Source organism: Stenella coeruleoalba (assembly GCF_951394435.1).
Source record: "Stenella coeruleoalba genome assembly, contig: scaffold_114, whole genome shotgun sequence".
Lineage (NCBI taxonomy): Eukaryota > Metazoa > Chordata > Mammalia > Artiodactyla > Delphinidae > Stenella > Stenella coeruleoalba.
Window position 1 is genome coordinate 749,493 of NW_027646115.1, and position 72,089 is coordinate 821,581.

A 72,089-nucleotide genomic window follows, 5' to 3' on the forward strand; every position below is an offset into this window, starting at 1 on the left:
TCGGTGAGCAAATGAAGACCCTTTGAAGTCATATTGCATGGTACCCATTCCACGGGTTTCAACTACCCAGGTTTAAGGTATTCTTCCTTCAGCTAAAACATGCATGTGGAACCTAGAGTATGATCAACCATGTGATCGGGAGACGTGTTCAAATATGTCTCAGTTTTCGTACCCTGGTACTCGGGTGCAACATTCCAGACGCTTTACTAACATTCTCCCGACTTGGAGAGTCAGTCCCTTTAAACTCCTGTTTGGCCCAGTTTGCAATTTCTGCAGAAGATGAACAGGAATAGCGAGAACCAATGAGAGGCTAGCTGGAGGTGTCTGGATGGGCAAATTTAACTCTCATTTCCCACCAGGAAGAGGAATTAACCAAAGGCTCAGTGTGCCGTGCCGGAACCAGATTAGGGCCTGAAGCCATCCTGCGGTGTTGTGGCCAGCTCACAAGAAAGCGAGTTGAAGAAAGGAGCTCAGGGGCACTGTAATTCACAAACCTGCAGAGTTATAAATGACAGCTATCGTCCAAAAATAGACTGAAGTAAGGCTGCCAAGACGACTTGAAAGCGGGGCAGAATTGCAGGAAACCGATTTCAGGAGGTAGACTGGAATTGCATTGAAAGCATAGGAAAAGAGGCAGAACGTCCACAATGATGCACTTGGCCAAAAAGGGCGTATGCGTTTTTTCCTGAATATATTCAGGAAAAAACGCATACGCCCTTTTTGGCCAACCAAGCAAGCTTGCAAAGGAAATCTGCACTACAATGAAGTCTCACTTCCCCCCGGTCAAAAGGGCCATCTGAAAAAAGTGTAACATCCAGAAAGGCAGGACAGGCCATGGAGAACTGGGAGCCTTGTTATGCTGATGGGCGGGATGTAAATTGCCAACAACCACTTGGGAGAAGTGTATGGTGTTTCCTGAAACATCTAAAAAACAAAGCAACAGAGCCTAGGGCACTTCCACTTATGGTCCTATAGCTTAGGGAAATTAAAATCAAAAAGACACAGCCACCCCAAAGTTTGGAACGGCTCTCTTTACAAGAACCTCGTTTACAGTACAAGTTCAACATCTCAGAAAGTGAAAAATGGATAAAGAAGTTGTGGTATTTACTTACAAAGCAATATCACTCAGCAATGAAATCTGTGTCATCAGGCCCTTAGCAGCACAATGAGTGGATTCAGGTATGATGATTCTAACTGAAATAAGTCACACAGAAAAAGAAACATCATAAGATATCAGTAATACACGGAATGTAAACTTGGCTACACAGGAACTGAATTACAGAACAGAACAGGGTCTCAAATTTAGAAAACCAACTTATGCTTGCTTAAGGGTAAAGGTGAGTTGGGGTGCTGCATAAAACCAGAGATTGAAATGAGCACAGATAAAGTTCCTTAAGTCAAATATGGAATAGACAAGAGCTACTCCTTGCTCAATGAAATGGACTCAACACCGCATATTAAACGCCTAAGAATGTACCTGACTAGTAAGTATCTTAAAACCTATGGATTGCTATGTCTCTGAAAGAGAATCAAGCATGTGTACAGGGGCATAAACGCAGCAGTGATAGGATTGGAGAGGTTCGGTGAGCAAATGAAGACCCTTTGAAGTCATATTGCATGGTACCCATTACACGGGTCTTAACTCTCCAGGTTTAAGGTATTCTTCCTTCAGCTAAAACATGCATGTGGAACCCAAGTATGATCAACCATGTGAACGGGAGACGTGTTCCAATATGTCTCAGTTTTCCTCCCCTGGTACTCGGGTGCAACATTCCAGACGCTTTACTAACACTCTCCCCACTTGGAGAGTCAGCGCCTTTAACATCCTGTTTGGCCCAGTTTGCAATTTCTGCGGAAGATGAACAGGAATAGCGAGAACCAATGAGAGGCTAGCTGGAGGTGTCTGGACGGGCAAATTTAACTCTCATTTCCCACCAGGAAGAGGAAATAACCAAAGGCTCAGCATGCCGGGCCGGAACCAGATTAGGGCCTGAAGCCATCCTGCGGTGTCGCGGCCAGCTCACAAGAAAGCGAGTTGAAGAAAGGAGCTCAGGGGCACTGTAATTCACAAACCTGCAGAGTTATAAATGACAGCTATCGTCCAAAAATAGACTGAAGTAAGGCTGCCAAGAGGACTTGAAAGCGGGGCAGAATTGCAGGAAACCGATTTCAGGAGGTAGACTGGAATTGCATTGAAAGCATAGGAAAAGAGGCAGAACGTCCACAATGATGCACTTGGCCAAAAGGGGCGTATGCGTTTTTTCCTGAATATATTCAGGAAAAAACGCATACGCCCTTTTTGGCCAACCAAGCAAGCTTGCAAAGGAAATCTGCACTACAATGAAGTCTCACTTCCCCCCGGTCAAAAGGGCCATCTGAAAAAAGTGTAAAATCCAGAAAGGCAGGACAGGCCATGGAGAACTGGGAGCCTTGTTATGCTGATGGGCGGGATGTAAATTGCCAACAACCACTCGGGAGAAGTGTATGGTGTTTCCTGAAACATCTAAAAAACAAAGCAACAGAACCTAGGGCACTTCCACTTATGGTCCTATAGCTTAGGGAAATTAAATTCAAAAAGACACAGCCACCCGAAAGTTTGGAACGGCTCTGTTTACAAGAACCTCGTTTACAGTACAAGTTCAACATCGCAGAAAGTGAAAAATGGATAAAGAAGTTGTGGTATTTACGTACAAAGCAATATCACTCAGCAATGAAATCTGTGTCATCAGGCCCTTAGCAGCACAATGAGTGGATTCAGGTGTGATGATTCTAACTGAAATAAGTCACACAGAAAAAGAAACATCATAAGATATCAGTAATACACGGAATGTAAACTTGGCTACACAGGAACTGAATTACATTACAGAACAGGGACTCAAATTTAGAAAACCAACTTATGCTTGCTTAAGGGTAAAGGTGAGTTGGGGTGCTGCATAAAACCAGAGATTGAAATGAGCACAGATAAAGTTCCTTAAGTCAAATATGGAATAGACAAGAGCTACTCCTTGCTCAACGAAATGGACTCAACACCGCATATTAAACGCCTAAGAATGTACCTGACTAGTAAGTATCTTAAAACCTATGGATTGCTATGTCCCCGAAAGACAATCAAGCATGTGTACAGGGGCATAAACGCAGCAGTGATAGGATTGGAGAGGTTCGGTGAGCAAATGAAGACCCTTTGAAGTCATATTGCATGGTACCCATTCCACGGGTTTCAACTACCCAGGTTTAAGGTATTCTTCCTTCAGCTAAAACATGCATGTGGAACCCAAGTATGATCAACCATGTGAACGGGAGACGTGTTAAAATATGTCTCAGTTTTCGTACCCTGGTACTCGGGTGCAACATTCCAGACGCTTTACTAACAGTCTCCCCACTTGAAGAGTCAGCGCCTTTAACCTCCTGTTTGGCCCAGTTTGCAATTTCTGCGGAAGATGAACAGGAAAAGCGAGAACCAATGTGAGACTAGCTGGAGGTGTCTGGACGGGCAAATTTAACTCTCATTTCCCACCAGGAAGAGGAAATAACCAAAGGCTCAGCGTGCCATGCCGGAACCAGATTAGGGCCTGAAGCCATCCTGCGGTGTTGCGGCCAGCTCACAAGAAAGCGAGTTGAAGAAAGGAGCTCAGGGGCACTGTAATTCACAAACCTGCAGAGTTATAAATGACAGCTATCGTCCAAAAATAGACTGAAGTAAGGCTGCCAAGAGGACTTGAAAGCGGGGCAGAATTGCAGGAAACCAATTTCAGGAGGTAGACTGGAATTGCATTGAAAGCATAGGAAAAGAGGCAGAACGTCCACAATGATGCACTTGGCCAAAAAGGGCGTATGCGTTTTTTCCTGAATATATTCAGGAAAAAACGCATACGCCCTTTTTGGCCAACCAAGCAAACTTGCAAAAGAAATCTGCACTACAATGAAGTCTCACTTCTCCCCGGTCAAAAGGGCCATCTGAAAAAAGTGTAAAATCCAGAAAGGCAGGACAGGCCATGGAGAACTGGGAGCCTTGTTATGCTGATGGGCGGGATGTAAATTGCCAACAGACACTCAGGAGAAGTGTATGGTGTTTCCTGAAACATCTAAAAAACAAAGCAACAGAGCCTAGGGCACTTCCACTTATGGTCCTATAGCTTAGGGAAATTAAAATCAAAAAGACACAGCCACCCCAAAGTTTGGTACGCCTCCGTTTACAAGAACCTCGTTTACCGTACAAGTTCAATATCACAGAAAGTGAAAAATGGATAAAGAACTTGTGGTACTTAGGTACAATGCAGTATCACTCAGCAATGAAATCTATGTCATCAGGCCCGTAGCAGCATAATGAGTGGATTCAGGTACGATGATTCTAACTGAAATAAGTCACACATAAAAAGAAACATCATAAGATATCACTAATACACGGAATGTAAACTTGGCTACACAGGAACTGCATTCCAAAACAGAACAGGGTCTCAAATTTAGAAAACTAACTTATGCTTGCTTAAGGGGAAAGGTGAGTTGGGGTGCTGCATAAAACCAGAGATTGAAATGAGCACAGATAAAGTTCCTTAAGCCAAATATGGAATAGACAAGAGCTACTCCTTGCTCAACGAAATGGACTCAAAACCCCATATTAAACGCCTAAGAATGTACCTGACTAGTAAGTATCTTAAAACCTATGGATTGCTATGTCCCAAAAGAGAATCAAGCGTGTGTACAGGGGCATAAACGCAGCAGTGGTAGGATTGCAGAGGTTCGTGAGCAAATGAAGACCCTTTGAAGTCATATTGCATGGTACCCATTACACGGGTCTCAACTCTCCAGGTTTAAGGTATTCTTCCTTCAGCTAAAACATGCATGTGGAACCCAGAGTATGATCAACCATGTGAACGGGAGACTTGTTCAAATATGTCTCAGTTTTCCTCCCCTGGTACTCGGGTGCAACATTCCAGACGCTTTACTAACACTCTCCCGAATAGGAGAGTCAGTCCCTTTAACCTCCTGTTTGGCCCAGTTTGCAATTTCTGCGGAAGATGAACAGGAATAGCGAGAACCAATGAGAGGCTAGCTGGAGGTGTCTGGACGGGCAAATTTAACTCTCATTTCCCACCAGGAAGAGGAATTAACCAAAGGCTCAGCATGCCGGGCCAGAACCAGATTAGGGCCTGAAGCCATCCTGCGGTGTCACGGCCAGCTCACAAGAAAGCGAGTTGAAGAAAGGAGCTCAGGGGCACTGTAATTCACAAACCTGCAGAGTTATAAATGACAGCTATCGTCCAAAAATAGACTGAAGTAAGGCTGCCAGGAGGACTTGAAAGCGGGGCAGAATTGCAGGAAACCGATTTCAGGAGGTAGACTGGAATTGCATTGAAAGCATAGGAAAAGAGGCAGAACGTCCACAATGATGCACTTGGCCAAAAAGGGCGTATGCGTTTTTTCCTGAATATATTCAGGAAAAAACGCATACGCCCTTTTTGGCCAACCAAGCAAGCTTGCAAAGGAAATCTGCACTACAATGAAGTCTCACTTCCCCCCGGTCAAAAGGGCCATCTGAAAAAAGTGTAAAATCCAGAAAGGCAGGACAGGCCATGGAGAACTGGGAGCCTTGTTATGCTGATGGGCGGGATGTAAATTGCCAACAACCACTCGGGAGAAGTGTATGGTGTTTCCTGAAACATCTAAAAAACAAAGCAACAGAACCTAGGGCACTTCCACTTATGGTCCTATAGCTTAGGGAAATTAAAATCAAAAAGACACAGCCACCCCAAAGTTTCGAACGGCTCTGTTTACAAGAACCTCGTTTACAGTACAAGTTCAACATCACAGAAAGTGAAAAATGGATAAAGAAGTTGTGGTATTTACTTACAAAGCAATATCACTCAGCAATGAAATCTGTGTCATCAGGCCCTTAGCAGCACAATGAGTGGATTCAGGTATGATGATTCTAACTGAAATAAGTCACACAGAAAAAGAAACGTCATAAGATATCAGTAATACACGGAATGTAAACTTGGCTACACAGGAACTGAATTACAGAACAGAACAGGGACTCAAATTTAGAAAACCAACTTATGCTTGCTTAAGGGTAAAGGTGAGTTGGGGTGCTGCATAAAACCAGAGATTGAAATGAGCACAGATAAAGTTCCTTAAGTCAAATATGGAATAGACAAGAGCTACTCCTTGATCAACGAAATGGACTCAACACCGCATATTAAACGCCTAAGAATGTACCTGACTAGTAAGTATCTTAAAACCTATGGATTGCTATGTCCCCGAAAGAGAATCAAGCATGTGTACAGGGGCATAAACGCAGCAGTGATAGGATTGGAGAGGTTCGGTGAGCAAATGAAGACCCTTTGAAGTCATATTGCATGGTACCCATTCCACGGGTTTCAACTACCCAGGTTTAAGGTATTCTTCCTTCAGCTAAAACATGCATGTGGAACCCAAGTATGATCAACCATGTGAACGGGAGACGTGTTCAAATATGTCTCAGTTTTCGTACCCTGGTACTCGGGTGCAACATTCCAGACGCTTTACTAACAGTCTCCCCACTTGAAGAGTTAGCGCCTTTAACCTCCTGTATGGCCCAGTTTGCAATTTCTGCGGAAGATGAACAGGAATAGCGAGAACCAATGTGAGACTAGCTGGAGGTGTCTGGACGGGCAAATTTAACTCTCATTTCCCACCAGGAAGAGGAAATAACCAAAGGCTCAGCGTGCCGTGCCGGAACCAGATTAGGGCCTGAAGCCATCCTGCGGTGTTGCGGCCAGCTCACAAGAAAGCGAGTTGAAGAAAGGAGCTCAGGGGCACTGTAATTAACAAACCTGCAGAGTTATAAATGACAGCTATCGTCCAAAAATAGACTGAAGTAAGGCTGCCAAGAGGACTTGAAAGCGGGGCAGAATTGCAGGAAACCGATTTCAGGAGGTAGACTGGAATTGCATTGAAAGCATAGGAAAAGAGGCACAACGTCCACAATGATGCACTTGGCCAAAAAGGGCGTATGCGTTTTTTCCTGAATATATTCAGGAAAAAACGCATACGCCCTTTTTGGCCAACCAAGCAAACTTGCAAAAGAAATCTGCACTACAATGAAGTCTCACTTCTCCCCGGTCAAAAGGGCCATCTGAAAAAAGTGTAAAATCCAGAAAGGCAGGACAGGCCATGGAGAACTGGGAGCCTTGTTATGCTGATGGGCGGGATGTAAATTGCCAACAGACACTCAGGAGAAGTGTATGGTGTTTCCTGAAACATCTAAAAAACAAAGCAACAGAGCCTAGGGCACTTCCACTTATGCTCCTATAGCTTAGGGAAATTAAAATCAAAAAGACACAGCCACCCCAAAGTTTGGGACGCCTCCGTTTACAAGAACCTCGTTTACCGTACAAGTTCAATATCACAGAAAGTGAAAAATGGATAAAGAACTTGTGGTACTTAGGTACAATGCAGTATCACTCAGCAATGAAATCTATGTCATCAGGCCCGTAGCAGCATAATGAGTGGATTCAGGTACGATGATTCTAACTGAAATAAGTCACACAGAAAAAGAAACATCATAAGATATCACTAATACACGGAATGTAAACTTGGCTACACAGGAACTGAATTACAGAACAGAACAGGGTCTCAAATTTAGAAAACCAACTTATGCTTGCTTAAGGGTAAAGGTGAGTTGGGGTGCTGCATAAAACCAGAGATTGAAATGAGCACAGATAAAGTTCCTTAAGCCAAATATGGAATAGACAAGAGCTACTCCTTGCTCAACGAAATGGACTCAACACCGCATATTAAACTCCTAAGAATGTACCTGACTAGTAAGTATCTTAAAACCTAGGGATTGCTATGTCTCCGAAAGAGAATCAAGCATGTGTACAGGGGCATAAACGCAGCAGTGATAGGATTGGAGAGGTTCGGTGAGCAAATGAAGACCCTTTGAAGTCATATTGCATGGTACCCATTACACGGGTTTCAACTACCCAGGTTTTAGGTATTCTTCCTTCAGCTAAAACATGCATGTGGAACCCAGAGTATGATCAACCATGTGATCGGGAGACGTGTTCAAATATGTCTCAGTTTTCCTCCCCTGGTACTCGGTTGAAACATTCCAGATGCTTTACTAACACTCTCCCCACTTGGAGAGTCAGCGCCTTTAACATCCTGTTTGGCCCAGTTTGCAATTTCTGCGGAAGATGAACAGGAATAGCGAGAACCAATGAGAGGCTAGCTGGAGGTGTCTGGACGGGCAAATTTAACTCTCATTTCCCACCAGGAAGAGGAAATAACCAAAGGCTCAGCATGCCGGGCCGGAACCAGATTAGGGCCTGAAGCCATCCTGCGGTGTCGCGGCCAGCTCACAAGAAAGCGAGTTGAAGAAAGGAGCTCAGGGGCACTGTAATTCACAAACCTGCAGAGTTATAAATGACAGCTATCGTCCAAAAATAGACTGAAGTAAGGCTGCCAAGAGGACTTGAAAGCGGGGCAGAATTGCAGGAAACCGATTTCAGGAGGTAGACTGGAATTGCATTGAAAGCATAGGAAAAGAGGCAGAACGTCCACAATGATGCACTTGGCCAAAAGGGGCGTATGCGTTTTTTCCTGAATATATTCAGGAAAAAACGCATACGCCCTTTTTGGCCAACCAAGCAAGCTTGCAAAGGAAATCTGCACTACAATGAAGTCTCACTTCCCCCCGGTCAAAAGGGCCATCTGAAAAAAGTGTAAAATCCAGAAAGGCAGGACAGGCCATGGAGAACTGGGAGCCTTGTTATGCTGATGGGCGGGATGTAAATTGCCAACAACCACTCGGGAGAAGTGTATGGTGTTTCCTGAAACATCTAAAAAACAAAGCAACAGAACCTAGGGCACTTCCACTTATGGTCCTATAGCTTAGGGAAATTAAAATCAAAAAGACACAGCCACCCCAAAGTTTGGAACGGCTCTGTTTACAAGAACCTCGTTTACAGTACAAGTTCAACATCGCAGAAAGTGAAAAATGGATAAAGAAGTTGTGGTATTTACTTACAAAGCAATATCACTCAGCAATGAAATCTGTGTCATCAGGCCCTTAGCAGCACAATGAGTGGATTCAGGTATGATGATTCTAACTGAAATAAGTCACACAGAAAAAGAAACATCATAAGATATCAGTAATACACTGAATGTAAACTTGGCTACACAGGAACTGAATTACAGAACAGAACAGGGACTCAAATTTAGAAAACCAACTTATGCTTGCTTAAGGGTAAAGGTGAGTTGGGGTGCTGCATAAAACCAGAGATTGAAATGAGCACAGATAAAGTTCCTTAAGCCAAATATGGAATAGACAAGAGCTACTCCTTGCTCAACGAAATGGACTCAACACCGCATATTAAACTCCTAAGAATGTACCTGACTAGTAAGTATCTTAAAACCTAGGGATTGCTATGTCTCCGAAAGAGAATCAAGCATGTGTACAGGGGCATAAACGCAGCAGTGATAGGATTGGAGAGGTTCGGTGAGCAAATGAAGACCCTTTGAAGTCATATTGCATGGTACCCATTCCACGGGTTTCAACTACCCAGGTTTTAGGTATTCTTCCTTCAGCTAAAACATGCATGTGGAACCCAGAGTATGATCAACCATGTGATCGGGAGACGTGTTCAAATATGTCTCAGTTTTCCTCCCCTGGTACTCGGTTGAAACATTCCAGATGCTTTACTAACACTCTCCCCACTTGGAGAGTCAGCGCCTTTAACATCCTGTTTGGCCCAGTTTGCAATTTCTGCGGAAGATGAACAGGAATAGCGAGAACCAATGAGAGGCTAGCTGGAGGTGTCTGGACGGGCAAATTTAACTCTCATTTCCCACCAGGAAGAGGAAATAACCAAAGGCTCAGCATGCCGGGCCGGAACCAGATTAGGGCCTGAAGCCATCCTGCGGTGTCGCGGCCAGCTCACAAGAAAGCGAGTTGAAGAAAGGAGCTCAGGGGCACTGTAATTCACAAACCTGCAGAGTTATAAATGACAGCTATCGTCCAAAAATAGACTGAAGTAAGGCTGCCAAGAGGACTTGAAAGCGGGGCAGAATTGCAGGAAACCGATTTCAGGAGGTAGACTGGAATTGCATTGAAAGCATAGGAAAAGAGGCAGAACGTCCACAATGATGCACTTGGCCAATAGGGGCGTATGCGTTTTTCCCTGAATATATTCAGGAAAAAACGCATACGCCCTTTTTGGCCAACCAAGCAAGCTTGCAAAGGAAATCTGCACTACAATGAAGTCTCACTTCCCCCCGGTCAAAAGGGCCATCTGAAAAAAGTGTAAAATCCAGAAAGGCAGGACAGGCCATGGAGAACTGGGAGCCTTGTTATGCTGATGGGCGGGATGTAAATTGCCAACAACCACTCGGGAGAAGTGTATGGTGTTTCCTGAAACATCTAAAAAACAAAGCAACAGAACCTAGGGCACTTCCACTTATGGTCCTATAGCTTAGGGAAATTAAAATCAAAAAGACACAGCCACCCCAAAGTTTGGAACGGCTCTGTTTACAAGAACCTCGTTTACAGTACAAGTTCAACATCGCAGAAAGTGAAAAATGGATAAAGAAGTTGTGGTATTTACTTACAAAGCAATATCACTCAGCAATGAAATCTGTGTCATCAGGCCCTTAGCAGCACAATGAGTGGATTCAGGTATGATGATTCTAACTGAAATAAGTCACACAGAAAAAGAAACATCATAAGATATCAGTAATACACTGAATGTAAACTTGGCTACACAGGAACTGAATTACAGAACAGAACAGGGTCTCAAATTTAGAAAACCAACTTATGCTTGCTTAAGGGTAAAGGTGAGTTGGGGTGCTGCATAAAACCAGAGATTGAAATGAGCACAGATAAAGTTCCTTAAGCCAAATATGGAATAGACAAGAGCTACTCCTTGCTCAACGAAATGGACTCAACACCGCATATTAAACTCCTAAGAATGTACCTGACTAGTAAGTATCTTAAAACCTAGGGATTGCTATGTCTCCGAAAGAGAATCAAGCATGTGTACAGGGGCATAAACGCAGCAGTGATAGGATTGGAGAGGTTCGGTGAGCAAATGAAGACCCTTTGAAGTCATATTGCATGGTACCCATTCCACGGGTTTCAACTACCCAGGTTTTAGGTATTCTTCCTTCAGCTAAAACATGCATGTGGAACCCAGAGTATGATCAACCATGTGATCGGGAGACGTGTTGAAATATGTCTCAGTTTTCCTCCCCTGGTACTCGGTTGAAACATTCCAGATGCTTTACTAACACTCTCCCCACTTGGAGAGTCAGCGCCTTTAACATCCTGTTTGGCCCAGTTTGCAATTTCTGCGGAAGATGAACAGGAATAGCGAGAACCAATGAGAGGCTAGCTGGAGGTGTCTGGACGGGCAAATTTAACTCTCATTTCCCACCAGGAAGAGGAAATAACCAAAGGCTCAGCATGCCGGGCCGGAACCAGATTAGGGCCTGAAGCCATCCTGCGGTGTCGCGGCCAGCTCACAAGAAAGCGAGTTGAAGAAAGGAGCTCAGGGGCACTGTAATTCACAAACCTGCAGAGTTATAAATGACAGCTATCGTCCAAAAATAGACTGAAGTAAGGCTGCCAAGAGGACTTGAAAGCGGGGCAGAATTGCAGGAAACCGATTTCAGGAGGTAGACTGGAATTGCATTGAAAGCATAGGAAAAGAGGCAGAACGTCCACAATGATGCACTTGTCCAAAAGGGGCGTATGCGTTTTTTCCTGAATATATTCAGGAAAAAACGCATACGCCCTTTTTGGCCAACCAAGCAAGCTTGCAAAGGAAATCTGCACTACAATGAAGTCTCACTTCCCCCCGGTCAAAAGGGCCATCTGAAAAAAGTGTAAAATCCAGAAAGGCAGGACAGGCCATGGAGAACTGGGAGCCTTGTTATGCTGATGGGCGGGATGTAAATTGCCAACAACCACTCGGGAGAAGTGTATGGTGTTTCCTGAAACATCTAAAAAACAAAGCAACAGAACCTAGGGCACTGCCACTTATGGTCCTATAGCTTAGGGAAATTAAAATCAAAAAGACACAGCCACCCCAAAGTTTGGAACGGCTCTGTTTACAAGAACCTCGTTTACAGTACAAGTTCAACATCGCAGAAAGTGAAAAATGGATAAAGAAGTTGTGGTATTTACTTACAAAGCAATATCACTCAGCAATGAAATCTGTGTCATCAGGCCCTTAGCAGCACAATGAGTGGATTCAGGTATGATGATTCTAACTGAAATAAGTCACACAGAAAAAGAAACATCATAAGATATCAGTAATACACGGAATGTAAACTTGGCTACACAGGAACTGAATTACAGAAAAGAAAAGGGACTCAAATTTAGAAAACCAACTTATGCTTGCTTAAGGGGAAAGGTGAGTTGGGGTGCTGCATAAAACCAGAGATTGAAATGAGCACAGATAAAGTTCCTTAAGTCAAATATGGAATAGACAAGAGCTACTCCTTGCTCAACGAAATGGACTCAACACCGCATATTAAACGCCTAAGAATGTACCTGACTAGTAAGTATCTTAAAACCTACGGATTGCTATGTCCCCGAAAGAGAATCAAGCATGTGTACAGGGGCATAAACGCAGCAGTGATAGGATTGGAGAGGTTCGGTGAGCAAATGAAGACCCTTTGAAGTCATATTGCATGGTACCCATTCCACGGGTTTCAACTACCCAGGTTTAAGGTATTCTTCCTTCAGCTAAAACATGCATGTGGAACCCAAGTATGATCAACCATGTGATCGGGAGACGTGTTCAAATATGTCTCAGTTTTCCTCCCCTGGTACTCGGTTGAAACATTCCAGATGCTTTACTAACACTCTCCCCACTTGGAGAGTCAGCGCCTTTAACATCCTGTTTGGCCCAGTTTGCAATTTCTGCGGAAGATGAACAGGAATAGCGAGAACCAATGAGAGGCTAGCTGGAGGTGTCTGGACGGGCAAATTTAACTCTCATTTCCCACCAGGAAGAGGAATTAACCAAAGGCTCAGCATGCCGGGCCAGAACCAGATTAGGGCCTGAAGCCATCCTGCGGTGTCACGGCCAGCTCACAAGAAAGCGAGTTGAAGAAAGGAGCTCAGGGGCACTGTAATTCACAAACCTGCAGAGTTATAAATGACAGCTATCGTCTAAAAATAGACTGAAGTAAGGCTGCCAGGAGGACTTGAAAGCGGGGCAGAATTGCAGGAAACCGATTTCAGGAGGTAGACTGGAATTGCATTGAAAGCATAGGAAAAGAGGCAGAACGTCCACAATGATGCACTTGGCCAAAAAGGGCGTATGCGTTTTTTCCTGAATATATTCAGGAAAAAACGCATACGCCCTTTTTGGCCAACCAAGCAAGCTTGCAAAGGAAATCTGCACTACAATGAAGTCTCACTTCCCCCCGGTCAAAAGGGCCATCTGAAAAAAGTGTAAAATCCAGAAAGGCAGGACAGGCCATGGAGAACTGGGAGCCTTGTTATGCTGATGGGCGGGATGTAAATTGCCAACAACCACTCGGGAGAAGTGTATGGTGTTTCCTGAAACATCTAAAAAACAAAGCAACAGAACCTAGGGCACTTCCACTTATGGTCCTATAGCTTAGGGAAATTAAAATCAAAAAGACACAGCCACCCCAAAGTTTCGAACGGCTCTGTTTACAAGAACCTCGTTTACAGTACAAGTTCAACATCACAGAAAGTGAAAAATGGATAAAGAAGTTGTGGTATTTACTTACAAAGCAATATCACTCAGCAATGAAATCTGTGTCATCAGGCCCTTAGCAGCACAATGAGTGGATTCAGGTATGATGATTCTAACTGAAATAAGTCACACAGAAAAAGAAACGTCATAAGATATCAGTAATACACGGAATGTAAACTTGGCTACACAGGAACTGAATTACAGAACAGAACAGGGACTCAAATTTAGAAAACCAACTTATGCTTGCTTAAGGGTAAAGGTGAGTTGGGGTGCTGCATAAAACCAGAGATTGAAATGAGCACAGATAAAGTTCCTTAAGTCAAATATGGAATAGACAAGAGCTACTCCTTGATCAACGAAATGGACTCAACACCGCATATTAAACGCCTAAGAATGTACCTGACTAGTAAGTATCTTAAAACCTATGGATTGCTATGTCCCCGAAAGAGAATCAAGCATGTGTACAGGGGCATAAACGCAGCAGTGATAGGATTGGAGAGGTTCGGTGAGCAAATGAAGACCCTTTGAAGTCATATTGCATGGTACCCATTCCACGGGTTTCAACTACCCAGGTTTAAGGTATTCTTCCTTCAGCTAAAACATGCATGTGGAACCCAAGTATGATCAACCATGTGAACGGGAGACGTGTTCAAATATGTCTCAGTTTTCGTACCCTGGTACTCGGGTGCAACATTCCAGACGCTTTACTAACAGTCTCCCCACTTGAAGAGTTAGCGCCTTTAACCTCCTGTATGGCCCAGTTTGCAATTTCTGCGGAAGATGAACAGGAATAGCGAGAACCAATGAGAGGCTAGCTGGAGGTGTCTGGACGGGCAAATTTAACTCTCATTTCCCACCAGGAAGAGGAAATAACCAAAGGCTCAGCGTGCCGTGCCGGAACCAGATTAGGGCCTGAAGCCATCCTGCGGTGTTGCGGCCAGCTCACAAGAAAGCGAGTTGAAGAAAGGAGCTCAGGGGCACTGTAATTAACAAACCTGCAGAGTTATAAATGACAGCTATCGTCCAAAAATAGACTGAAGTAAGGCTGCCAAGAGGACTTGAAAGCGGGGCAGAATTGCAGGAAACCGATTTCAGGAGGTAGACTGGAATTGCATTGAAAGCATAGGAAAGGAGGCACAACGTCCACAATGATGCACTTGGCCAAAAAGGGCGTATGCGTTTTTTCCTGAATATATTCAGGAAAAAACGCATACGCCCTTTTTGGCCAACCAAGCAAACTTGCAAAAGAAATCTGCACTACAATGAAGTCTCACTTCTCCCCGGTCAAAAGGGCCATCTGAAAAAAGTGTAAAATCCAGAAAGGCAGGACAGGCCATGGAGAACTGGGAGCCTTGTTATGCTGATGGGCGGGATGTAAATTGCCAACAGACACTCAGGAGAAGTGTATGGTGTTTCCTGAAACATCTAAAAAACAAAGCAACAGAGCCTAGGGCACTTCCACTTATGCTCCTATAGCTTAGGGAAATTAAAATCAAAAAGACACAGCCACCCCAAAGTTTGGGACGCCTCCGTTTACAAGAACCTCGTTTACCGTACAAGTTCAATATCACAGAAAGTGAAAAATGGATAAAGAACTTGTGGTACTTAGGTACAATGCAGTATCACTCAGCAATGAAATCTATGTCATCAGGCCCGTAGCAGCATAATGAGTGGATTCAGGTACGATGATTCTAACTGAAATAAGTCACACAGAAAAAGAAACATCATAAGATATCACTAATACACGGAATGTAAACTTGGCTACACAGGAACTGAATTACAGAACAGAACAGGGTCTCAAATTTAGAAAACCAACTTATGCTTGCTTAAGGGTAAAGGTGAGTTGGGGTGCTGCATAAAACCAGAGATTGAAATGAGCACAGATAAAGTTCCTTAAGCCAAATATGGAATAGACAAGAGCTACTCCTTGCTCAACGAAATGGACTCAACACCGCATATTAAACTCCTAAGAATGTACCTGACTAGTAAGTATCTTAAAACCTAGGGATTGCTATGTCTCCGAAAGAGAATCAAGCATGTGTACAGGGGCATAAACGCAGCAGTGATAGGATTGGAGAGGTTCGGTGAGCAAATGAAGACCCTTTGAAGTCATATTGCATGGTACCCATTCCACGGGTTTCAACTACCCAGGTTTTAGGTATTCTTCCTTCAGCTAAAACATGCATGTGGAACCCAGAGTATGATCAACCATGTGATCGGGAGACGTGTTCAAATATGTCTCAGTTTTCCTCCCCTGGTACTCGGTTGAAACATTCCAGATGCTTTACTAACACTCTCCCCACTTGGAGAGTCAGCGCCTTTAACATCCTGTTTGGCCCAGTTTGCAATTTCTGCGGAAGATGAACAGGAATAGCGAGAACCAATGAGAGGCTAGCTGGAGGTGTCTGGACGGGCAAATTTAACTCTCATTTCCCACCAGGAAGAGGAAATAACCAAAGGCTCAGCATGCCGGGCCGGAACCAGATTAGGGCCTGAAGCCATCCTGCGGTGTCGCGGCCAGCTCACAAGAAAGCGAGTTGAAGAAAGGAGCTCAGGGGCACTGTAATTCACAAACCTGCAGAGTTATAAATGACAGCTATCGTCCAAAAATAGACTGAAGTAAGGCTGCCAAGAGGACTTGAAAGCGGGGCAGAATTGCAGGAAACCGATTTCAGGAGGTAGACTGGAATTGCATTGAAAGCATAGGAAAAGAGGCAGAACGTCCACAATGATGCACTTGGCCAAAAGGGGCGTATGCGTTTTTTCCTGAATATATTCAGGAAAAAACGCATACGCCCTTTTTGGCCAACCAAGCAAGCTTGCAAAGGAAATCTGCACTACAATGAAGTCTCACTTCCCCCCGGTCAAAAGGGCCATCTGAAAAAAGTGTAAAATCCAGAAAGGCAGGACAGGCCATGGAGAACTGGGAGCCTTGTTATGCTGATGGGCGGGATGTAAATTGCCAACAACCACTCGGGAGAAGTGTATGGTGTTTCCTGAAACATCTAAAAAACAAAGCAACAGAACCTAGGGCACTTCCACTTATGGTCCTATAGCTTAGGGAAATTAAAATCAAAAAGACACAGCCACCCCAAAGTTTGGAACGGCTCTGTTTACAAGAACCTCGTTTACAGTACAAGTTCAACATCGCAGAAAGTGAAAAATGGATAAAGAAGTTGTGGTATTTACTTACAAAGCAATATCACTCAGCAATGAAATCTGTGTCATCAGGCCCTTAGCAGCACAATGAGTGGATTCAGGTATGATGATTCTAACTGAAATAAGTCACACAGAAAAAGAAACATCATAAGATATCAGTAATACACTGAATGTAAACTTGGCTACACAGGAACTGAATTACAGAACAGAACAGGGTCTCAAATTTAGAAAACCAACTTATGCTTGCTTAAGGGTAAAGGTGAGTTGGGGTGCTGCATAAAACCAGAGATTGAAATGAGCACAGATAAAGTTCCTTAAGCCAAATATGGAATAGACAAGAGCTACTCCTTGCTCAACGAAATGGACTCAACACCGCATATTAAACTCCTAAGAATGTACCTGACTAGTACGTATCTTAAAACCTAGGGATTGCTATGTCTCCGAAAGAGAATCAAGCATGTGTACAGGGGCATAAACGCAGCAGTGATAGGATTGGAGAGGTTCGGTGAGCAAATGAAGACCCTTTGAAGTCATATTGCATGGTACCCATTCCACGGGTTTCAACTACCCAGGTTTTAGGTATTCTTCCTTCAGCTAAAACATGCATGTGGAACCCAGAGTATGATCAACCATGTGATCGGGAGACGTGTTCAAATATGTCTCAGTTTTCCTCCCCTGGTACTCGGTTGAAACATTCCAGATGCTTTACTAACACTCTCCCCACTTGGAGAGTCAGCGCCTTTAACATCCTGTTTGGCCCAGTTTGCAATTTCTGCGGAAGATGAACAGGAATAGCGAGAACCAATGAGAGGCTAGCTGGAGGTGTCTGGACGGGCAAATTTAACTCTCATTTCCCACCAGGAAGAGGAAATAACCAAAGGCTCAGCATGCCGGGCCGGAACCAGATTAGGGCCTGAAGCCATCCTGCGGTGTCGCGGCCAGCTCACAAGAAAGCGAGTTGAAGAAAGGAGCTCAGGGGCACTGTAATTCACAAACCTGCAGAGTTATAAATGACAGCTATCGTCCAAAAATAGACTGAAGTAAGGCTGCCAAGAGGACTTGAAAGCGGGGCAGAATTGCAGGAAACCGATTTCAGGAGGTAGACTGGAATTGCATTGAAAGCATAGGAAAAGAGGCAGAACGTCCACAATGATGCACTTGGCCAATAGGGGCGTATGCGTTTTTCCCTGAATATATTCAGGAAAAAACGCATACGCCCTTTTTGGCCAACCAAGCAAGCTTGCAAAGGAAATCTGCACTACAATGAAGTCTCACTTCCCCCCGGTCAAAAGGGCCATCTGAAAAAAGTGTAAAATCCAGAAAGGCAGGACAGGCCATGGAGAACTGGGAGCCTTGTTATGCTGATGGGCGGGATGTAAATTGCCAACAACCACTCGGGAGAAGTGTATGGTGTTTCCTGAAACATCTAAAAAACAAAGCAACAGAACCTAGGGCACTTCCACTTATGGTCCTATAGCTTAGGGAAATTAAAATCAAAAAGACACAGCCACCCCAAAGTTTGGAACGGCTCTGTTTACAAGAACCTCGTTTACAGTACAAGTTCAACATCGCAGAAAGTGAAAAATGGATAAAGAAGTTGTGGTATTTACTTACAAAGCAATATCACTCAGCAATGAAATCTGTGTCATCAGGCCCTTAGCAGCACAATGAGTGGATTCAGGTATGATGATTCTAACTGAAATAAGTCACACAGAAAAAGAAACATCATAAGATATCAGTAATACACTGAATGTAAACTTGGCTACACAGGAACTGAATTACAGAACAGAACAGGGTCTCAAATTTAGAAAACCAACTTATGCTTGCTTAAGGGTAAAGGTGAGTTGGGGTGCTGCATAAAACCAGAGATTGAAATGAGCACAGATAAAGTTCCTTAAGCCAAATATGGAATAGACAAGAGCTACTCCTTGCTCAACGAAATGGACTCAACACCGCATATTAAACTCCTAAGAATGTACCTGACTAGTAAGTATCTTAAAACCTAGGGATTGCTATGTCTCCGAAAGAGAATCAAGCATGTGTACAGGGGCATAAACGCAGCAGTGATAGGATTGGAGAGGTTCGGTGAGCAAATGAAGACCCTTTGAAGTCATATTGCATGGTACCCATTCCACGGGTTTCAACTACCCAGGTTTTAGGTATTCTTCCTTCAGCTAAAACATGCATGTGGAACCCAGAGTATGATCAACCATGTGATCGGGAGACGTGTTGAAATATGTCTCAGTTTTCCTCCCCTGGTACTCGGTTGAAACATTCCAGATGCTTTACTAACACTCTCCCCACTTGGAGAGTCAGCGCCTTTAACATCCTGTTTGGCCCAGTTTGCAATTTCTGCGGAAGATGAACAGGAATAGCGAGAACCAATGAGAGGCTAGCTGGAGGTGTCTGGACGGGCAAATTTAACTCTCATTTCCCACCAGGAAGAGGAAATAACCAAAGGCTCAGCATGCCGGGCCGGAACCAGATTAGGGCCTGAAGCCATCCTGCGGTGTCGCGGCCAGCTCACAAGAAAGCGAGTTGAAGAAAGGAGCTCAGGGGCACTGTAATTCACAAACCTGCAGAGTTATAAATGACAGCTATCGTCCAAAAATAGACTGAAGTAAGGCTGCCAAGAGGACTTGAAAGCGGGGCAGAATTGCAGGAAACCGATTTCAGGAGGTAGACTGGAATTGCATTGAAAGCATAGGAAAAGAGGCAGAACGTCCACAATGATGCACTTGGCCAAAAGGGGCGTATGCGTTTTTTCCTGAATATATTCAGGAAAAAACGCATACGCCCTTTTTGGCCAACCAAGCAAGCTTGCAAAGGAAATCTGCACTACAATGAAGTCTCACTTCCCCCCGGTCAAAAGGGCCATCTGAAAAAAGTGTAAAATCCAGAAAGGCAGGACAGGCCATGGAGAACTGGGAGCCTTGTTATGCTGATGGGCGGGATGTAAATTGCCAACAACCACTCGGGAGAAGTGTATGGTGTTTCCTGAAACATCTAAAAAACAAAGCAACAGAACCTAGGGCACTTCCACTTATGGTCCTATAGCTTAGGGAAATTAAAATCAAAAAGACACAGCCACCCCAAAGTTTGGAACGGCTCTGTTTACAAGAACCTCGTTTACAGTACAAGTTCAACATCGCAGAAAGTGAAAAATGGATAAAGAAGTTGTGGTATTTACTTACAAAGCAATATCACTCAGCAATGAAATCTGTGTCATCAGGCCCTTAGCAGCACAATGAGTGGATTCAGGTATGATGATTCTAACTGAAATAAGTCACACAGAAAAAGAAACATCATAAGATATCAGTAATACACTGAATGTAAACTTGGCTACACAGGAACTGAATTACAGAACAGAACAGGGTCTCAAATTTAGAAAACCAACTTATGCTTGCTTAAGGGTAAAGGTGAGTTGGGGTGCTGCATAAAACCAGAGATTGAAATGAGCACAGATAAAGTTCCTTAAGCCAAATATGGAATAGACAAGAGCTACTCCTTGCTCAACGAAATGGACTCAACACCGCATATTAAACTCCTAAGAATGTACCTGACTAGTAAGTATCTTAAAACCTAGGGATTGCTATGTCTCCGAAAGAGAATCAAGCATGTGTACAGGGGCATAAACGCAGCAGTGATAGGATTGGAGAGGTTCGGTGAGCAAATGAAGACCCTTTGAAGTCATATTGCATGGTACCCATTCCACGGGTTTCAACTACCCAGGTTTTAGGTATTCTTCCTTCAGCTAAAACATGCATGTGGAACCCAGAGTATGATCAACCATGTGATCGGGAGACGTGTTGAAATATGTCTCAGTTTTCCTCCCCTGGTACTCGGTTGAAACATTCCAGATGCTTTACTAACACTCTCCCCACTTGGAGAGTCAGCGCCTTTAACATCCTGTTTGGCCCAGTTTGCAATTTCTGCGGAAGATGAACAGGAATAGCGAGAACCAATGAGAGGCTAGCTGGAGGTGTCTGGACGGGCAAATTTAACTCTCATTTCCCACCAGGAAGAGGAAATAACCAAAGGCTCAGCATGCCGGGCCGGAACCAGATTAGGGCCTGAAGCCATCCTGCGGTGTCGCGGCCAGCTCACAAGAAAGCGAGTTGAAGAAAGGAGCTCAGGGGCACTGTAATTCACAAACCTGCAGAGTTATAAATGACAGCTATCGTCCAAAAATAGACTGAAGTAAGGCTGCCAAGAGGACTTGAAAGCGGGGCAGAATTGCAGGAAACCGATTTCAGGAGGTAGACTGGAATTGCATTGAAAGCATAGGAAAAGAGGCAGAACGTCCACAATGATGCACTTGTCCAAAAGGGGCGTATGCGTTTTTTCCTGAATATATTCAGGAAAAAACGCATACGCCCTTTTTGGCCAACCAAGCAAGCTTGCAAAGGAAATCTGCACTACAATGAAGTCTCACTTCCCCCCGGTCAAAAGGGCCATCTGAAAAAAGTGTAAAATCCAGAAAGGCAGGACAGGCCATGGAGAACTGGGAGCCTTGTTATGCTGATGGGCGGGATGTAAATTGCCAACAACCACTCGGGAGAAGTGTATGGTGTTTCCTGAAACATCTAAAAAACAAAGCAACAGAACCTAGGGCACTGCCACTTCTGGTCCTATAGCTTAGGGAAATTAAAATCAAAAAGACACAGCCACCCCAAAGTTTGGAACGGCTCTGTTTACAAGAACCTCGTTTACAGTACAAGTTCAACATCGCAGAAAGTGAAAAATGGATAAAGAAGTTGTGGTATTTACTTACAAAGCAATATCACTCAGCAATGAAATCTGTGTCATCAGGCCCTTAGCAGCACAATGAGTGGATTCAGGTATGATGATTCTAACTGAAATAAGTCACACAGAAAAAGAAACATCATAAGATATCAGTAATACACGGAATGTAAACTTGGCTACACAGGAACTGAATTACAGAAAAGAAAAGGGACTCAAATTTAGAAAACCAACTTATGCTTGCTTAAGGGGAAAGGTGAGTTGGGGTGCTGCATAAAACCAGAGATTGAAATGAGCACAGATAAAGTTCCTTAAGTCAAATATGGAATAGACAAGAGCTACTCCTTGCTCAACGAAATGGACTCAACACCGCATATTAAACGCCTAAGAATGTACCTGACTAGTAAGTATCTTAAAACCTACGGATTGCTATGTCCCCGAAAGAGAATCAAGCATGTGTACAGGGGCATAAACGCAGCAGTGATAGGATTGGAGAGGTTCGGTGAGCAAATGAAGACCCTTTGAAGTCATATTGCATGGTACCCATTCCACGGGTTTCAACTACCCAGGTTTAAGGTATTCTTCCTTCAGCTAAAACATGCATGTGGAACCCAAGTATGATCAACCATGTGAACGGGAGACGTGTTCAAATATGTCTCAGTTTTCGTACACTGGTACTCGGGTGCAACATTCCAGACGCTTTACTAACAGTCTCCCCACTTGAAGAGTCAGCGCCTTTAACCTCCTGTTTGGCCCAGTTTGCAATTTCTGCGGAAGATGAACAGGAATAGCGAGAACCAATGAGAGACTAGCTGGAGGTGTCTGGACGGGCAAATTTAACTCTCATTTCCCACCAGGAAGAGGAAATAACCAAAGGCTCAGCGTGCCGTGCCGGAACCAGATTAGGGCCTGAAGCCATCCTGCGGTGTTGCGGCCAGCTCACAAGAAAGCGAGTTGAAGAAAGGAGCTCAGGGGCACTGTAATTAACAAACCTGCAGAGTTATAAATGACAGCTATCGTCCAAAAATAGACTGAAGTAAGGCTGCCAAGAGGACTTGAAAGCGGGGCAGAATTGCAGGAAACCAATTTCAGGAGGTAGACTGGAATTGCATTGAAAGCATAGGAAAAGAGGCAGAACGTCCACAATGATGCACTTGGCCAAAAAGGGCGTATGCGTTTTTTCCTGAATATATTCAGGAAAAAACGCATACGCCCTTTTTGGCCAACCAAGCAAACTTGCAAAAGAAATCTGCACTACAATGAAGTCTCACTTCTCCCCGGTCAAAAGGGCCATCTGAAAAAAGTGTAAAATCCAGAAAGGCAGGACAGGCCATGGAGAACTGGGAGCCTTGTTATGCTGATGGGCGGGATGTAAATTGCCAACAGACACTCAGGAGAAGTGTATGGTGTTTCCTGAAACATCTAAAAAACAAAGCAACAGAGCCTAGGGCACTTCCACTTATGGTCCTATAGCTTAGGGAAATTAAAATCAAAAAGACACAGCCACCCCAAAGTTTGGGACGCCTCCGTTTACAAGAACCTCGTTTACCGTACAAGTTCAATATCACAGAAAGTGAAAAATGGATAAAGAACTTGTGGTACTTAGGTACAATGCAGTATCACTCAGCAATGAAATCTATGTCATCAGGCCCGTAGCAGCATAATGAGTGGATTCAGGTACGATGATTCTAACTGAAATAAGTCACACATAAAACGAAACATCATAAGATATCACTAATACACGGAATGTAAACTTGGCTACACAGGAACTGCATTCCAAAACAGAACAGGGTCTCAAATTTAGAAAACTAACTTATGCTTGCTTAAGGGGAAAGGTGAGTTGGGGTGCTGCATAAAACCAGAGATTGAAATGAGCACAGATAAAGTTCCTTAAGCCAAATATGGAATAGACAAGAGCTACTCCTTGCTCAACGAAATGGACTCAAAACCCCATATTAAACGCCTAAGAATGTACCTGACTAGTAAGTATCTTAAAACCTATGGATTGCTATGTCCCAAAAGAGAATCAAGCGTGTGTACAGGGGCATAAACGCAGCAGTGGTAGGATTGCAGAGGTTCGTGAGCAAATGAAGACCCTTTGAAGTCATATTGCATGGTACCCATTACACGGGTCTCAACTCTCCAGGTTTAAGGTATTCTTCCTTCAGCTAAAACATGCATGTGGAACCCAGAGTATGATCAACCATGTGAACGGGAGACTTGTTCAAATATGTCTCAGTTTTCCTCCCCTGGTACTCGGGTGCAACATTCCAGACGCTTTACTAACACTCTCCCGAATAGGAGAGTCAGTCCCTTTAACCTCCTGTTTGGCCCAGTTTGCAATTTCTGCGGAAGATGAACAGGAATAGCGAGAACCAATGAGAGGCTAGCTGGAGGTGTCTGGACGGGCAAATTTAACTCTCATTTCCCACCAGGAAGAGGAATTAACCAAAGGCTCAGCATGCCGGGCCAGAACCAGATTAGGGCCTGAAGCCATCCTGCGGTGTCACGGCCAGCTCACAAGAAAGCGAGTTGAAGAAAGGAGCTCAGGGGCACTGTAATTCACAAACCTGCAGAGTTATAAATGACAGCTATCGTCCAAAAATAGACTGAAGTAAGGCTGCCAGGAGGACTTGAAAGCGGGGCAGAATTGCAGGAAACCGATTTCAGGAGGTAGACTGGAATTGCATTGAAAGCATAGGAAAAGAGGCAGAACGTCCACAATGATGCACTTGGCCAAAAAGGGCGTATGCGTTTTTTCCTGAATATATTCAGGAAAAAACGCATACGCCCTTTTTGGCCAACCAAGCAAGCTTGCAAAGGAAATCTGCACTACAATGAAGTCTCACTTCCCCCCGGTCAAAAGGGCCATCTGAAAAAAGTGTAAAATCCAGAAAGGCAGGACAGGCCATGGAGAACTGGGAGCCTTGTTATGCTGATGGGCGGGATGTAAATTGCCAACAACCACTCGGGAGAAGTGTATGGTGTTTCCTGAAACATCTAAAAAACAAAGCAACAGAACCTAGGGCACTTCCACTTATGGTCCTATAGCTTAGGGAAATTAAAATCAAAAAGACACAGCCACCCCAAAGTTTCGAACGGCTCTGTTTACAAGAACCTCGTTTACAGTACAAGTTCAACATCACAGAAAGTGAAAAATGGATAAAGAAGTTGTGGTATTTACTTACAAAGCAATATCACTCAGCAATGAAATCTGTGTCATCAGGCCCTTAGCAGCACAATGAGTGGATTCAGGTATGATGATTCTAACTGAAATAAGTCACACAGAAAAAGAAACGTCATAAGATATCAGTAATACACGGAATGTAAACTTGGCTACACAGGAACTGAATTACAGAACAGAACAGGGACTCAAATTTAGAAAACCAACTTATGCTTGCTTAAGGGTAAAGGTGAGTTGGGGTGCTGCATAAAACCAGAGATTGAAATGAGCACAGATAAAGTTCCTTAAGTCAAATATGGAATAGACAAGAGCTACTCCTTGATCAACGAAATGGACTCAACACCGCATATTAAACGCCTAAGAATGTACCTGACTAGTAAGTATCTTAAAACCTATGGATTGCTATGTCCCCGAAAGAGAATCAAGCATGTGTACAGGGGCATAAACGCAGCAGTGATAGGATTGGAGAGGTTCGGTGAGCAAATGAAGACCCTTTGAAGTCATATTGCATGGTACCCATTCCACGGGTTTCAACTACCCAGGTTTAAGGTATTCTTCCTTCAGCTAAAACATGCATGTGGAACCCAAGTATGATCAACCATGTGAACGGGAGACGTGTTCAAATATGTCTCAGTTTTCGTACCCTGGTACTCGGGTGCAACATTCCAGACGCTTTACTAACAGTCTCCCCACTTGAAGAGTTAGCGCCTTTAACCTCCTGTATGGCCCAGTTTGCAATTTCTGCGGAAGATGAACAGGAATAGCGAGAACCAATGTGAGACTAGCTGGAGGTGTCTGGACGGGCAAATTTAACTCTCATTTCCCACCAGGAAGAGGAAATAACCAAAGGCTCAGCGTGCCGTGCCGGAACCAGATTAGGGCCTGAAGCCATCCTGCGGTGTTGCGGCCAGCTCACAAGAAAGCGAGTTGAAGAAAGGAGCTCAGGGGCACTGTAATTAACAAACCTGCAGAGTTATAAATGACAGCTATCGTCCAAAAATAGACTGAAGTAAGGCTGCCAAGAGGACTTGAAAGCGGGGCAGAATTGCAGGAAACCGATTTCAGGAGGTAGACTGGAATTGCATTGAAAGCATAGGAAAGGAGGCACAACGTCCACAATGATGCACTTGGCCAAAAAGGGCGTATGCGTTTTTTCCTGAATATATTCAGGAAAAAACGCATACGCCCTTTTTGGCCAACCAAGCAAACTTGCAAAAGAAATCTGCACTACAATGAAGTCTCACTTCTCCCCGGTCAAAAGGGCCATCTGAAAAAAGTGTAAAATCCAGAAAGGCAGGACAGGCCATGGAGAACTGGGAGCCTTGTTATGCTGATGGGCGGGATGTAAATTGCCAACAGACACTCAGGAGAAGTGTATGGTGTTTCCTGAAACATCTAAAAAACAAAGCAACAGAGCCTAGGGCACTTCCACTTATGCTCCTATAGCTTAGGGAAATTAAAATCAAAAAGACACAGCCACCCCAAAGTTTGGGACGCCTCCGTTTACAAGAACCTCGTTTACCGTACAAGTTCAATATCACAGAAAGTGAAAAATGGATAAAGAACTTGTGGTACTTAGGTACAATGCAGTATCACTCAGCAATGAAATCTATGTCATCAGGCCCGTAGCAGCATAATGAGTGGATTCAGGTACGATGATTCTAACTGAAATAAGTCACACAGAAAAAGAAACATCATAAGATATCACTAATACACGGAATGTAAACTTGGCTACACAGGAACTGAATTACAGAACAGAACAGGGTCTCAAATTTAGAAAACCAACTTATGCTTGCTTAAGGGTAAAGGTGAGTTGGGGTGCTGCATAAAACCAGAGATTGAAATGAGCACAGATAAAGTTCCTTAAGCCAAATATGGAATAGACAAGAGCTACTCCTTGCTCAACGAAATGGACTCAACACCGCATATTAAACTCCTAAGAATGTACCTGACTAGTAAGTATCTTAAAACCTAGGGATTGCTATGTCTCCGAAAGAGAATCAAGCATGTGTACAGGGGCATAAACGCAGCAGTGATAGGATTGGAGAGGTTCGGTGAGCAAATGAAGACCCTTTGAAGTCATATTGCATGGTACCCATTCCACGGGTTTCAACTACCCAGGTTTTAGGTATTCTTCCTTCAGCTAAAACATGCATGTGGAACCCAGAGTATGATCAACCATGTGATCGGGAGACGTGTTCAAATATGTCTCAGTTTTCCTCCCCTGGTACTCGGTTGAAACATTCCAGATGCTTTACTAACACTCTCCCCACTTGGAGAGTCAGCGCCTTTAACATCCTGTTTGGCCCAGTTTGCAATTTCTGCGGAAGATGAACAGGAATAGCGAGAACCAATGAGAGGCTAGCTGGAGGTGTCTGGACGGGCAAATTTAACTCTCATTTCCCACCAGGAAGAGGAAATAACCAAAGGCTCAGCATGCCGGGCCGGAACCAGATTAGGGCCTGAAGCCATCCTGCGGTGTCGCGGCCAGCTCACAAGAAAGCGAGTTGAAGAAAGGAGCTCAGGGGCACTGTAATTCACAAACCTGCAGAGTTATAAATGACAGCTATCGTCCAAAAATAGACTGAAGTAAGGCTGCCAAGAGGACTTGAAAGCGGGGCAGAATTGCAGGAAACCGATTTCAGGAGGTAGACTGGAATTGCATTGAAAGCATAGGAAAAGAGGCAGAACGTCCACAATGATGCACTTGGCCAAAAGGGGCGTATGCGTTTTTTCCTGAATATATTCAGGAAAAAACGCATACGCCCTTTTTGGCCAACCAAGCAAGCTTGCAAAGGAAATCTGCACTACAATGAAGTCTCACTTCCCCCCGGTCAAAAGGGCCATCTGAAAAAAGTGTAAAATCCAGAAAGGCAGGACAGGCCATGGAGAACTGGGAGCCTTGTTATGCTGATGGGCGGGATGTAAATTGCCAACAACCACTCGGGAGAAGTGTATGGTGTTTCCTGAAACATCTAAAAAACAAAGCAACAGAACCTAGGGCACTTCCACTTATGGTCCTATAGCTTAGGGAAATTAAAATCAAAAAGACACAGCCACCCCAAAGTTTCGAACGGCTCTGTTTACAAGAACCTCGTTTACAGTACAAGTTCAACATCGCAGAAAGTGAAAAATGGATAAAGAAGTTGTGGTATTTACTTACAAAGCAATATCACTCAGCAATGAAATCTGTGTCATCAGGCCCTTAGCAGCACAATGAGTGGATTCAGGTATGATGATTCTAACTGAAATAAGTCACACAGAAAAAGAAACATCATAAGATATCAGTAATACACTGAATGTAAACTTGGCTACACAGGAACTGAATTACAGAACAGAACAGGGTCTCAAATTTAGAAAACCAACTTATGCTTGCTTAAGGGTAAAGGTGAGTTGGGGTGCTGCATAAAACCAGAGATTGAAATGAGCACAGATAAAGTTCCTTAAGCCAAATATGGAATAGACAAGAGCTACTCCTTGCTCAACGAAATGGACTCAACACCGCATATTAAACTCCTAAGAATGTACCTGACTAGTACGTATCTTAAAACCTAGGGATTGCTATGTCTCCGAAAGAGAATCAAGCATGTGTACAGGGGCATAAACGCAGCAGTGATAGGATTGGAGAGGTTCGGTGAGCAAATGAAGACCCTTTGAAGTCATATTGCATGGTACCCATTCCACGGGTTTCAACTACCCAGGTTTTAGGTATTCTTCCTTCAGCTAAAACATGCATGTGGAACCCAGAGTATGATCAACCATGTGATCGGGAGACGTGTTCAAATATGTCTCAGTTTTCCTCCCCTGGTACTCGGTTGAAACATTCCAGATGCTTTACTAACACTCTCCCCACTTGGAGAGTCAGCGCCTTTAACATCCTGTTTGGCCCAGTTTGCAATTTCTGCGGAAGATGAACAGGAATAGCGAGAACCAATGAGAGGCTAGCTGGAGGTGTCTGGACGGGCAAATTTAACTCTCATTTCCCACCAGGAAGAGGAAATAACCAAAGGCTCAGCATGCCGGGCCGGAACCAGATTAGGGCCTGAAGCCATCCTGCGGTGTCGCGGCCAGCTCACAAGAAAGCGAGTTGAAGAAAGGAGCTCAGGGGCACTGTAATTCACAAACCTGCAGAGTTATAAATGACAGCTATCGTCCAAAAATAGACTGAAGTAAGGCTGCCAAGAGGACTTGAAAGCGGGGCAGAATTGCAGGAAACCGATTTCAGGAGGTAGACTGGAATTGCATTGAAAGCATAGGAAAAGAGGCAGAACGTCCACAATGATGCACTTGGCCAATAGGGGCGTATGCGTTTTTCCCTGAATATATTCAGGAAAAAACGCATACGCCCTTTTTGGCCAACCAAGCAAGCTTGCAAAGGAAATCTGCACTACAATGAAGTCTCACTTCCCCCCGGTCAAAAGGGCCATCTGAAAAAAGTGTAAAATCCAGAAAGGCAGGACAGGCCATGGAGAACTGGGAGCCTTGTTATGCTGATGGGCGGGATGTAAATTGCCAACAACCACTCGGGAGAAGTGTATGGTGTTTCCTGAAACATCTAAAAAACAAAGCAACAGAACCTAGGGCACTTCCACTTATGGTCCTATAGCTTAGGGAAATTAAAATCAAAAAGACACAGCCACCCCAAAGTTTGGAACGGCTCTGTTTACAAGAACCTCGTTTACAGTACAAGTTCAACATCGCAGAAAGTGAAAAATGGATAAAGAAGTTGTGGTATTTACTTACAAAGCAATATCACTCAGCAATGAAATCTGTGTCATCAGGCCCTTAGCAGCACAATGAGTGGATTCAGGTATGATGATTCTAACTGAAATAAGTCACACAGAAAAAGAAACATCATAAGATATCAGTAATACACTGAATGTAAACTTGGCTACACAGGAACTGAATTACAGAACAGAACAGGGTCTCAAATTTAGAAAACCAACTTATGCTTGCTTAAGGGTAAAGGTGAGTTGGGGTGCTGCATAAAACCAGAGATTGAAATGAGCACAGATAAAGTTCCTTAAGCCAAATATGGAATAGACAAGAGCTACTCCTTGCTCAACGAAATGGACTCAACACCGCATATTAAACTCCTAAGAATGTACCTGACTAGTAAGTATCTTAAAACCTAGGGATTGCTATGTCTCCGAAAGAGAATCAAGCATGTGTACAGGGGCATAAACGCAGCAGTGATAGGATTGGAGAGGTTCGGTGAGCAAATGAAGACCCTTTGAAGTCATATTGCATGGTACCCATTCCACGGGTTTCAACTACCCAGGTTTTAGGTATTCTTCCTTCAGCTAAAACATGCATGTGGAAGCCAGAGTATGATCAACCATGTGATCGGGAGACGTGTTGAAATATGTCTCAGTTTTCCTCCCCTGGTACTCGGTTGAAACATTCCAGATGCTTTACTAACACTCTCCCCACTTGGAGAGTCAGCGCCTTTAACATCCTGTTTGGCCCAGTTTGCAATTTCTGCGGAAGATGAACAGGAATAGCGAGAACCAATGAGAGGCTAGCTGGAGGTGTCTGGACGGGCAAATTTAACTCTCATTTCCCACCAGGAAGAGGAAATAACCAAAGGCTCAGCATGCCGGGCCGGAACCAGATTAGGGCCTGAAGCCATCCTGCGGTGTCGCGGCCAGCTCACAAGAAAGCGAGTTGAAGAAAGGAGCTCAGGGGCACTGTAATTCACAAACCTGCAGAGTTATAAATGACAGCTATCGTCCAAAAATAGACTGAAGTAAGGCTGCCAAGAGGACTTGAAAGCGGGGCAGAATTGCAGGAAACCGATTTCAGGAGGTAGACTGGAATTGCATTGAAAGCATAGGAAAAGAGGCAGAACGTCCACAATGATGCACTTGTCCAAAAGGGGCGTATGCGTTTTTTCCTGAATATATTCAGGAAAAAACGCATACGCCCTTTTTGGCCAACCAAGCAAGCTTGCAAAGGAAATCTGCACTACAATGAAGTCTCACTTCCCCCCGGTCAAAAGGGCCATCTGAAAAAAGTGTAAAATCCAGAAAGGCAGGACAGGCCATGGAGAACTGGGAGCCTTGTTATGCTGATGGGCGGGATGTAAATTGCCAACAACCACTCGGGAGAAGTGTATGGTGTTTCCTGAAACATCTAAAAAACAAAGCAACAGAACCTAGGGCACTGCCACTTCTGGTCCTATAGCTTAGGGAAATTAAAATCAAAAAGACACAGCCACCCCAAAGTTTGGAACGGCTCTGTTTACAAGAACCTCGTTTACAGTACAAGTTCAACATCGCAGAAAGTGAAAAATGGATAAAGAAGTTGTGGTATTTACTTACAAAGCAATATCACTCAGCAATGAAATCTGTGTCATCAGGCCCTTAGCAGCACAATGAGTGGATTCAGGTATGATGATTCTAACTGAAATAAGTCACACAGAAAAAGAAACATCATAAGATATCAGTAATACACGGAATGTAAACTTGGCTACACAGGAACTGAATTACAGAAAAGAAAAGGGACTCAAATTTAGAAAACCAACTTATGCTTGCTTAAGGGGAAAGGTGAGTTGGGGTGCTGCATAAAACCAGAGATTGAAATGAGCACAGATAAAGTTCCTTAAGTCAAATATGGAATAGACAAGAGCTACTCCTTGCTCAACGAAATGGACTCAACACCGCATATTAAACGCCTAAGAATGTACCTGACTAGTAAGTATCTTAAAACCTACGGATTGCTATGTCCCCGAAAGAGAATCAAGCATGTGTACAGGGGCATAAACGCAGCAGTGATAGGATTGGAGAGGTTCGGTGAGCAAATGAAGACCCTTTGAAGTCATATTGCATGGTACCCATTCCACGGGTTTCAACTACCCAGGTTTAAGGTATTCTTCCTTCAGCTAAAACATGCATGTGGAACCCAAGTATGATCAACCATGTGAACGGGAGACGTGTTCAAATATGTCTCAGTTTTCGTACACTGGTACTCGGGTGCAACATTCCAGACGCTTTACTAACAGTCTCCCCACTTGAAGAGTCAGCGCCTTTAACCTCCTGTTTGGCCCAGTTTGCAATTTCTGCGGAAGATGAACAGGAATAGCGAGAACCAATGAGAGACTAGCTGGAGGTGTCTGGACGGGCAAATTTAACTCTCATTTCCCACCAGGAAGAGGAAATAACCAAAGGCTCAGCGTGCCGTGCCGGAACCAGATTAGGGCCTGAAGCCATCCTGCGGTGTTGCGGCCAGCTCACAAGAAAGCGAGTTGAAGAAAGGAGCTCAGGGGCACTGTAATTAACAAACCTGCAGAGTTATAAATGACAGCTATCGTCCAAAAATAGACTGAAGTAAGGCTGCCAAGAGGACTTGAAAGCGGGGCAGAATTGCAGGAAACCGATTTCAGGAGGTAGACTGGAATTGCATTGAAAGCATAGGAAAAGAGGCAGAACGTCCACAATGATGCACTTGGCCAAAAAGGGCGTATGCGTTTTTTCCTGAATATATTCAGGAAAAAACGCATACGCCCTTTTTGGCCAACCAAGCAAACTTGCAAAAGAAATCTGCACTACAATGAAGTCTCACTTCTCCCCGGTCAAAAGGGCCATCTGAAAAAAGTGTAAAATCCAGAAAGGCAGGACAGGCCATGGAGAACTGGGAGCCTTGTTATGCTGATGGGCGGAATGTAAATTGCCAACAGACACTCAGGAGAAGTGTATGGTGTTTCCTGAAACATCTAAAAAACAAAGCAACAGAGCCTAGGGCACTTCCACTTATGGTCCTATAGCTTAGGGAAATTAAAATCAAAAAGACACAGCCACCCCAAAGTTTGGGACGCCTCCGTTTACAAGAACCTCGTTTACCGTACAAGTTCAATATCACAGAAAGTGAAAAATGGATAAAGAACTTGTGGTACTTAGGTACAATGCAGTATCACTCAGCAATGAAATCTATGTCATCAGGCCCGTAGCAGCATAATGAGTGGATTCAGGTACGATGATTCTAACTGAAATAAGTCACACATAAAAAGAAACATCATAAGATATCACTAATACACGGAATGTAAACTTGGCTACACAGGAACTGCATTCCAAAACAGAACAGGGTCTCAAATTTAGAAAACCAACTTATGCTTGCTTAAGGGGAAAGGTGAGTTGGGGTGCTGCATAAAACCAGAGATTGAAATGAGCACAGATAAAGTTCCTTAAGCCAAATATGGAATAGACAAGAGCTACTCCTTGCTCAACGAAATGGACTCAAAACCCCATATTAAACGCCTAAGAATGTACCTGACTAGTAAGTATCTTAAAACCTATGGATTGCTATGTCCCAAAAGAGAATCAAGCGTGTGTACAGGGGCATAAACGCAGCAGTGGTAGGATTGCAGAGGTTCGTGAGCAAATGAAGACCCTTTGAAGTCATATTGCATGGTACCCATTACACGGGTCTCAACTCTCCAGGTTTAAGGTATTCTTCCTTCAGCTAAAACATGCATGTGGAACCCAGAGTATGATCAACCATGTGAACGGGAGACGTGTTCAAATATGTCTCAGTTTTCCTCCCCTGGTACTCGGGTGCAACATTCCAGACGCTTTACTAACACTCTCCCCACTTGGAGAGTCAGTCCCTTTAACCTCCTGTTTGGCCCAGTTTGCAATTTCTGCGGAAGATGAACAGGAATAGCGAGAACCAATGAGAGGCTAGCTGGAGGTGTCTGGACGGGCAAATTTAACTCTCATTTCCCACCAGGAAGAGGAATTAACCAAAGGCTCAGCATGCCGGGCCGGAACCAGATTAGGGCCTGAAGCCATCCTGCGGTGTCGCGGCCAGCTCACAAGAAAGCGAGTGGAAGAAAGGAGCTCAGGGGCACTGTAATTCACAAACCTTCAGAGTTATAAATGACAGCTATCATCCAAAAATAGACTGAAGTAAGGCTGCCAGGAGGACTTGAAAGCGGGGCAGAATTGCAGGAAACCGATTTCAGGAGGTAGACTGGAATTGCATTGAAAGCATAGGAAAAGAGGCAGAACGTCCACAATGATGCACTTGGCCAAAAAGGGCGTATGCGTTTTTTCCTGAATATATTCAGGAAAAAACGCATACGCCCTTTTTGGCCAACCAAGCAAGCTTGCAAAGGAAATCTGCACTACAATGAAGTCTCACTTCCCCCCGGTCAAAAGGGCCATCTGAAAAAAGTGTAAAATCCAGAAAGGCAGGACAGGCCATGGAGAACTGGGAGCCTTGTTATGCTGATGGGCGGGATGTAAATTGCCAACAACCACTCGGGAGAAGTGTATGGTGTTTCCTGAAACATCTAAAAAACAAAGCAACAGAACCTAGGGCACTTCCACTTATGGTCCTATAGCTTAGGGAAATTAAAATCAAAAAGACACAGCCACCCCAAAGTTTCGAACGGCTCTGTTTACAAGAACCTCGTTTACAGTACAAGTTCAACATCACAGAAAGTGAAAAATGGATAAAGAAGTTGTGGTATTTACTTACAAAGCAATATCACTCAGCAATGAAATCTGTGTCATCAGGCCCTTAGCAGCACAATGAGTGGATTCAGGTATGATGATTCTAACTGAAATAAGTCACACAGAAAAAGAAACATCATAAGATATCAGTAATACACGGAATGTAAACTTGGCTACACAGGAACTGAATTACAGAACAGAACAGGGTCTCAAATTTAGAAAACCAACTTAAGCTTGCTTAAGGGGAAAGGTGAGTTGGGGTGCTGCATAAAACCAGAGATTGAAATGAGCACAGATAAAGTTCCTTAAGCCAAATATGGAATAGACAAGAGCTACTCCTTGCTCAACGAAATGGACTCAACACCGCATATTAAACTCCTAAGAATGTACCTGACTAGTAAGTATCTTAAAACCTAGGGATTGCTATGTCTCCGAAAGAGAATCAAGCATGTGTACAGGGGCATAAAGGCAGCAGTGATAGGACTGGAGAGGTTCGGTGAGCAAATGAAGACCCTTTGAAGTCATATTGCATGGTACCCATTCCACGGGTTTCAACTACCCAGGTTTTAGGTATTCTTCCTTCAGCTAAAACATGCATGTGGAACCCAGAGTATGATCAACCATGTGATTAGGAGATGTGTTCAAATATGTCTCAGTTTTCCTCCCCTGGTACTCGAGTGCAACATTCCAGATGCTTTACTAACACTCTCCCCACTTGGAGACTCAGCGCCTTTAACCTCCTGTTTGGCCCAGTTTGCAATTTCTGCGGAAGATGAACAGGAATAGCGAGAACCAATGAGAGGCTAGCTGGAGGTGTCTGGACGGGCAAATTTAACTCTCATTTCCCACCAGGAAGAGGAAATAACCAAAGGCTCAGCGTGCCGTGCCGGAACCAGATTAGGGCCTGAAGCCATCCTGCGGTGTTGCGGCCAGGTCACAAGAAAGCGAGTTGAAGAAAGGAGCTCAGGGACACTGTAATTCACAAACCTGCAGAGTTATAAATGACAGATATCGTCCAAAAATAGACTGAAGTAAGGCTGCCAAGAGGACTTGAAAGCGGGGCAGAATTGCAGGAAACTGATTTCAGGAGGTAGACTGGAATTGCATTGAAAGCATAGGAAAAGAGACAGAACGTCCACAATGATGCACTTGGCCTAAAAGGGCGTATGCGTTTTTTCCTGAATATATTCAGGAAAAAACGCATACGCACTTTTTGGCCAACCAAGCAAGCTTGCAAAGGAAATCTGCACTACAATGAAGTCTCACTTCTCCCCGGTCAAAAGGGCCATCTGAAAAAAGTGTAAAATCCAGAAAGGCAGGACAGGCCATGGAGAACTGGGAGCCTTGTTATGCTGATGGGCGGGATGTAAATTGCCAACAGACACTCCAGAGAAGTCTATGGTGTTTCCTGAAACATCTAAAAAACAAAGCAACAGAGCCTAGGGCACTTCCACTTATGGTCCTATAGCTTAGGGAAATTAAAATCAAAAAGACACAGCCACCCCAAAGTTTGGGACGCCTCCGTTTACAAGAACCTCGTTTACCGTACAAGTTCAACATCACAGAAAGTGAAAAATGGATAAAGAACTTGTGGTATTTACTTACAAAGCAATATCACTCAGCAATGAAATCTGTGTCATCAGGCCCTTAGCAGCACAATGAGTGGATTCAGATATGATGATTCTAACTGAAATAAGTCACACAGAAAAAGAAACATCATAAGATATCAGTAATACACGGAATGTAAACTTGGCTACACAGGAACTGAATTACAGAACAGAACAGGGTCTCAAATTTAGAAAACCAACTTATGCTTGCTTAAGGGGAAAGGTGAGTTGGGGTGCTGCATAAAACCAGAGATTGAAATGAGCACAGATAAAGTTCCTTAAGCCAAATATGGAATAGACAAGAGCTACTCCTTGCTCAACGAAATGGACTCAAAACCCCATATTAAACGCCTAAGAATGTACCTGACTAGTAAGTATCTTAAAACCTATGGATTGCTATGTCCCAAAAGAGAATCAAGCGTGTGTACAGGGGCATAAACGCAGCAGTGGTAGGATTGCAGAGGTTCGTGAGCAAATGAAGACCCTTTGAAGTCATATTGCATGGTACCCATTACACGGGTCTCAACTCTCCAGGTTTAAGGTATTCTTCCTTCAGCTAAAACATGCATGTGGAACCCAGAGTATGATCAACCATGTGAACGGGAGACGTGTTCAAATATGTCTCAGTTTTCCTCCCCTGGTACTCGGGTGCAACATTCCAGACGCTTTACTAACACTCTCCCGAATAGGAGAGTCAGTCCCTTTAACCTCCTGTTTGGCCCAGTTTGCAATTTCTGCGGAAGATGAACAGGAATAGCGAGAACCAATGAGAGGCTAGCTGGAGGTGTCTGGACGGGCAAATTTAACTCTCATTTCCCACCAGGAAGAGGAATTAACCAAAGGCTCAGCATGCCGGGCCGGAACCAGATTAGGGCCTGAAGCCATCCTGCGGTGTCGCGGCCAGCTCACAAGAAAGCGAGTGGAAGAAAGGAGCTCAGGGGCACTGTAATTCACAAACCTTCAGAGTTATAAATGACAGCTATCATCCAAAAATAGACTGAAGTAAGGCTGCCAGGAGGACTTGAAAGCGGGGCAGAATTGCAGGAAACCGATTTCAGGAGGTAGACTGGAATTGCATTGAAAGCATAGGAAAAGAGGCAGAACGTCCACAATGATGCACTTGGCCAAAAAGGGCGTATGCGTTTTTTCCTGAATATATTCAGGAAAAAACGCATACGCCCTTTTTGGCCAACCAAGCAAGCTTGCAAAGGAAATCTGCACTACAATGAAGTCTCACTTCCCCCCGGTCAAAAGGGCCATCTGAAAAAAGTGTAAAATCCAGAAAGGCAGGACAGGCCATGGAGAACTGGGAGCCTTGTTATGCTGATGGGCGGGATGTAAATTGCCAACAACCACTCGGGAGAAGTGTATGGTGTTTCCTGAAACATCTAAAAAACAAAGCAACAGAACCTAGGGCACTTCCACTTATGGTCCTATAGCTTAGGGAAATTAAAATCAAAAAGACACAGCCACCCCAAAGTTTCGAACGGCTCTGTTTACAAGAACCTCGTTTACAGTACAAGTTCAACATCACAGAAAGTAAAAAATGGATAAAGAAGTTGTGGTATTTACTTACAAAGCAATATCACTCAGCAATGAAATCTGTGTCATCAGGCCCTTAGCAGCACAATGAGTGGATTCAGGTATGATGATTCTAACTGAAATAAGTCACACAGAAAAAGAAACATCATAAGATATCACTAATACACGGAATGTAAACTTGGCTACACAGGAACTGAATTACAGAACAGAACAGGGTCTCAAATTTAGAAAACCAACTTAAGCTTGCTTAAGGGGAAAGGTGAGTTGGGGTGCTGCATAAAACCAGAGATTGAAATGAGCACAGATAAAGTTCCTTAAGCCAAATATGGAATAGACAAGAGCTACTCCTTGCTCAACGAAATGGACTCAACACCGCATATTAAACTCCTAAGAATGTACCTGACTAGTAAGTATCTTAAAACCTAGGGATTGCTATGTCTCCGAAAGAGAATCAAGCATGTGTACAGGGGCATAAAGGCAGCAGTGATAGGACTGGAGAGGTTCGGTGAGCAAATGAAGACCCTTTGAAGTCATATTGCATGGTACCCATTACACGGGTCTCAACTCTCCAGGTTTAAGGTATTTTTCGTTCAGCTAAAACATGCATGTGGAGCCCAGAGTATGATCAACCATGTGAACGGGAGACGTGTTCAAATATGTCTCAGTTTTCCTCCCCTGGTACTCGGGTGCAACATTCCAGACGCTTTACTAACACTCTCCCCACTTGGAGAGTCAGCGCCTTTAACCTCCTTTTTGGCACAGTTTGCAATTTCTGCGGAAGATGAACAGGAATAGCGAGAACCAATGAGAGGCTAGCTGGAAGTGTCTGGACGGGCAAATTTAACTCTCATTTCCCACCAGGAAGAGGAATTAACCAAAGGCTCAGCATGCCGGGCCGGAACCAGATTAGGGCCTGAAGCCATCCTGCGGTGTTGCGGCCAGGTCACAAGAAAGCGAGTTGAAGAAAGGAGCTCAGGGGCACTGTAATTCAAAAACCTGCAGAGTTATAAATGACAGCTATCGTCCAAAAATAGACTGAAGTAAGGCTGCCAAGAGGACTTGAAAGCGGGGCAGAATTGCAGGAAACCGATTTCCGGAGGTAGACTGGAATTGCATTGAAAGCATAGGAAAAGAGGCAGAACGTCCACAATGATGCACTTGGCCAAAAAGGGCGTATGCGTTTTTTCCTGAATATATTCAGGAAAAAACGCATACGCCCTTTTTGGCCAACCAAGCAAGCTTGCAAAGGAAATCTGCACTACAATGAAGTCTCACTTCCCCCCGGTCAAAAGGGCCATCTGAAAAAAGTGTAAAATCCAGAAAGGCAGGACAGGCCATGGAGAACTGGGAGCCTTGTTATGCTGATGAGCGGGATGTAAATTGCCAACAGACACTCAGGAGAAGTGTATGGTGTTTCCTGAAACATCTAAAAAACAAAGCAACAGAGCCTAGGGCACTTCCACTTATGGTCCTACAGCTTAGGGAAATTAAAATCAAAAAGACACAGCCACCCCAAAGTTTGGGACGCCTCCGTTTACAAGAACCTCGTTTACCGTACAAGTTCAATATCACAGAAAGTGAAAAATGGATAAAGAACTTGTGGTACTTACGTACAATGCAGTATCACTCAGCAATGAAATCTATGTCATCAGGCCCATAACAGCATAATGAGTGGATTTAGGTACGATGATTCTAACTGAAATAAGTCACACAGAAAAAGAAACATCATAAGATATCACTAATACACGGAATGTAAACTAGGCTACACAGGAACTGCATTCCAAAACAGAACAGGTTCTCAAATTTAGAAAACCAACTTATGCTTGCTTAAGGGGAAAGGTGAGTTGGGTTGCTGCATAAAACCAGAGATTGAAATGAGCACAGATAAAGTTCCTTAAGCCAAATATGGAATAGACAAGAGCTACTCCTTGCTCAACGAAATGGACTCAACACCGCATATTAAACGCCTAAGAATGTACCTGACTAGGAAGTATCTTAAAACCTATGTATTGCTATGTCTCCGAAAGAGAATCAAGCATGTGTACAGGGGCATAAACGCAGCAGTGATAGGATGGGAGAGGTTCGGTGAGCAAATGAAGACCCTTTGAAGTCATATTGCATGGTACCTATTCCACGGGTTTCAACTACCCAGGTTTAAGATATTCTTCCTTCAGCTAAAACATGCATGTGGAACCTAGAGTATGATCAACCATGTGATCGGGAGACGTGTTCAAATATGTCTCAGTTTTCGTACCCTGGTACTCGGGTGCAACATTCCAGACGCTTTACTAACACTCTCCCGACTTGGAGAGTCAGTCCCTTTAACCTCCTGTTTGGCCCAGTTTGCAATTTCTGCGGAAGATGAACAGGAATAGCGAGAACCAATGAGAGGCTAGCTGGAGGTGTCTGGACGGGCAAATTTAACTCTCATTTCCCACCAGGAAGAGGAATTAACCAAAGGCTCAGCATGCCGGGCCGGAACCAGATTAGGGCCTGAAGCCATCCTGCGGTGTCGCGGCCAGCTCACAAGAAAGCGAGTGGAAGAAAGGAGCTCAGGGGCACTGTAATTCACAAACCTTCAGAGTTATAAATGACAGCTATCATCCAAAAATAGACTGAAGTAAGGCTGCCAGGAGGACTTGAAAGCGGGGCAGAATTGCAGGAAACCGATTTCAGGAGGTAGACTGGAATTGCATTGAAAGCATAGGAAAAGAGGCAGAACGTCCACAATGATGCACTTGGCCAAAAAGGGCGTATGCGTTTTTTCCTGAATATATTCAGGAAAAAACGCATACGCCCTTTTTGGCCAACCAAGCAAGCTTGCAAAGGAAATCTGCACTACAATGAAGTCTCACTTCCCCCCGGTCAAAAGGGCCATCTGAAAAAAGTGTAAAATCCAGAAAGGCAGGACAGGCCATGGAGAACTGGGAGCCTTGTTATGCTGATGGGCGGGATGTAAATTGCCAACAACCACTCGGGAGAAGTGTATGGTGTTTCCTGAAACATCTAAAAAACAAAGCAACAGAACCTAGGGCACTTCCACTTATGGTCCTATAGCTTAGGGAAATTAAAATCAAAAAGACACAGCCACCCCAAAGTTTCGAACGGCTCTGTTTACAAGAACCTCGTTTACAGTACAAGTTCAACATCACAGAAAGTAAAAAATGGATAAAGAAGTTGTGGTATTTACTTACAAAGCAATATCACTCAGCAATGAAATCTGTGTCATCAGGCCCTTAGCAGCACAATGAGTGGATTCAGGTATGATGATTCTAACTGAAATAAGTCACACAGAAAAAGAAACATCATAAGATATCACTAATACACGGAATGTAAACTTGGCTACACAGGAACTGAATTACAGAACAGAACAGGGTCTCAAATTTAGAAAACCAACTTAAGCTTGCTTAAGGGGAAAGGTGAGTTGGGGTGCTGCATAAAACCAGAGATTGAAATGAGCACAGATAAAGTTCCTTAAGCCAAATATGGAATAGACAAGAGCTACTCCTTGCTCAACGAAATGGACTCAACACCGCATATTAAACTCCTAAGAATGTACCTGACTAGTAAGTATCTTAAAACCTAGGGATTGCTATGTCTCCGAAAGAGAATCAAGCATGTGTACAGGGGCATAAAGGCAGCAGTGATAGGACTGGAGAGGTTCGGTGAGCAAATGAAGACCCTTTGAAGTCATATTGCATGGTACCCATTACACGGGTCTCAACTCTCCAGGTTTAAGGTATTTTTCGTTCAGCTAAAACATGCATGTGGAGCCCAGAGTATGATCAACCATGTGAACGGGAGACGTGTTCAAATATGTCTCAGTTTTCCTCCCCTGGTACTCGGGTGCAACATTCCAGACGCTTTACTAACACTCTCCCCACTTGGAGAGTCAGCGCCTTTAACCTCCTTTTTGGCACAGTTTGCAATTTCTGCGGAAGATGAACAGGAATAGCGAGAACCAATGAGAGGCTAGCTGGAAGTGTCTGGACGGGCAAATTTAACTCTCATTTCCCACCAGGAAGAGGAATTAACCAAAGGCTCAGCATGCCGGGCCGGAACCAGATTAGGGCCTGAAGCCATCCTGCGGTGTTGCGGCCAGGTCACAAGAAAGCGAGTTGAAGAAAGGAGCTCAGGGGCACTGTAATTCAAAAACCTGCAGAGTTATAAATGACAGCTATCGTCCAAAAATAGACTGAAGTAAGGCTGCCAAGAGGACTTGAAAGCGGGGCAGAATTGCAGGAAACCGATTTCCGGAGGTAGACTGGAATTGCATTGAAAGCATAGGAAAAGAGGCAGAACGTCCACAATGATGCACTTGGCCAAAAAGGGCGTATGCGTTTTTTCCTGAATATATTCAGGAAAAAACGCATACGCCCTTTTTGGCCAACCAAGCAAGCTTGCAAAGGAAATCTGCACTACAATGAAGTCTCACTTCCCCCCGGTCAAAAGGGCCATCTGAAAAAAGTGTAAAATCCAGAAAGGCAGGACAGGCCATGGAGAACTGGGAGCCTTGTTATGCTGATGAGCGGGATGTAAATTGCCAACAGACACTCAGGAGAAGTGTATGGTGTTTCCTGAAACATCTAAAAAACAAAGCAACAGAGCCTAGGGCACTTCCACTTATGGTCCTACAGCTTAGGGAAATTAAAATCAAAAAGACACAGCCACCCCAAAGTTTGGGACGCCTCCGTTTACAAGAACCTCGTTTACCGTACAAGTTCAATATCACAGAAAGTGAAAAATGGATAAAGAACTTGTGGTACTTACGTACAATGCAGTATCACTCAGCAATGAAATCTATGTCATCAGGCCCATAACAGCATAATGAGTGGATTTAGGTACGATGATTCTAACTGAAATAAGTCACACAGAAAAAGAAACATCATAAGATATCACTAATACACGGAATGTAAACTAGGCTACACAGGAACTGCATTCCAAAACAGAACAGGTTCTCAAATTTAGAAAACCAACTTATGCTTGCTTAAGGGGAAAGGTGAGTTGGGTTGCTGCATAAAACCAGAGATTGAAATGAGCACAGATAAAGTTCCTTAAGCCAAATATGGAATAGACAAGAGCTACTCCTTGCTCAACGAAATGGACTCAACACCGCATATTAAACGCCTAAGAATGTACCTGACTAGGAAGTATCTTAAAACCTATGTATTGCTATGTCTCCGAAAGAGAATCAAGCATGTGTACAGGGGCATAAACGCAGCAGTGATAGGATGGGAGAGGTTCGGTGAGCAAATGAAGACCCTTTGAAGTCATATTGCATGGTACCTATTCCACGGGTTTCAACTACCCAGGTTTAAGATATTCTTCCTTCAGCTAAAACATGCATGTGGAACCTAGAGTATGATCAACCATGTGATCGGGAGACGTGTTCAAATATGTCTCAGTTTTCGTACCCTGGTACTCGGGTGCAACATTCCAGACGCTTTACTAACACTCTCCCGACTTGGAGAGTCAGTCCCTTTAACCTCCTGTTTGGCCCAGTTTGCAATTTCTGCGGAAGATGAACAGGAATAGCGAGAACCAATGAGAGACTAGCTGGAGGTGTCTGGACGGGCAATTTTAACTCTCATTTCCCACCAGGAAGAGGAATTAACCAAAGGCTCAGCGTGCCGTGCCGGAACCAGATTAGGGCCTGAAGCCATCCTGCGGTGTTGCGGCCTGGTCACAAGAAAGCGAGTGGAAGAAAGGAGCTCAGGGGCACTGTAATTCACAAACCTGCAGAGTTATAAATGACAGCTATCATCCAAAAATAGACTGAACTAAGGCTGCCAAGGGGACTTGAAAGCGGGGCAGAATTGCAGGAAACCGATTTCAGGAGGTAGACTGGAATTGCATTGAAAACATAGGAAAAGAGGCAGAACGTGCACAATGATACACTTGGCCAAAAAGGGCGTATGCGTTTTTTCCTGAATATATTCAGGAAAAAACGCATACGCCCTTTTTGGCCAACCAAGCAAGCTTGCAAAGGAAATCTGCACTACAATGAAGTCTCACTTCCCCCCAGTCAAAAGGGCCATCTGAAAAAAGTGTAAAATCCAGAAAGGCAGGACAGGCCATGGAGAACTGGGAGCCTTGTTATGCTGATGGGCGGGATGTAAATTGCCAACAGACACTCGGGAGAAGTGTATGGTGTTTCCTGAAACATCTAAAAACAAAGCAACAGAGCCTAGGGCACTTCCACTTATGGTCCTATAGCTTAGGGAAATTAAAATCAAAAAGACACAGCCACCCCAAAGTTTGGGACGCCTCTGTTAACAAGAACCTCGTTTACCGTACAAGTTCAATATCACAGAAAGTGAAAAATGGATAAAGAACTTGTGGTACTTACGTACAATGCAGTATCACTCAGCAATGAAATCTATGTCATCAGGCCCATAACAGCATAATGAGTGGATTTAGGTACGATGATTCTAACTGAAATAAGTCACACAGAAAAAGAAACATCATAAGATATCACTAATACACGGAATGTAAACTAGGCTACACAGGAACTGCATTCCAAAACAGAACAGGTTCTCAAATTTAGAAAACCAACTTATGCTTGCTTAAGGGGAAAGGTGAGTTGGGTTGCTGCATAAAACCAGAGATTGAAATGAGCACAGATAAAGTTCCTTAAGCCAAATAAGGAATAGACAAGAGCTACTCCTTGCTCAACGAAATGGACTCAACACCGCATATTAAACGCCTAAGAATGTACCTGACTAGGAAGTATCTTAAAACCTATGTATTGCTATGTCTCCGAAAGAGAATCAAGCATGTGTACAGGGGCATAAACGCAGCAGTGATAGGATGGGAGAGGTTCGGTGAGCAAATGAAGACCCTTTGAAGTCATATTGCATGGTACCTATTCCACGGGTTTCAACTACCCAGGTTTAAGATATTCTTCCTTCAGCTAAAACATGCATGTGGAACCTAGAGTATGATCAACCATGTGATCGGGAGACGTGTTCAAATATGTCTCAGTTTTCGTACCCTGGTACTCGGGTGCAACATTCCAGACGCTTTACTAACACTCTCCCGACTTGGAGAGTCAGTCCCTTTAACCTCCTGTTTGGCCCAGTTTGCAATTTCTGCGGAAGATGAACAGGAATAGCGAGAACCAATGAGAGACTAGCTGGAGGTGTCTGGACGGGCAATTTTAACTCTCATTTCCCACCAGGAAGAGGAATTAACCAAAGGCTCAGCGTGCCGTGCCGGAACCAGATTAGGGCCTGAAGCCATCCTGCGGTGTTGCGGCCTGGTCACAAGAAAGCGAGTTGAAGAAAGGAGCTCAGGGGCACTGTAATTCACAAACCTGCAGAGTTATAAATGACAGCTATCATCCAAAAATATACTGAACTAAGGCTGCCAAGGGGACTTGAAAGCGGGGCAGAATTGCAGGAAACCGATTTCAGGAGGTAGACTGGAATTGCATTGAAAACATAGGAAAAGAGGCAGAACGTGCACAATGATACACTTGGCCAAAAAGGGCGTATGCGTTTTTTCCTGAATATATTCAGGAAAAAACGCATACGCCCTTTTTGGCCAACCAAGCAGGCTTGCAAAGGAAATCTGCACTACAATGAAGTCTCACTTCCCCTGGTCAAAAGGGCCATCTGAAAAAAGTGTAAAATCCAGAAAGGCAGGACAGGCCATGGAGAACTGGGAGCCTTGTTATGCTGATGGGCGGGATGTAAATTGCCAACAGACACTCGGGAGAAGTGTATGGTGTTTCCTGAAACATCTAAAAACAAAGCAACAGAGCCTAGGGCACTTCTACTTATGGTCCTATAGCTAAGGGAAATTAAAATCAAAAAGACACAGCCACCCCAAAGTTTGGGACGCCTCTGTTTACAAGAACCTCGTTTACCGTACAAGTTCAATATCACAGAAAGTGAAAAATGGATAAAGAACTTGTGGTACTTACGTACAATGCAGTATCACTCAGCAATGAAATCTATGTCATCAGGCCCGTAGCAGCATAATGAGTGGATTCAGGTACGATGATTCTAACTGAAATAAGTCACACAGAAAAAGAAACATCATAAGATATCAGTAATACACGGAATGTAAACTTGGCTACACAGGAACTGAATTACAGAACAGAACAGGGTCTCAAATTTAGAAAACCAACTTATGCTTGCTTAAGGGGAAAGGTGAGTTGGGGTGCTGCATAAAACCAGAGATTGAAATGAGCACAGATAAAGTTCCTTAAGCCAAATATGGAATAGACAAGAGCTACTCCTTGCTCAACGAAATGGACTCAACACCGCATATTAAACGCCTAATAATGTACCTGACTAGGAAGTATCTTAAAACCTATGTATTGCTATGTCTCCGAAAGAGAATCAAGCGTGTGTACAGGGGCATAAACGCAGCAGTGATAGGATTGGAGAGGTTCGGTGAGCAAATGAAGACCCTTTGAAGTCATATTGCATAGTACCCATTACACGGATCTCAACTCTCCAGGTTTAAGGTATTCTTCCTTCAGCTAAAACATGCATGTGGAACCCAGAGTATGATCAACCGTGTGAACGGGAGACGTGTTCAAATATGTCTCAGTTTTCCTCCCCTGGTACTCGGGTGCAACATTCCAGACGCTTTACTAACACTCTCCCCACTTGGAGAGTCAGAGCCTTTAACCTCCTGTTTGGCCCAGTTTGCAATTTCTGTGGAAGATGAACAGGAATAGGGAGAACCAATGAGAGACTAGCTGGAGGTGTCTGGACGTGCAAATTTAACTCTCATTTCCCACCAGGAAGAGGAAATAACACAAGGCTCAGGGTGCCATCCCGGAACCAGATTAGGGCCTGAAGCCATCTTGCGGTCTTGCGGCCAGCTCACAAGAAAGCGAGTTGAAGAAAGGGGCTCAGGGGCACTGTAATTCACAAACCTGCAGAGTTATAAATGACAGTTATCGTCCAAAAATAGACTGAAGTAAGGCTGCCAAGAGGACTTGAAAGCGGGGCAGAATTGCAGGAAACCGATTTCAGGAGGTAGACTGGAATTGCATTGAAAGCATAGGAAAAGAGGCAGAACGTCCACAATGATGCACTTGGCCAAAAAGGGCGTATGCGTTTTTTCCTGAATATATTCAGGAAAAAACGCATACGCCCTTTTTGGCCAACCAAGCAAGCTTGCAAAGGAAATCTGCACTACAATGAAGTCTCACTTCCCCCCGGTCAAAAGGGCCATCTGAAAAAAGTGTAAAATCCAGAAAGGCAGGACAGGCCATGGAGAACTGGGAGCCTTGTTATGCTGATGGGCGGGATGTAAATTGCCAACAGACACTCGGGAGAAGTGTATGGTGTTTCCTGAAACATCTAAAAAACAAAGCAACAGAGCCTAGGGCACTTCCACTTATGGTCCTATAGCTTAGGGAAATTAAAATCAAAAAGACACAGCCACCCCAAAGTTTGGAACCGCTCTGTTTACAAGAACCTCGTTTACCGTACAAGTTCAACATCACAGAAAGTGAAAAATGGATAAAGAACTTGTGCTACTTACGTACAATGCAGTATCACTCAGCAATGAAATCTATGTCATCAGGCCCTTAGCAGCACAATGAGTGGATTCAGGTACGATGATTCTAACTGAAATAAGTCACACAGAAAAAGAAACATCATAAGATATCACTAATACACGGAATGTAAACTTGGCTACAGAAGAACTGAATTCCAAAACAGAACAGGGTCTCAAATTGAGAAAACCAACTTATGCTTGCTTAAGGGGAAAGGTGAGTTGGGGTTCTGCATAAAACCAGAGATTGAAATGAGCACAGATAAAGTTCCTTAAGCCAAATATGGAATAGACAAGAGCTACTCCTTGCTCAACGAAATGGACTCAACACCCCATATTAAACGCCTAAGAATGTACCTTATTAGTAAGTATCTTAAAATCTATGGATTGCTATGTCTCCAAAAGAGAATCAAGCGTGTGTACAGGGGCATAAACGCAGCAGTGATAGGATTGGAGAGGTTCGGTGAGCAAATGAATACCCTTTGAAGTCATATTGCATGGTACCCATTCCACGGGTCTCAACTCTCAAGGTTTAAGGTATTCTTCCTTCAGCTAAAACATGCATGTGGAACCTAGAGTATGATCAACCATGTGATCGGGAGACGTGTTCAAATATGTCTCAGTTTTCGTACCCTGGTACTTGGGTGCAACATTCCAGACGCTTTACTAACACTCTCCCCACTTGGAGAGTCAGCGCCTTTAACCTCCTGTTTGGCCCAGTTTGAAATTTCTGCGGAAGATGAACAGGAATAGGGAGAACCAATGAGAGACTAGCTGGAGGTGTCTGGACGGGCAAATATAACTCTCATTTCCCACCAGGAAGAGGAATTAACCAAAGGCTCAGCGTGCCGTACCGGAACCAGATTAGGGCCTGAAGCCATCCTGCGGTGTTGCGGCCAGGTCACAAGAAAGCGAGTTTAAGAAAGGAGCTCAGGGGCACTGTAATTCACAAACCTGCAGAGTTATAAATGACAGCTATCATCCAAAAATATACTGAAGTAAGGCTGCCAAGAGGACTTGAAAGCGGGGCAGAATTGCAGGAAACCGATTTCAGGAGGTAGACTGGAATTGCATTGAAAGCATAGGAAAAGAGGCAGAACGTCCAGAATGATGCACTGGCCAAAAAGGGCATATGCGTTTTTTCCAGAATATATTCAGGAAAAAACGTATACGCCCTTTTTGGCCAACCAAGCAAACTTGCAAAGGAAATCTGCACTACAATGAAGTCTCACTTCCCCCTGGTCAAAAGGGCCATCTGAAAAAAGTGTAAAACCCAGAAAGGCAGGACAGGCCATGGAGAACTGGGAGCCTTGTTATGCTGATGGGCGGGATGTAAATTGCCAACAGACACTCAGGAGAAGTGTATGGTGTTTCCTGAAACATCTAAAAAACAAAGCAACAGAGCCTAGGGCACTTCCACTTATGGTTCTATAGCTTAGGGAAATTAAAATCAAAAAGACACAGCCACCCCAAAATTTGGGTCGCCTCTGTTTACAAGAACCTCATTTACCGTACAAGTTCAATATCACAGAAAGTGAAAAATGGATAAAGAACTTGTGGTACTTACGTACAAGGCAGTATCACTCAGCAATGAAATCTATGTCATCAGGCCCGTAGCAGCGTAATGAGTGGATTCAGGTATGATGATTCTAACTGAAATAAGTCACGCAGAAAAAGAAACATCATAAGATATCACTAATACACGGAATGTAAACTTGGCTACAGAGGAACTGAATTCCAAAACAGAACAGGGTCTCAAATTTAGAAAACCAACTTATGCTTGCTTAAGGGGAAAGGTGAGTTGGGGTGCTGCATAAAACCAGAGATTGAAATGAGCACAGATAAAGTTCCGTAAGCCAAATATGTAATAGACAAGACCTACCCCTTGCTCAACGAAATGGATTCAACAATGAGGTATCACCTCACACCTGGTAGAATAGGCATCATAGAAAAACTACAAACAAAAAATGCTGGAAAAGGTGTGGAGAAAAGGAACCCTCTTCCACTATTGTTGGGAATATAAATTGATACAGTCATTATGGAGAACAATATGGAATTTCTTAAGAAACTAACAATAGATTACCATATGATACAGCAATCCCAGTACTGGACATATACCCAGACAAAACCATAAATCAAAAAGAGTCATTCACCGCAATGTTCATTGCATCACTATTTACTATATCGAGGTAATGGAAGCAACCTAAATGCCCACAGACAGACGAATGCATAAAGCTGTGGTACATATATAAAATGGAATATTACTAAGCCATGAAAAGGAATGAAATTGGGTCATTTGTAGAGACGTCGATGGATCTAGAGACTGTCATACAGAGTGAAGTAAGTCAGAAAGAGAAAAACAAATCTTGTATATTCATGCATATATGTGGAACCTAGAAAAACTGTACAGATTAACCATTTTGCAAGGCATAAATAGAGCAACAGATGTAGACAACAAACGTATGGACAACAAGGGGGGAAAGCTGTTGGGGGGGTGGTGGTGGGAGGAGTTGAGAGACTGGGATTGGCATGTATACATTTATATGTATAAAATAGATAACCAATAAGAACCTGCTGTATAAAAATATAAAATAAAATTCAAAATTAAAAAGAAATAAAATTTAAAAAATAAAACAGAAATAACAATTATTCCCTGCACATACATGTATTCATATGAATAAATTATTTCCATGCTTATATCTGTAAATACAAAAAAGAGGAATAAAATCTACCTTGAACCAAAAACGAAAAAGAGAAAAAAAACACAGAACCCACCAGTTACACAGAGGAAAACCGTATCAGGGCACTTGCTCCAGTTGTAAACAATTCTGAAGTTGGTCAGTGGTGGGGAATCGTCTCCCATTCAGCCAGCAGCCCCCATGCAACAAGCGTCCTCATTGCAAAGCTGGGGCACCGTGCGGAGGCATCTGTGAGTAAACGTGAGCTGAGCCCCAGGCCAGTTGCTGCTGAACTATTCCCACCCATCCCAGGTAAAACACCTGAATATATACAAGGACTTGAAAGCCTAGAGGAAGGGCCATAGAGCCACACGAGTGACAGCATGCCGGCCGACTTGGTGCCTGCAGGCCAGCCAGGATGGTCCTGGCCCTGGGTGCTCTTCTGGAAGATTTCCATTTCCCTGCCTGAGATACCCGTCCTGTCCCTGCCCCCACTGCTTTTTTCCTTCCTCACCTCTGCCCAGGGAGAAATTCCAGCAGCAGGTATGGGTGACACATCCTCCTCTTTAGCAGGTGGCAGCCTGGCAACTGCTGCAGAAAGTTCAGCAGAGCCCCACTCACACTGGGCCACCCACAAAGCCGTGGCCTCTCACTCCCTCCCACCAGCCCAGCCCCGAGACTGCTGACAGGGCAGAGAAAATGGCGTCAGGCACGGCTGCAGGGGCTCTTGCTGCCTGGAGTGGTATTTATATTGATCTCAACCCAGGCACACCTGGGGAGGGCTGGCCGGCACGGTAAGGCTGCCCAGGTCAGCCAATCATCACCCCTCAGGGGCTCACAGTTGCAGAAAATGGAACTTGCTGAACCGGCCAGGTCCAAGGAACAGGTGTGGGCTCCTGAGAGTCAGGATAGACAAGGGGCTGCAGCTTTGGCTTGTTTTCTAATCATTTTATCTGGCCCATGAGTGGGAGACAACTTCAAGAAAACCCTCTCCTAATGAGAGGAACCCAGGAGTCAGGGAGAGGAGGGGTGGGTGGTGGTTGGAGACAGAGGCCTGGTGCCCCGGGTGCAGTGGAAGTCTCTGGAAGACCAGGTGGAGGGAGGCCTCACGGAGTGATGCCCAGGGTCACAGACCTGTCACAGCTGCTGTTTGTTAGTTCAAGTCCTGCTCTGAGGTGCTCTGTGTCAGCTCTGAGCGACAGGTGAGCTGGGGGTGCTCTGCAATGAGGGCTATGTGCACGGTTCCTGTGTGCCCAGCCCTGCCACGGTACCTGCAAGGGTAGCTCTGTATCCTGGGAGGGGCCTGACCACGAGAGCCCCGTGGGTTGGGGTGGGGGTGGGGTACCTGCCCAGGTGAGCTCCATATTCTGGGATTGGTCTGACCACGAGAGCCCCATGGGCTGCTGGGGACCTGGTAAAGGATGTCAGGACAGTCAGTGAAGCCACCGAGGATATACCTCCAGTTGCTCCTAATTCCTACACCCTGCTGGTCATTCTACCAACCACCAGGACATGGTATTCTGTATTAGTCTTCAATGATGCCTTCTTTTGTATTCCATTAGTCCCAGAGTCACAAGAAATTTTGGCTTGTGAGTGGCAGGACTCAACATACAACTAAAACAATACTTCCGGGCCGTTCGGCCCCAAGGGTGCAAAAATTCCCACACCATCTTTGGGGAAAGCTTAGCTAAAGACCTAAAAGTTCTACCTCTGGAAATGAAACCCTCCTTCAATATGCAGACGACATTCTGATCGCCAGCCCTACTAAGGAGGCCTCTGAACTACCAAGCCAATAAAGGATAGAAGTTGTCCAAGAAAAAGCTCAAATATCACAGACTGCAGTGACCTGCCTGGGCTTCATTCTCACAGAAGGTCAGAGAAGCCCATCCCAGGAAAGGGAAGAAACCATTTTCAGCCTTACCCCTTTCTAAAACTAGAAGACAGCTTAGGGGTTCCTGGGGAGGCCAGGGTTTGCTGCTTCTGGATCCCTAACTACAGTCTACTAGCTGGGCCTCTATATGAAACACTGAAAGGAAAAGATGATGATCCTTTTGAATAGAATCCAGAAGTGGCCTTTCAAGAATGGAAAGAGCAGTCAATTCAGACCCTTGCCCTGGAACTCCCTAATTTAGCTAAACCCTTTGACCTTTACATTCCCAGTGAAAGGTGAATCGCCATTGGAGAATTAGTGCAAAAACTGGGACCACTTGAAATGGAACAATGCAAGAATGCCATCCAGGTAGGATAAACTACGGTCACCAAGGGGCTTGGCCCACTGCCACATCTGGCCAAGATACTGGCGGTATCTAAAAACCTGGAAATCAGCAGCCCAAAAGGCCACCTCCCTCCTAAGGGAAAAGGACCCCACGTGGTGATCCTAACCACCAACCATGCCCTGAAGTTGCAGGGTTCGCTCCGTGGGCACACCGACCTTGAGTGAGGAGGCCCTCCAACTCCAACATCCAGAGAGATAACCGGGGGCAACAGGGCACCATGACGACTCGTGTGAACATCACTTGACCTGGAGTTTCTCTCATAAAACAACAAGAGTGTGTCCCAAAAGAGTAGACTACTGCTTGCAGGACTTACTGCACCCAGAGGGGAGCTAATAATCTTGGCGGGGGAACCGTATATCACACTGTCACCATAGAAAAGCCTACAGACACCGTGATGATGGTGGCCAATAAGACCGGCTGGACTCCTGTTTACTTCAAAAGGCTGTTGACTCAGTGGCCATCATGGTCCTTGATCACCACTGACCCTGGACTGTCTGGGAGTTGAGCGGGCAGGGCTCTGACACCTGGTGCTGTTTGTACGTTAATTCAGGGGCCTAATTGAAGAAAGCGCAGACTACTGGTCAGAGCATCTAGGCTGGCAGAAACGGTCAGCCTAAGGTGGCCGAACAAATGTGGGGCGGGGTGAAACCGGCCCCCACAGCGTCTCTGCACATCTCTTTCCTGGACCCTTAAAGGTCATTAGAATCTATAACACTTCCAATGCTGGTGCTCAGGTGGACGAGCAGGGAGGCAGGGGTCCTGGGGACAATCAACGTCACCGGGAGGCTGCTGGGGAGAAGCTCTGACCCTCGCCCCAGGGTATGAGGGCTCCCAACTCAGCACTCAGCAGTTACAGAAGAAGGGTCTGCACCCTCAGCACTCCAAGAATGAGGAACGGGACAAAAGGCGGAGGGGTTTGTCCCCAGCAAAGCCCATTAAAAATCCCTGGGAGATAAAAATAGAATCTGGGCAATAAAGTCAAGTCTAACCTTTTTTATCCTTTGTGCTTTGTCTAATTTCACGTGCTCCTAGGGTCCCGCATGCAGAGGTTCCACACCTGGCACTTCAGACCAGATTTCCTAGTGCAGAATGGCTGGGTCGACACCTCAGCTCCTGGGGCCCAGTGCAGACTCCACGATATAGAGCCTGAGCTACAGCCAACCCGGCCCTCGAGAGCTCCGCCGCCTCCCTCCCTCCCACTGACTCTGACAGGATCTCTACACAGCAGCCCAGCCCACAGCCCACGGGGTAGTGCATGCTCTCACCTCTCCATTCTCTGATCAAAATATAAAGTTTCCTTTGCTTGTGAACCAAACTCAGTCTCGATCTGTTGGCCCCAATGACACTGGGCAGGGGGACACTTGTTGGGGTCCACTCTGGAGGATCAGTAACAGAAATTGAGACTATTGTAACCTCAATGAACAGATGTGTGAGCCAAACTGTAGTTAACATAGAACAGTGTATAAGGCTCGGGTAAAATAAGATGTTTCTAACACTTCCATTTGATATTTCGATCACTTTATTATAAGCAAGTTCAGTGAAAAGGTTTGTCTTATTTGTCAGGTCAATATTAGAGAAATGAAGTGATTTCTTTCCAAGGATGTACATCTAATAATCTTGGTTAAACCTTCAATCTTGTTTTAAATGCTTTTCCATTGAAAATGATACCTCTCTTTCAGCTCCCCCATTTCTGAGAAGTATAAAATCTTATAATTTATTATTACCAAAGGGGAAAGGTGGGAGGAGGGATAAATTAACAGTTTGGGATTAACACATACACACTGCTATGTATAAAATAGATCATCAACAAGGAACTACTGTATAGCACAGGGAACTACACTCAACATTTTGCAATAACCTATAAGGGGAAATAATCTGAAAAAGAATAGATATTTTTATTGACATCATCTATCAATGACAGTTAAAGTGTAACCTAAGGGAAGCTGGTGGTGAGTGCTTCTGACCCTGAAGACTTCAATCATCTAAAGTTTGGACTCTGCCTACTTCCCAAGGCCCTTAATGAACATATGTGTAGCCGTAGCTTAAAAACTTCCCCAGTTTGGGTTTCGGGGAGACACTGATTTTGAAAAAGCCCTGGTGTTCTCCTTACATGAATGGGACTCTTCCTACTGCTAAAACATGTCTGTCACACCCAGAGGATGGTATACCGTCTGATCGGGAAGAGTTTGGAAAAGGCATCTCATCTCCTCATCTCCTGGTGCTCGGGTTCACCCCTCCAGCGTCTTTACTAACAGTCTCCCCACTTGGAGATGTCAGCACTGTCAACATCCTGTTGCGTACAGTTTGGAATTTGTCCAGAGGATGAAGCGGAAGGATGAGGAACAATGAGAGACAAGTCCTAGGTGTTCAGACAGGCACATGTCACTCTAATTTCCAATCAGGAAGACGATTTGACCAAAGGCTAGGGTTGCCCATGGAAACAATATAGGGCTTGAGGAAATCCCGCTGCTTTGTGGCCAGTTCCCATAAACACAAGTTGAACAATGGAACTCAGGGGCAGTAAAATTCACAAAACTGCAGAGTTGAAAATATCCATCACTGAAAAATGTCTTGAGGAAAGTCAGAGAAAAGGACTTGTAAGCAAGGGAGAATGGCAGGAAAGGGATTTGAGGAGGTAGAAAGGACTCGCCATTAAGCACAAGAAAAGGAGCTGAACATTGCCAACATTGCAGTTGGCCAAAAAGGGTGTATACGTTTTTTTCTGTATATATTCAAGAAAAGGGCATACACTTTTTTAGCCAACCAAACAGGTGGGCACTGGAAGTCAATACTACAAAAGATATCACTTCGCATCAGTCAGAAGAGCCATCCTCATAAAGCGTAAACAACAGAAATGCAGGACAGGGCAACGAGAAGAGGGAGCCCTGTGAGACTTATAGTGGAAATGTATATTGCCAATGGCCATTCTGGAGAAGTGCATTGTGTTTACTAAAGCATCTAAAAAATGAGCTACAGAGCATAGGGCACTTGCACTCATGGGCGTATATCTTGGGAAAAACAAAAATCGAGAGGACACAGGCACCCCAATGTTTACCCCCTCTCTGTTTAAAAGATCCTCGACTAGGATATAACTTAAATGTCTCTGGAGGGAAAAAATGGATAGAGATGTGGTACTTAGGTAGAGTGGAATACTATTCAGCCTGGAAATCAATGAAATATGGCCAGTTGTAACAACTCCGGAGGAGTTACGTATGATCATTCTAAGTGACAGAATTCAAAAAGAAAAAGACACATATCATAAGATATCACTTAAAGGTGGAATCCAAAATGGCTACACATGAAATAAATTACAAAACAAAAACATAGTCAAATATGTAGAAAACACACATAAGGCTGCTAAACGGGAAAGGTGGGGAGGGGTGAGGCATCATCCAGGAGGTTGAAATTAGCGAAGATACCATTCCAAATACCAAACTGATAATCAACAAGGCCTACACGGTAGCTAAAAGAACTGCACTCAGCACACTCAAGTCACCGGAAAAGAATATATACGACTGGTAAGAATCTGAAAAAGAATTTATTGATGTCTCTCTGTACGTGAATCAAGTGGATGTACAGCAGCAAGAAACAGAGCTTTGAAAATCAGCTGTAACCAATATAGTAATAAATTGAAAAAAATAAACGACAGAGAGACAGAGAAAACCTCTTACAACTTTTCCTCAGGGACGGTGATGCAACATGGATTGAACACATCTAGACCCACAGCAGGATGAGACATAAGGCTGGAAACTGTTTGCGCTAAGAGAAATGTGAGGTTGGGTGAGGAAATGCACACCCTTTAAAGTAATACTACCTGGTACCCATTCAATGGGTCCCAAATCTGCAGGTTCAAGGGATCTTCCTATAGCTAAAACATGCATGGAAAACCCAGAGGACTGTACACCACGTGATCGGGAGATGTGTCTAAAATGCACCTCATTTATCCTCTCCTGGTGCTCCTGTTCAACATTCCAGCCACACTACTAAGAATCTCCCCACTTGGAGAATCAGCACATTTAAACTTCTGTTTCACACATTTTGCAAATTGTGAGGAGGATGAACGGGAAGAGGGGGAACCAATGAGAGAATAGTTGTAGGGGTTTGGACGGGCACATATCACTCTAATTTCCCATTAAGAATAAGAATTAAAGAAAGACTCAGCCTGCCTCGCCGGAGCCAAAATAGGGCCTGAAGCAATCCTGCGGGTTTGAGGCCAGCTCACAAAAGAACAACTTAAAAAATGGAGCTCAGGGTCACTGCAATTCACAAACCTGCAGAGTTATAAATGAAAACTAACGTCCAAAAATATGTTGAGGTAAGGCAAAGAAGAGGATCTGAATGCAAGACAGAATTGCAAGAAACAGATTTCAAGAGATAGATTGGACTCGTCTTTAACGCACATGAAAAGCGGCAGAATTTCGACAATGATGCAGTTGGCCCAAAAGGGCGTATGCGTTTTTTCCTGATTATATCCAGGAAAAAACGCATAGCACTTTATGGGCAACGAAGCAAGCAAGCAATGCAAATGTGCACAACAAAGAAGTCTCATTTCCCACCGGTCAAAAGGGCCATCCTAAAAAATTGTAAAAACCAGAAATGCAGGACAGGCCATGGAGAACAGGGAGCCTTTATACGCTGATGGGCAGTGTGTGAACTGCCGAGAGCCACTCTGGAGAAGTGTATGGTGGTTCCTAAATCATCTAAAAAACAGAGCTACAGAGCATAGGACACTTCCAATCATGGGAGTATATCTAGGGAAGTCTAAAAATCAACAAGACACAAGCACACCACAGTTTAGGGCTACTCTGTTTACAAGAACCTCAACTTCAGTACACCTTAAATATCCCAGGAAAGAGAACAATGGATAAAGAAGATGTGGTACTTATGTACAATGGAATATCTCTTCACCATGAAATCAATGTAATAAGGCTAGTAGAAGGATAAAGAGTGGATTTAGGTCCGATAATACTACTTGAAATAAGTCAAACAGAAAAAGAAACATATCATAAGATATCACTTATAGAGGGAGGGTAAATATGGCTGCACAAGAAATGAATTACAGAACAGAACAGTGTCTCACATTTAGAAAACACACTTATGTCAGCTTAAGGGGAAAGGAGAGGTGGGGTGATGCATAAAACCAGAGTTTGAAATTAGCACAGATACCGTTCAATACACCAAATAGGTATTAGACAAGATCTACACCTTGCTCAATGAACTGGCCTCAACACACCCTATACACCGCAGAGAAATATATCTGAGGAATAAGAATCTTAAAACCCATGTATTGATATATCTCCATAAGGGAATCAAGTGTGTGCAAAGCGGCACAAACACAGCAGTGAAAATGAGCTAAACCCCATTATAGAAATAAATTTTAAAAACAAAACGCTGAAACAATGAAAGAGAGAAAAATTCTTACAAAATTCGCTCAGGGGCTGTGATGCAACCTGGATTGACCACATATAAACCCACAGCTGGATAAGACATAAGGCTGGACACTTGGGGCTGAGAGGATTGGTGAGCTTTGGTGAGCAACTGCCGAAAGTTTAATGCAATACTTCATGCTACTCATGCCAAGGGTCCCAACACTCCAGGTTGAAGGGAATCTTCCTACAGCTAAACCATGCTTGGGAAACCCAGCGACTGGTATACCATATGATCCGGAAAGGCTTCTAAAACACACCTCATTTTTCCTCTCCTGGGGCTCCGGATCGACATTCCAGCCGCTTTACTAACAACATCCCCACATGGAGAGTCAATGCCTTTAAGTTCTGGTATCGCACAATCTGCAGTTAGTGCGGAGGATGAATGGGAATAGGGGGAACCAGTGAGAAACTAGCTGTAGCGGTTTCAATGGGCACATGTCACTCTAATTTCACAACAGTAAGAAGAATTAACCAAAGGCACAGCAAGGTGCCCCAGAAGAAGAATACAGCTTCAAGGAATCCTGTGGTTATGGGGCAAATCACAAAAATAAGAGCTGAAAAATGGAGCTAAGGGCCACTGCAATTCAAAAACCTGCAGAGTTATAAAGGCCAACTATTTTCAAAAAATATATTGAGGTAAGTCTATGAAGAAGCACTGAAAGCAAGGCAGAATTGCAGGAAACCGATTTCAGGAGATACACTGGAATTGCATTGAAAACATATGAAGAGAGTCAGAACCTCGACAATGATACACTTGGCCAAAAAGGGTGTATGTGTTTTTTCCTGAATACAGTCAGGAAAAAACGCATACACACTTTTTGGCCAACCAAGCAAGCTTGCAAAGGAAATCTGCACTACAATGAAGTCTCACTTTCCCCTGGTCAAAAGGGCCATCTGAAAAAAGTGTAAAATCCATAAAGGCACGACAGGCCATGGAGAACTGGGAGCCTTCTAATGCTGATGGGCGGGATGTAAATTGCCAACAGCAACTCTGGAGAAGTGTATGGTGTTTCCTGAAACATCTAAAAAACAAAGCAACAGAGCCTATGGCACTTCCACTTAGGGTCCTATAGCTTAGGGAAATTAAAATCAAAAAGACACAGCCACCCCAAAGTTTGGGGCGCCTCTGTTTACAAGAACCTCGTTTACCGTACAAGTTCAATATCACAGAAAGTGAAAAATGGATAAAGAACTTGTGGTACTTACGTACAATGCAGTATCACTCAGCAATGAAATCTATGTCATCAGGCCCGTAGCAGCATAATGAGTGGATTCAGGTACGATGATTATAACTGAAATAATTCACACAGAAAAAGAAACATCATAAGATATCACTAATACACGGAATGTAAACTTGGCTACACAGGAACTGAATTCCAAAACAGAACAGGGTCTCAAATTGAGAAAACCAACTTATGCTTGCTTAAGGGGAAAGGTGAGTTGGGGTGCTGCATAAAACCAGAGATTGAAATGAGCACAGATAAAGTTCCTTAAGCCAAATATGGAATAGACAAGAGCTACTCCTTGCTCAACGAAATGGACTCAACACCCCATATTAAACGCCTAAGAATGTACCTGACTAGTAAGTATCTTAAAACCTATGGATTGCTATGTCTCCAAAAGAGAATCAAGCATGTGTACAGGGGCATAAACACAGCAGTGATAGGATTGCAGAGGTTCGGTGAACAAATGAAGACCCTTTGAAGTCATATTGCATGGTACCCATTACACGGGTCTCAACTCTCCAGGTTTAAGGTATTCTTCCTTCAGCTAAAACATGCATGTGGAACCCAGAGTATGATCAACCGTGTGAATGGCAGAAGTGTTCAAATATGTCTCAGTTTTTCTGCCCTGGTACTCGGGTGCAACATTCCAGACGCTTTACTAACACTCTCCCCACTTGGAGAGTCAGCGCCTTTAACCTCCTTTTTGGCCCAGTTTGCAATTTCTGCGGAACATGAACAGGAATAGCGAGAACCAATGAGAGACTAGCTGGAGGTGTCTGGACGGGCAAATTTAACTCTCATTTCCCACCAGGAAGAGGAAATAACCAAAGGCTCAGCGTGCCGTGCCGGAACCAGATTAGGGCCTGAAGCCATCATGCGGTGTTGCGGCCAGCTCAAAAGAAAGCGAGTTGAAGAAAGGAGCTCAGGGACACTGTAATTCACAAACCTGCAGAGTTATAAATGACAGCTATCGTCCAAAAATAGACTGAAGTAAGGCTGCCAAGAGGACTTGAAAGCGGGGCAGAATTGCAGGAAACCGATTTCAGGAGGTAGACTGGAATTGCATTGAAAGCATAGGAAAAGAGGCAGAACGTCCACAATGATGCACTTGGCCAAAAAGGGCGTATGCGTTTTTTCCTGAATATATTCAGGAAAAAACGCATACGCCCTTGTTGGCCAACCAAGCAAGCTTGCAAAGGAAATCTGCACTACAATGAAATCTCACTTCCCCCCGGTCAAAAGGGCCATCTGAAAAAAGTGTAAAATCCAGAAAGGCAGGACAGGCCCTGGAGAACTGGGAGCCTTGTTATGCTGATGGGCGGGATGTAAATTGCCAACAGACACTCGGGAGAAGTGTATGGTGTTTCCTGAAACATCTAAAAAACAAAGCAACAGAGCCTAGGGCACTTCCACTTATGGTCCTATAGCTTAGGGAAATTAAAATCAAAAACACACAGCCACCCCAAAGTTTGGGATGGCTCTGTTTACAAGAACCTCGTTTACCGTACAAGTTCAACATCACAGAAAGTGAAAAATGGATAAAGAACTTGTGGTACTTACGTACAATGCAGTATCACTCAGCAATGAAATCTATATCATCAGGCCCATAGCAGCATAATGAGTGGATTCAGGTATGCTGATTGTAACTGAAATAAGTCACACAGAAAAAGAAACATCATAAGATATCACTAATACACGGAATGTAAACTTGGCTACACAGGAATTGAATTCCAAAACAGAACAGGATTTCAAATTTAGAAAACCAACTAATGCTTGCTTAAGGGGAAAGGTGAGTTGGGGTGCTGCATAAAACCAGAGATTGAAATGAGCACAGATAAAGTTCCTTAAGCCAAATATGGAATAGACAAGAGCTACTCCTTGCTCAACGAAATGGACTCAACACCCCATATTAAATGCCTAAGAATGTACCTGACTAGTAAGTATCTTAAAACCTATGGATTGCTATGTCTCCAAAAGAGAAACAAGCATGTGTACAGGGGCATAAACGCAGCAGTGATAGGATTGGAGAGGTTCGGTGAGCAAATGAAGACCCTTTGAAGTCATATTGCATGGTACCCATTCCACGGGTCTCAACTCTCCAGGTTTAAGGTATTCTTCCTTCAGCTAAAACATGCATGTGGAACCCAGAGTATGATCAACCGTGTGAATGGGAGACGTGTTCAAATATGTCTCAGTTTTCCTCCCCTGGTACTCGGGTGCAACATTCCAGACGCTTTACTAACACTCTCCCCTCTTGGAGAGTCAGTCCCTTTAACCTCCTGTTTGGCCCAGTTTGCAATTTCTGCGGAAGATGAACAGGAATAGGGAGAACCAATGAGAGACTAGCTGGAGGTGTCTGGACGGGCAAATTTAACTCTCATTTCCCACCAGGAAGAGGAAATAACCAAAGGCTCAGCGTGCCGTTCGGGAACCAGATTAGGGCCTGAAGCCATCCTTCGGTGTTGCGGCCAGCTCACAAGAAAGCGAGTTGAAGAAAGGAGCTCAGGGGCACTGTAATTCACAAACCTGTAGAGTTATAAATGACAGCTATCGTCCAAAAATATACTAAAGTAAGGCTGCCAAGAGGACTTGAAAGCGGGGCAGAATTGCAGGAAACCGATTTCAGGAGGTAGACTGGAATTGCATTGAAAGCATAGGAAAAGAGGCAGAACGTCCACAATGATGCACTTGGCCAAAAAGGGCATATGCGTTTTTTCCTGAATATATTCAGAAAAAAACGCATACGCCCTTTTTGGCCAACCAAGCAAGCTTGCAGTGGAAATGTGCACTACAATGAAGTCTCACATCCCCCCGGTCAAAAGGGCCATTTGAAAAAAGTGTAAAATCCAGAAAGGCAGGACAGGCCATGGAGAACTGGGAGCCTTGTTATGCTGATGGGCGGGATTTAAATTGCCAACAGACACTCGGGAGAAGTGTATGGTGTTTCCTGAAACATCTAGAAAACAAAGCAACAGAGCCTAGGGCACTTCCACTTATGGTCCTATAGCTTAGGGAAATTAAAATCAAAAAGACACAGCCACCGCAAAGTTTGGAACGGCTCTGTTTACAAGAACCTTGTTTACAGTACAAGTTCAATATCACAGAAAGTAAAAAATGGATAAAGAACTTGTGGTACTTACGTACAATGCAGTATCACTCAGCAATGAAATTTATGTCATCAGGCCCTTAGCAGCACAATGAGTGGATTCAGGTATGATGATTCTAACTGAAAAGAGTCACACAGAAAAGGAAACATCATAAGATATCACTAATACACGGAATGTAAACTTGGCTACACAGGAACTGAATTACAGAACAGAACAGGGTCTCAAATTTAGAAAACCAACTTATGCTTGCTTAAGGGGAAAGGTGAGTTGGGGTGCTGCATAAAACCAGAGATTGAAATGAGCACAGATAAAGTTCCTTAAGCCAAATATGGAATAGACAAGAGCTACTCCTTGCTCAACGAAATGGACTCAACACCGCATATTAAACGCCTAAGAATGTACCTGACTAGTAAGTATCTTAAAACCTATGGATTGCTATGTCTCCGAAAGAGAATGAAGCATGTGTACAGGGGCATAAACGCAGCAGTGATAGGACTGGAGAGGTTCGGTGAGCAAATGAAGACCCTTTGAAGTCATATTGCATGGTACCCATTCCACGGGTCTCAACTCTCCAGGTTTAAGGTATTCTTCCTTCAGCTAAAACATGCATGTGGAACCCAGAGTATGATCAACCATGTGAACGGGAGACGAGTTCAAATATGTCTCAGTTTTCCTCCCCTGGTACTCGGGTGCAACATTCCAGTCTCTTTACTAACACTCTCTCCACTTGGAGAGTCAGCGCCTTTAACCTCCTGTTTGGCCCAGTTTGCAATTTCTGCGGAAGATAAACAGGAATAGGGAGAACCAATGAGAGACTAGCTGGAGGTGTCTGGACGGGCAAATTTAACTCTCATTTTCCACCAGGAAGAGGAATAACCAAAGGCTCAGCGTGCCGTGCCGGAACCAGATTAGGGCCTGAAGCCATCCTGCGGTGTTGCGGCCAACTCACAAGAAAGCGAGTTGAAGAATGGAGCTCAGGGGCACTGTAATTCACAAACCTGCAGAGTTATAAATGACAGCTATCGTCCAAAAATAGACTGAAGTAAGGCTGCCAAGAGGACTTGAAAGCGGGGCAGAATTGCAGGAAACCGATTTCAGGAGGTAGACTGGAATTGCATTGAAAGCATAGGAAAAGAGGCAGAACGTCCACAATGATGCACTTGGCCAAAAAGGGCGTATGCGTTTTTTCCTGAATATATTCAGGAAAAAACGCATACGCACTTTTTGGCCAACCAAGCAAGCTTGCAAAGGAAATCTGCACTACAATGAAGTCTCACTTCCCCCCGGTCAAAAGGGCCATCTGAAAAAAGTGTAAAATCCAGAAAGGCAGGACAGGCCATGGAGAACTGGGAGCCTTGCTATGCTGATGGGCGGGATGTAAATTGCCAACAGACACTCGGGAGAAGTGTATGGTGTTTCCTGAAACATCTAGAAAACAAAGCAACAGAGCCTAGGGCACTTCCACTTATGGTCCTATAGCTTAGGGAAATTAAAATCAAAAAGACACAGCCATCCCAAAGTTTGGAACGGCTCTGTTTACAAGAACCTCGTTTACAGTACAAGTTTAACATCGCAGAAAGTGAAAAATGGATACAGAAGTTGTGGTATTTCTTTACAGAGCAATATCATTCAGCAATGAAATCTATGTCATCAGGCCCTTAGCAGCACAATGAGTGGATTCAGGTATGATGATTCTAACTGAAATAAGTCACACAGAAAAAGAAACATCATAAGATATCAGTAATACACGGAATGTAAACTTGGCTACACAGGAACTGAATTACAGAACAGAACAGGGACTCAAATTTAGAAAACCAACTTATGCTTGCTTAAGGGGAAAGGTGAGTTGGGGTGCTGCATAAAACCAGAGATTGAAATGAGCACAGATAAAGTTCCTTAAGCCAAATATGGAATAGACAAGAGCTACTCCTTGCTCAACGAAATTGACTCAACACCGCATATTAAAGGCCTAAGAATGTACCTGACTAGTAAGTATCTTAAAACCTATGGATTGCTATGTCTCCAAAAGAGAATCAAGCATGTGTACAGGTGCATAAACGCAGCAGTGATAGGATTGGAGAGGTTCGGTGAGCAAATGAAGACCCTTTGAAGTCATATTGCATGGTACCCATTACACGGGTCTCAACTCTCCAGGTTTAAGGTATTCTTCCTTCAGCTAAAACATGCATGTGGAACCCAGAGTATGATCAACCGTGTGAACGGGAGACGTGTTCAAATATGTCTCAGTTTTCCTCCCCTGGTACTCGGGTGCAACATTCCAGATGCTTTACTAACACTCTCCCCACTTGGAGAGTCAGCGCCTTTAACCTCCTGTTTGGCCCAGTTTGCAATTTCTGCGGAAGATGAACAGGAATAGGGAGAACCAATGAGAGACTAGCTGGAGGTGTCTGGACGGGCAAATTTAACTCTCATTTCCCACCAGGAAGAGGAAATAACCAAAGGCTCAGCGTGCCGTGCCGGAACCAGATTAGGGCCTGAAGCCATCCTGCGGTGTTGCGGCCAGCTCAAAAGAAAGCGAGTTGAAGAAAGGAGCTCAGGGGCACTGTAATTCACAAACCTGCAGAGTTATAAATGACAGCTATCGTCCAAAAATATACTGAAGTAAGGCTGCCAAGAGGACTTGAAAGCGGGGCAGAATTGCAGGAAACCGATTTCAGGTGGTAGACTGGAATTGCATTGAAAGCATAGGAAAAGAGGCAGAACGTCCACAATGATGCACTTGGCCAAAAAGGGCGTATGCGTTTTTTCCTGAATATATTCAGGAAAAAACGCATACGCCCTTTTTGGCCAACCAAGCAAGCTTGCAAAGGAAATCTGCACTACAATGATGTCTCACTTCCCCCCGGTCAAAAGGGCCATCTGAAAAAAGTGTACAATCCAGAAAGGCAGGACAGGCCATGGAACTGTGAGACTTGTTATGCTGATGGGCGGGATGTAAATTGTCAACAGAAACTCGGGAGAAGTGTATGGTGTTTCCTGAAACATCTAAAAAACGAAGCAACAGAGCCTAGGGCACTTCCACTTATGGTCCTATAGCTTAGGGAAATTAAAATCAAAAAGACACAGCCACCCCACAGTTTGGGACGCCTCTGTTTACAAGAACCTCGTTTACCGTACAAGTTCAATATCACAGAAAGTGAAAAATGGATAAAGAACTTGTGGTACTTACGTACAATGCAGTATCACTCAGCAATGAAATCTATGTCATCAGGCCCGTAGCAGCATAGTGAGTGGATTCAGGTACGATGATTCTAACTGAAATAAGTCACACAGAAAAAGAAACATCATAAGATATCACTAATACACGGAATGTAAACTTGGCTACACAGGAACTGAATTCCAAAACAGAACAGGGTCTCAAATTTAGAAAACCAACTTATGCTTGCTTAAGGGGAAAGGTGAGTTGGGGTGCTGCATAAAACCAGAGATTGAAATGAGCACAGATAAAGTTCCTTAAGCCAAATATGGAATAGACAAGAGCTACTCCTTGCTCAACGAAATGGACTCAACACCGCATATTAAACGCCTAAGAATGTACCTGACTAGTAAGTATATTAAAACCTATGGATTGCTATGTCTCCAAAAGAGAATCAAGTGTGTGTACAGGGGCATAAACGCAGCAGTGATAGGATTGGAGAGGTTCGGTGAGCAAATGAAGACCCTTTGAAGTCATACTGTATGGTACCCATTCCACGGTCTCAACTCTCCAGGTTTAAGGTATTCTTCCTTCAGCTAAAACATGCATGTGGAACCCAGAGTATGATCAACCGTGTGAACGGGAGACGTGTTCAAATATGTCTCAGTTTTCCTCCCCTGGTACTCGGGTGCAACATTCCAGACGCTTTACTAACACTCTCCCGACTTGGAGAGTCAGTCCCTTTAACCTCCTGTTTGGCCCAGTTTGCAATTTCTGCGGAAGATGAACAGGAATAGCGAGAACCAATGAGAGACTATCTGGAGGTGTCTGGACGGGCAAATTTAACTCTCATTTCCCACCAGGAAGAGGAATAACCAAAGGCTCAACGTGCCGTGCCGGAACCAGATTAGGGCCTGAAGCCATCCTGCGGTGTCGCGGCCAGCTCACAAGAAAGCGAGTTGAAGAAAGGAGCTCAGGGGCACTGTAATTCACAAACCTGCAGAGTTATAAATGACAGCTATCGTCCAAAAATAGACTGAAGTAAGGCTGCCAAGAGGACTTGAAAGCGGGGCAGAATTGCAGGAAACCGATTTCAGGAGGTAGACTGGAATTGCATTGAAAGCATAGGAAAAGAGGCAGAACGTCCACAATGATGCACTTGGCCAAAAAGGGCGTATGCGTTTTTTCCTGAATATATTCAGGAAAAAACGCATACGCACTTTTTGGCCAACCAAGCAAGCTTGCAAAGGAAATCTGCACTACAATGAAGTCTCACTTCCCCCCGGTCAAAAGGGCCATCTGAAAAAAGTGTAAAATCCAGAAAGGCAGGACAGGCCATGGAGAATTGGGAGCCTTGTTATGCTGATGGGCGGGATGTAAATTGCCAACAGACACTCGGGAGAAGTGTATGGTGTTTCCTGAAACATCTAGAAAACAAAGCAACAGAGCCTAGGGCACTTCCACTTATGGTCCTATAGCTTAGGGAAATTAAAATCAAAAAGACACAGTCACCCCAAAGTTTGGAACGGCTCTGTTTACAAGAACCTCGTTTACAGTACAAGTTCAACATCGCAGAAAGTGAAAAATGGATAAAGAACTTGTGGTACTTACGTACAATGCAGTATCACTCAGCAATGAAATCTATGTCCTCAGGCCCGTAGCAGCATAATGAGTGGATTCATGTACGATGATTCTAACTGAAATAAGTCACACAGAAAAAGAAACATCATAAGATATCAGTAATACACGGAATGTAAACTTGGCTACACAGGAACTGAATTACAGAACAGAACAGGGTCTCAAACTTAGAAAACCAACTTATGCTTGCTTAAGGGGAAAGGTGAGTTGGGGTGCTGCATAAAACCAGAGATTGAAATGAGCACAGATAAAGTTCCTTAAGCCAAATATGGAATAGACAAGAGCTACTCCTTGCTCAACGAAATGGACTCAACACCGCATATTAAACGCCTAAGAATGTAACTGACTAGGAAGTATCTTAAAACCTATGGATTGCTATGTCTCCGAAAGAGAATCAAGCATGTGTACAGGGGCATAAACGCAGCAGTGATAGGATGGGAGAAGTTCGGTGAGCAAATGAAGACCCTTTGAAGTCATATTGCATGGTACCTATTCCACGGGTTTCAACTACCCAGGTTTAAGGTATTCTTCCTTCAGCTAAAACATGCATGTGGAACCCAGAGTATGATCAACCATGTGAACGGGAGTCGAGTTCAAATATGTCTCAGTTTTCCTCCCCTGGTACTCGGGTGCAACATTCCAGACGCTTTACTAACACTCTCCCCACTTGGAGAGACAGCGCCTTTAACCTCCTGTTTGGCCCAGTTTGCAATTTCTGCGGAAGATGAAAAGGAATAGCGAGAACCAATGAGAGACTAGCTGGAGGTGTCTGGACGGGCAATTTTAACTCTCATTTCCCACCAGGAAGAGGAATTAACCAAAGGCTCAGCGTGCCGTGCCTGAACCAGATTAGGGCCTGAAGCCATCATGCGGTGTTGCGGCCAGGTAACAAGAAAGCGAGTTGAAGAAAGGAGCTCAGGGGCACTGTAATTCACAAACCTGCAGAGTTATAAATGACAGCTATCATCCAAAAATAGACTGAAGTAAGGCTGCCAAGGAGACTTGAAAGCGGGGCAGAATTGCAGGAAACCCTATTTAAGGAGGTAGACAGGAATTGCATTGAAAGCATAGGAAAAGAGGCAGAACGTCCACAATGATGCACTAGGCCAAAAAGGGCGTATGCGTTTTTTCCTGAATATATTCAGGAAAAAACGCATACGCCCTTTTTGGCCAAGCAAGCAAGCTTGCAAAGGAAATCTGCACTACAATGAAGTCTCACTTCCCCCCGGTCAAAAGGGCCATCTGAAAAAAGTGTACAATCCAGAAAGGCAGGACAGGCCATGGAACTGTGAGACTTGTTATGCTGATGGGCGGGATGTAAATGGTCAACAGACACTCGGGAGAATTGTATGGTGTTTCCTGAAACATCTAAAAAACGAAGCAACAGAGCCTAGGGCACTTCCACTTATGGTCCTATAGCTTAGGGAAATTAAAATCAAAAAGACACAGCCACCCCAAAGTTTGGGACGCCTCTGTTTACAAGAACCTCGTTTACCGTACAAGTTCAATATCACAGAAAGTGAAAAATGGATAAAGAACTTGTGGTACTTACGTACAATGCAGTATCACTCAGCAATGAAATCTATGTCATCAGGCCCGTAGCAGCATAGTGAGTGGATTCAGGTACGATGATTCTAACTGAAATAAGTCACACAGAAAAAGAAACATCATAAGATATCACTAATACACGGAATGTAAACTTGGCTACACAGGAACTGAATTCCAAAACAGAACAGGGTCTCAAATTTAGAAAACCAACTTATGCTTGCTTAAGGGGAAAGGTGAGTTGGGGTGCTGCATAAAACCAGAGATTGAAATGAGCACAGATAAAGTTCCTTAAGCCAAATATGGAATAGACAAGAGCTACTCCTTGCTCAACGAAATGGACTCAACACCCCATATTAAATGCCTAAGAATGTACCTGAGTAGTAACTATCTTAAAACCTAGGGATTGCTATGTCTCCAAAAGAGAATCAAGCTTGTGTACAGGGGCATAAACGCAGCAGTGATAGGATTGGAGAGGTTCGGTGAGCAAATGAAGACCCTTTGAAGTCATACTGCATGGTACCCATTCCACGGGTCTCAACTCTCCAGGTTTAAGGTATTCTTCCTTCAGCTAAAACATGCATGTGGAACCCAGAGTATGATCAACCGTGTGAACGGGAGACGTGTTCAAATATGTCTCAGTTATCCTCCCCTGGTACTCGGGTGCAACATTCCAGACGCTTTACTAACACTCTCCCCACTTGGAGAGTCAGCGCCTTTAACCTCCTGTTTGGCCCAGTTTGCAATTTCTGCGGAAGATGAACAGGAATAGGGAGAACCAATGAGAGACTAGCTGGAGGTGTCTGGACGGGCAAATTTAACTCTCATTTCCCACCAGGAAGAGGAAATAACCAAAGGCTCAGCATGCCGTGCCGGAACCAGATTAGGGCCTGAAGCCATCCTGCGGTGCTGCGGCCAGCACAAAAGAAAGCAAGTTGAAGAAAGGAGCTCAGGGGCACTGTAATTCACAAACCTGCAGAGTTATAAATGACAGCTATCGTCCAAAAATAGACTGAAGTAAGGCTGCCAAGAGGACTTGAAAGCGGGGCAGAATTGCAGGAAACCGATTTCAGGAGGTAGACTGGAATTGCATTGAAAGCATAGGAAAAGAGGCAGAACGTCCACAATGATGCACTTGGCCAAAAAGGGCGTATGCGTTTTTTCCTGAATATATTCAGGAAAAAACGCATACGCACTTTTTGGCCAACCAAGCAAGCTTGCAAAGGAAATCTGCACTACAATGAAGTCTCACTTCCCCCCGGTCAAAAGGGCCATCTGAAAAAAGTGTAAAATCCAGAAAGGCAGGACAGGCCATGGAGAATTGGGAGCCTTGTTATGCTGATGGGCGGGATGTAAATTGCCAACAGACACTCGGGAGAAGTGTATGGTGTTTCCTGAAACATCTAGAAAACAAAGCAACAGAGCCTAGGGCACTTCCACTTATGGTCCTATAGCTTAGGGAAATTAAAATCAAAAAGACACAGTCACCCCAAAGTTTGGAACGGCTCTGTTTACAAGAACCTCGTTTACAGTACAAGTTCAACATCGCAGAAAGTGAAAAATGGATAAAGAACTTGTGGTACTTACGTACAATGCAGTATCACTCAGCAATGAAATCTATGTCCTCAGGCCCGTAGCAGCATAATGAGTGGATTCATGTACGATGATTCTAACTGAAATAAGTCACACAGAAAAAGAAACATCATAAGATATCAGTAATACACGGAATGTAAACTTGGCTACACAGGAACTGAATTACAGAACAGAACAGGGTCTCAAACTTAGAAAACCAACTTATGCTTGCTTAAGGGGAAAGGTGAGTTGGGGTGCTGCATAAAACCAGAGATTGAAATGAGCACAGATAAAGTTCCTTAAGCCAAATATGGAATAGACAAGAGCTACTCCTTGCTCAACGAAATGGACTCAACACCGCATATTAAACGCCTAAGAATGTAACTGACTAGGAAGTATCTTAAAACCTATGGATTGCTATGTCTCCGAAAGAGAATCAAGCATGTGTACAGGGGCATAAACGCAGCAGTGATAGGATGGGAGAAGTTCGGTGAGCAAATGAAGACCCTTTGAAGTCATATTGCATGGTACCTATTCCACGGGTTTCAACTACCCAGGTTTAAGGTATTCTTCCTTCAGCTAAAACATGCATGTGGAACCCAGAGTATGATCAACCATGTGAACGGGAGTCGAGTTCAAATATGTCTCAGTTTTCCTCCCCTGGTACTCGGGTGCAACATTCCAGACGCTTTACTAACACTCTCCCCACTTGGAGAGACAGCGCCTTTAACCTCCTGTTTGGCCCAGTTTGCAATTTCTGCGGAAGATGAAAAGGAATAGCGAGAACCAATGAGAGACTAGCTGGAGGTGTCTGGACGGGCAATTTTAACTCTCATTTCCCACCAGGAAGAGGAATTAACCAAAGGCTCAGCGTGCCGTGCCTGAACCAGATTAGGGCCTGAAGCCATCATGCGGTGTTGCGGCCAGGTAACAAGAAAGCGAGTTGAAGAAAGGAGCTCAGGGGCACTGTAATTCACAAACCTGCAGAGTTATAAATGACAGCTATCATCCAAAAATAGACTGAAGTAAGGCTGCCAAGGAGACTTGAAAGCGGGGCAGAATTGCAGGAAACCCTATTTAAGGAGGTAGACAGGAATTGCATTGAAAGCATAGGAAAAGAGGCAGAACGTCCACAATGATGCACTAGGCCAAAAAGGGCGTATGCGTTTTTTCCTGAATATATTCAGGAAAAAACGCATACGCCCTTTTTGGCCAAGCAAGCAAGCTTGCAAAGGAAATCTGCACTACAATGAAGTCTCACTTCCCCCCGGTCAAAAGGGCCATCTGAAAAAAGTGTACAATCCAGAAAGACAGGACAGGCCATGGAACTGTGAGACTTGTTATGCTGATGGGCGGGATGTAAATGGTCAACAGACACTCGGGAGAATTGTATGGTGTTTCCTGAAACATCTAAAAAACGAAGCAACAGAGCCTAGGGCACTTCCACTTATGGTCCTATAGCTTAGGGAAATTAAAATCAAAAAGACACAGCCACCCCAAAGTTTGGGACGCCTCTGTTTACAAGAACCTCGTTTACCGTACAAGTTCAATATCACAGAAAGTGAAAAATGGATAAAGAACTTGTGGTACTTACGTACAATGCAGTATCACTCAGCAATGAAATCTATGTCATCAGGCCCGTAGCAGCATAGTGAGTGGATTCAGGTACGATGATTCTAACTGAAATAAGTCACACAGAAAAAGAAACATCATAAGATATCACTAATACACGGAATGTAAACTTGGCTACACAGGAACTGAATTCCAAAACAGAACAGGGTCTCAAATTTAGAAAACCAACTTATGCTTGCTTAAGGGGAAAGGTGAGTTGGGGTGCTGCATAAAACCAGAGATTGAAATGAGCACAGATAAAGTTCCTTAAGCCAAATATGGAATAGACAAGAGCTACTCCTTGCTCAACGAAATGGACTCAACACCCCATATTAAATGCCTAAGAATGTACCTGAGTAGTAACTATCTTAAAACCTAGGGATTGCTATGTCTCCAAAAGAGAATCAAGCTTGTGTACAGGGGCATAAACGCAGCAGTGATAGGATTGGAGAGGTTCGGTGAGCAAATGAAGACCCTTTGAAGTCATACTGCATGGTACCCATTCCACGGGTCTCAACTCTCCAGGTTTAAGGTATTCTTCCTTCAGCTAAAACATGCATGTGGAACCCAGAGTATGATCAACCGTGTGAACGGGAGACGTGTTCAAATATGTCTCAGTTATCCTCCCCTGGTTCTCGGGTGCAACATTCCAGACGCTTTACTAACACTCTCCCCACTTGGAGAGTCAGCGCCTTTAACCTCCTGTTTGGCCCAGTTTGCAATTTCTGCGGAAGATGAACAGGAATAGGGAGAACCAATGAGAGACTAGCTGGAGGTGTCTGGACGGGCAAATTTAACTCTCATTTCCCACCAGGAAGAGGAAATAACCAAAGGCTCAGCATGCCGTGCCGGAACCAGATTAGGGCCTGAAGCCATCCTGCGGTGCTGCGGCCAGCACAAAAGAAAGCAAGTTGAAGAAAGGAGCTCAG